The sequence below is a fragment of the Triticum dicoccoides genome, chromosome 2B, assembly GCF_002162155.2.
Source record: "Triticum dicoccoides isolate Atlit2015 ecotype Zavitan chromosome 2B, WEW_v2.0, whole genome shotgun sequence".
NCBI classification, from domain to species: Eukaryota; Viridiplantae; Streptophyta; class Magnoliopsida; order Poales; family Poaceae; genus Triticum; species Triticum dicoccoides.
In genome coordinates, this window is record NC_041383.1 from 564,993,862 (window position 1) to 565,065,950 (window position 72,089).

A 72,089-nucleotide genomic window follows, 5' to 3' on the forward strand; every position below is an offset into this window, starting at 1 on the left:
ATGGTGGTTCTATGCAGCCCAGTCGGTAGAAGCTTCATTCAATGTCCTCCTTGTAGACACGCTAATCTAGCACCTACTTTTTATGGTAATACTTTCTTCGAGATCAAGTTGCAGCCCAAGTGGGGACACGGAGTTTTGGCTCCCGGGCTCATCTGCACCCCCGCTTAGAAAAAAAATCAAAATAAATACTAGAAAAATTCAAAAAATTCCAATTTTTTTTGTGATGGTAGATAATTTGACGCGTGAGGTGCGCCCCAAAATTCAACTCATTTGAGCATCTGAGCAGCTCTCGGCAAAAAATACAAAATCAGGGTCTGTAAAAATGTGTACTGTTCACGCACTGTTTTGACCCGATTTGTCTTTTTCATCGAAAGCTACTCAGATGTCCAAATAAGTTGAATTTTGGGGCGCACCTCACGCGTCAAAATATCTACCACCACAAAAAAATTTGGAATTTTTTGAATTTTTCTAGTATTTTTTATGAATTTTTTGCTGGGCGGGAGCAGATGAGCCTGGGCTCCAGGATGAATTATCGCCCAAGTGGGTACTATAGGTAGTTAGTGCTGTCTGAATCTGAATAATTGATCCAAAGTGGATTGTAGTGAATTCTCTGGTAAGTCAGCAGAACATGCATGCATGCCTAACTACATTTTTAGGCTCAGCCTCTCCCATTCTGTCTATATATACACATTCTCTTCTACCTTCTCTGAATAGCAGAGGAGAGCGCATTCACATTCTTCTCCATGCCCCCCCTCTACATATTATCACTCGGGCTTCTCCTATTGCACACTACTCCTTGGTGCTCCTCCTCGGCAACTGCAAGCAATGACACTCTCATGGCAGGCCAAGAGCTGGCCTTCGGTGACAAGCTCGTCTCAAGAAACGGCAAGTTTGCGCTTGGCTTCTTCCAGTTCCATCCAGCAAGCACCTTCAGTAAGTCATCCCACAACACCACATCTCCCAGCCCCAGCTTGTGGTACCTTGGCATATGGTTCAATAAGATCCCAGTTTTCACAACTGTATGGATTGCTAATAGGGATCAGCCCATCACCAACTCCAATGTCAACCTAAAACAGTTAAAGATATCAAGCGATGGCAATCTTGTCATCGTAAACCATGCCGCCGACAACGAATCCGTTGTTTGGTCCACTCACATTGTCAATAATAGGACACACAGCAACATAAACGCCACTAGTTCTGCCATTCTCTTGAACAGTGGAAACCTTGTCCTCAAAGAGAGCCGGTCATCTGACCTACTAGCATGGCAGAGCTTCGACTACCCAACAGATGTTGTGCTTGCTGGTGCCAAGTTAGGCCGAAACAAGGTCACTAGTTTCACTCGCCAACCCATCTCAAAGAAGAGCCTCATTGATCCGGGGCTCGGCTCATACAGCATTGAATTAGAAGACACCAGGGGGCTTGTCCTCAGTCGCCGCAACAACCCATCTGTAGTGTATTGGCAGTATACATCCTCCACAACATCATCATTCAATCTTGTACGAGTACTCAACTCGCTGCTTGATTCGAATTCTCTAACCAAAGGTTTATATAACCTAGTATATGTTGATAACGACCAAGAAGAGTACTACATGTACACTTCACATAATGAATCATCGCCTTCTGTATTTGTCTCACTAGACATGTCTGGTCAGATAAAGCTGAATCGCTGGTCGCAAGCTAATCAGTCTTGGCAAATCATATATGCCCAACCTGACGATCCCTGCAACCCGCCTGCTGCCTGTGGACCTTTTACGGTCTGCAGAGGCAATCCAAATCCATCATGTGACTGCATGGAGAGCTTCTCTCAGAAGTCACCGCAGGATTGGAAGTTTCAGGATCGAACAGGAGGATGCATCAGAAATACACCGTTACATTGCACTAGTGGCAAAAACATCACAAGTTCAACGGACATGTTCCAGCCCATTGCTCAAGTTACATTGCCCTACAACCCACAAAGCATAGCCGTTGCTACCACTCAGAGCGAATGTGAAGAAACTTGTCTCAGTTCCTGCTCCTGCACTGCTTACTCCTATAATGATAGCAAATGCTCTGTCTGGAACGGGGAGTTGCTTAGTGTAACTCTTAGTGATGGCATTGAGTACACTTCTGAAGATGTTCTTTATCTCCGTCTTGCTGCCAAAGATTTCATGCCAAGTTTGAGGAAAAACAAAAGAAAACCGAACGTTGGAGTTGTTACCGCTGCAAGCATTATTGGTTTTGGGTTACTCATGCTCATGTTTCTGTTACTGATTTGGAGGAACAAATTTAAGTGGTGTGGATTTCTTCCATTATACTATGACAATCAAGGCAGTGCTGGTGGGATTATAGCCTTCAGATATACTGATTTAGTTCGTGCTACTAAAAACTTCTCTGAGAAGCTGGGTGGTGGAGGTTTTGGTTCTGTATACAAGGGCGTGCTAAGTGACTCAAAGACTACTGTAGCAGTGAAAAGGCTTGATGGTGCCCGTCAAGGAGAGAAGCAGTTCAGGGCCGAGGTGAGTTCAATTGGACTGATCCAACATATCAACCTTGTCAAATTGGTTGGTTTCTGCTGCGAAGGTGATCACAGATTACTTGTGTACGAGCACATGTTAAATGGTTCTCTTGATGGTCATCTGTTTAAGAAGAGCAATAATGTTGATGCTGTTGTGCTAAACTGGAACACTAGATATCAGATATCCCTAGGAATTGCCAGAGGATTGTCGTACTTGCATCAGAGTTGTCACGAGTGCATCATACACTGCGATATTAAGCCAGAGAACATACTTGTGGATGCATCATTTATTCCTAAAGTCGCAGACTTTGGATTGGCAGCATTTGTGGGGAGGGATTTCAGCCGAATTCTGACTTCATTCAGAGGAACGATAGGTTATCTTGCCCCAGAGTGGCTTAGCGGAGTGGCGATCACACCGAAAGTTGATGTTTACGGCTTCGGCATGGTACTGCTGGAAATCATATCAGGAAGGAGGAATTCCTCACCTGAAACATCACACACTACTAAGAGCAGCAGCCAACATGATGAATATTTCCCGGTGCAAGCCATCAGGAAGCTTCACGGGGGAGATGTGAAGAGTTTAGTGGATGCACAGTTGCATGGTGACTTAAACTTGGAAGAGGCTGAAAGGGTTTGCAAAGTTGCATCTTGGTGCATCCAAGATAGTGAGTTTGATCGGCCGACTATGAGTGAAGTGGTTCGTGTTCTCGAGGGTCTACAGGAGATTGATATACCCCCAATGCCAAGACTCCTTGCAGCTATGATGGAACAATCTGATGCTGCAACTTCAATGTAATAATAATAACTCAGAGAGAGTATCTACATTTTTTTTAAGTTGTAATTTGGAGCACAAGGAATAAAAGAAGGAGGCGAGCTTGCAGTCTCCAAATCGTCTGTTATTTACCTATCTTATACTCCCTCCGTTCCTAAATACTTGTCTTTCTAGAGATTTTAACAAGTGACTACATACGAAGCAAAATGAGTGAATCTATACTCTAAAATATGTCTATATACATCCGTATGTGTAGTCCATTTGAAATCTCTAGAAAGACAAATATTTAGGAACGGAGGGAGTATATGGTATAAAGCAAGCATTGTAGCGAAATAAAGGGCACTACTTTGTTAAGAGAGAAAGATACTCCCAATAATTACTTCATCTTAGAGATGTGTCACTTGTAAGCTGCTTATTCACTACTACAGAGACAACTATATTTGACAGCGTACAAAATAATTCTCCATGATGGAAAAAAGCACAAACATCCATAATTCGGACAAGGTCACCAAATGGACACCAAGTAAGAAGTTTTCACAACCACCAGGAAAAAAAAGATCCATCTTCTTAGATAACTTATAACGGCTCCGTTCTCCAGAACAGAAGCGCTCACCAATATTACATTAGGAAAAATTGCATTTCCTTTTTGAATCAACAAGGCAGACAAAATGCAGAAAGTTATTACATTTCTTCACTCATTTAACCCTAGTTACCACTACCACTCATCTGAACATTGCCTCCCAGAACCAAACCCCTGAACTGAATTCTGCAGTCCATTGCCTGGTCGAGTTCGCCACTCTCGGGTGCAAAGCTGAACCGGGAAAAGTACGGAATCCTGGTCCATTTGCTGGTACTTATTACATAGTCCAGTGGAACTGAGGATGGCTTCCCTGGTGTTGCAGCAGTCCATCTTGAACGATTTGCCAATGTAGGCGGTCGGTTTCGCCAACATTGAGATACCACCATGGCAGCCGGCGAGATCCCAGCCATAGCTCTATAGCGTCTGTTCATTGCAGGGGAAGAAAGAAAATTGGAGCATGTCAAACATGGTTGGAAAATGCCAGAACCTCAAACGTTTAGTCACTGAAGCTGTGCAAAAGTATGTCTACCTAGTTGCAGCTATAACGTTTTGATGTGATAGCATGGACTACTATGGGTGAAGTGGAAACAAATCAGTTTGATCGGTCGGGGTTCTCGAGGTTCTAGAGGAGATTGATATGCCCTTGATGCCAAGACTACTCGCAGAACAATCTGATGCTGCAACCTCAGTGTAATACTAATTCGTAGTTGGCTGATGCTACCAATTTTTGTTTTCAGCAAATTTTAGAGTTGTAATGCGGAGCCGAAGGAATAAAACAAGGCGATTATACATGGTAAGCAAGTCCGACCACCGAAAAGAAAAACCATCACAAAGGAACTTGGTACAACCGAGAGCAACAAGGAAAATAGAACATGTACAAAATTATTCGGATGAGGCTAAGTTCAAGGTTCTAGAAGGAATCGGAACTGATTTTTTAACAGTTTTCCTGACATTTTTCTGTTTCTTGGTTTACTTTATTTTTTTTTCAAATATATATATATTTTCCCAAAAATTATTGGGAATTTCAAATATATTATCGAAATTTCAAAATTATTTGCTTTTCCTGTGAAATATTCATATTTTAATAAAATATATTAAGAAATCCTTTAGAATTCTCCAAAAAATTCTTGTTTTCAAAATTGCTTCATAAATTCACAAAATATTCATGTTTACGGAAATTTTTAAGGAATTTCAAAAAATGTTTGCGCTTTTCAAATTTGTTACCTTTTTAAAAAATTCTTCATAAATTAAAAAAATGTTCGTATTTCCAACAAATATTTGGGTATTTCAGAAAAACACGTGTTTTCCAAATTGTTCCTGTTTAAATTTTGTTCACAAATTGAAAAATTGTTGAATATTTTTTGGGAATATCAAAAAATATTTTTGTTTTTTCCAAAAAAAGGAGAATTTAAAAAATGTTTCTGTTTCTATTTTGTTTCAAAATTTTCAATTTTTTTGTTGTTACCCTTTTTGTAATATTAAGAAAAAACACCTTTTAAAAAAAATCTTGAAGTAAAAAAGACAAGAATCGATTAGCTACAATGTTTAGTTCATCAGTGAAGTGAGACGCTCCAATAGACAGACCGCTATTGTGCAAAAACCCGTGCTACGGTATCAAAACCGCTCTACAACGCTAGATGCTGTGCCTGCTAATGGGCCTGTCCAGTGGGGTTCCTACGTGTTTGCTACACTATTTGCCGCAAATGTGGCAAATAGGGGGTCTCCGTGCAAGTGTGAACTTTTAGTGGATGGGTACATTGGAGGACTTTATTTTAAATGATTCAAAAACAATATTTCCAAGTTAAAAAAAATGAAAAATAATCTGTGAAATCTTGTAGATATTCACGACATATCTGTAAAATCTCATTCAAAATTATTATGATTTGCAAGCTGCAAAAAAAAATCTGGCACTACAACAACAAAATAAATGGCCCATTTTTATTTACATATTTGTTTTTTGTATACACCACATATGAAAGTATATTGTTATGAAAATTTCCCTGAGCGTGTTATATATGTATTTATGCATGTACAAAAAAATTGTGAGGTAGAAATATGTCTTTTATGAAGTCCACCATGGAGCCCGTCCTCCATTTGCTCGTTTCGGTCGCGGGGATCCTATTGATGTATCACAGTCTCTCTCTCTCTCTCTCCTTCAAAAAACAGTATCGCGGGGGAAAACACATAGCGAGCTAACCCACAACCCTCCTCTTCCGATCGCTCGCATATGGCCTGGCCTATGTTTAGTTTTTTCGTGTGTATTTTTCAACCGTTTTTCTTTTTCTACGTGTTTCTTTATTTTATTTTCCAGTTATTTTTTCTTTTTCTTTTTTGTTTCTTTTTGTTATTTGCAATTTGGGAATAATATTTGAATATCCGGAATCAATTTCTAAAGTGTCAACATTTTTTGAACTCGGGAACAATTATTTGATATTCATGAGTATGAATTCATGAACATTTCTTGAATCAACGAACATTTTTTGAAATTCATAAATATTTTTTTTGAATCTAAGAACATTTTTTGAAATTTGGGTACAATTTTTGAAATCCTCTCAAACATGTTTTCTGAATTGACAAACATTTCTTGAATTTTTTGAAATTTGGGTATGATTTTTATTTTTTATAGATTTTTTTGAAATTCATGAGTTTTTTGATTTTGTGATCTTTCTCAAAATCAGTGACGATTTTGGAAGAATCATGAATTAATTTGTTGCAATAGTGCTGTTTTAGGAAGAAAAAAGCTGACTCAGAACCAATTCGGTTTGCGAAACTTAAAAACTGGTGTAGTAGCCTTCTTTGTGCGAAAAAATATAGTAAATTGGGTAAGTGGGACTACCCAATAGCATGCGCCAGCATGCGCGTTTGCCTGTTGTCCTGCGCGCTACGCGCTAAATAGCGCTGAATAGAAGATCCCGTCTCGGTGATATGGAAAGGTAAAGGTGAGCCACGATGAGACAAAACTGAGCCATGGCCCGTAAACATTGAAGAATACTGATAAAACTGGCCCTCAAGTGCAAAAAATCTGTGTTTTCAATCGGCCACCGGATGAAAAGGTCTAGAGGATGTGGAGCATCAAATTTCGCTATAAACGACCTCTGGATTTTTAGCATGGCAAATCAAACATTTTTATAACAAATTTAGCTGTCATGAGGGGCATGTTCCTTTGACAAGCATGACACTTCAGTTTTTTTCCTCATAATTTGCCATCCTCATCGCTACACCTAAATTGTCATAAAAAACGTTCAATTTGTCATGCTAAAAAATCTGACGTCAGATTTTTTAACTTATGTGATGGCTGATGATGTCAAATGGCTGTGGGAGGTTGTGGTACGTGGCTCAGTTTTACTGTCTCTTCGATTAGGACTTGTTGTTTTTACTGTTTTTAAGGCTCGATTCGGCCAGTAAACCAAAACTCCGATTGATCCGTCCGTTTTTACTATTTTTACTTGTTGATGGATTTGCCGGTGGTTGATAAACCAGTGCCGGCTGTCCTTATGAACTGCGACAATCAAACGGTGATTGCCATGGCTAAGAGTTCAAAGGACAACATGAAATCCACAAAGCACATAAGAAGAAGATTGAAATCTGTCAGAAAATCAAGAAACTTTGAAGTAATAGCGTTGGATTATATCCAGACGGCTAAGAATCTGGCAGACCCTTTTACTAAAGGGCTATCACGGATTGTGATAGAAAATGCATTGAGGGAGATGGGTATGAGACCCACGTAAGTTGCCATGGGGGTAACCCAACCTATGTGATCGGAGATCCCGTGAATTAGGACCTGGGAAAACAATCCAGCGGTCAACTGAGGAGAGTATCCTTAATTATCCCACTCCGTTGGAGATGCAATAATACTCTCAATTCTGTAAGGCAGGCTGACTTTTTTCTTATTGTGTTCCAAAGCTTGTGTAAGCAAGATGCTAACCTACGAAAAATTCTTTGGAGGAACACACCTATGTGATCCCGACTGCTGGTCACAGTCTATTAGATTGGGTGATCTCTAGGAAGCTCATGAGAAGATACGGAGTATGACTAATAAGCTCCACCCATGGGATTTAGCCTTCGGCAGCCACATATCAGCTGACAATAGGCGAAACTCTACACGCCAAACTGACAATTCAAGGCATAGTCTATTGTTCAGTTGTGAAGAAGTCTAATCATGTTGCTCTAGATGGATGTTCAACTTAACAATCTCCACTGAAATTTCCGATATATCAAACATTGTTTGGAACAGTTGACAAACTTGTGTGCCTCGAGATCTGGTGGGGGATTTTTGAATCATGGATGGGCTTTAGGCCCATATGAACAATGATTCCTAGTTAATCTTGAGGCCCATGTATGTTATGGCAGGTGGTGGGAAGTTTAGTCCCACCTTGCTAGTTGAGGAGAGTTGAGACCCCTTTATAAGGGCTGCTCTATCACTTGCCATTGGGAGCTTGGGAAGAGGAGTGGTACACGCGCTCTCCTCCTCCTCCGCCGCCCGCCTCGCCACGCCTCGTCACGATGCGCGCGCGCCGCGGGTTGCGGGAATGAGCCGAGCCAGAGCTTATTTTTGCCGCTCAGGAAAGAATGCGGATTCGCCAACTCCCTTGCCGGGAGTGCGACGCTTGCCGGGTCACTCCCTTGCCGGGGAGTGTGTCGACTCGGTCGTGGGCCTCCGCCCAGGCCACGACTTCTTGCCCGACGGCCTATATAAGAAGGCTCTGCCTAGTGGAGTGACCTAGTTCGGTTCACTCACTCCCTCTTGCCTAACCTAGCCGTCATCTACCATTCCTTACTCTGTGCTACTTCCGGCAACCCCATTCCGATGACCGCGTGCACGGTTGGTCAGGAGAGCAGGTGCCTCCGGAACCTTGCCGTTCGAGATCCTGCCTAGGAGAATGGCAATAAGGTTTTTGGGGAGCGTCTCGGCACGACTGCTCCCAATCCGTCTCCAGCTGCGTCAGCCTCTGCTTCCACTACTTCCCCTGCATCAACACCATGGCCGACACCGCCGCTGCTAAGAAGGAGGCCAGGGACGAAGCTGAGGCTGCTGCCGCCACCGCCGCGTTGGCCTGGCCAACCGGAGGGTATGATCCGTTCATCCCTCATTTACTCGTGCTTGTGCTAGCCGTATATTTTTTTTGCGTTCAAACCTGGAAGCTTTTATTCAACGAAAGAATTCCTTGCATCATCAGCCAATAAATGTTGGAAATATGCCCTAGAGGCAATAATAAATTAGTTATTATTATTATTTTTCTTGTTCATGATAATCGTTTATTATCCATGCTATAATTGTATTGATAGGAAACTCAGATACATGTGTGGGTACATAGACAACACCATGTCCCTAGTAAGCCTCTAGTTGACTAGCTCGTTGATCAATAGATGGTTACGGTTTCCTGACCATGGACATTGGATGTTGTTGATAATGGGATCACATCATTAGGAGAATGATGTGATGGACAAGACCCAATCCTAAGCCTAGCACAAAGATCGTAGTTCGTATGCTAAAGCTTTTCTAATGTGAAGTATCATTTCCTTAGACCATGAGATTGTGCAACTCCCGGATACCGTAGGAATGCTTTGGGTGCACCAAACGTCAGAACGTAACTGGGTGGCTATAAAGGTGCACTACAGGTATCTCCGAAAGTGTCTGTTGGGTTGGCACGAATCGAGACTGGGATTTGTCACTCCGGTTAACAGAGAGGTATCTCTGGGCCCACTCGGTAGGACATCATCATAATGTGCACAATGTGACCAAGGGGTTGATCACGGGATGATGTGTTACGGAACGAGTAAAGAGACTTGCCGGTAACGAGGTTGAACAAGGTATCAACATACCGACGATCGAATCTCGGGCAAGTACAATACCGCTTGACAAAGGGAATTGTATACGGGATCGATTGAGTCCTTGACATCGTGGTTCATCCGATGAGATCATCGTGGAACATGTGGGAGCCAACATGGGTATCCAGATCCCGCTGTTGGTTATTGACCGGAGAACGTCTCGGTCATGTCTGCATGATTCCCGAACCCGTAGGGTCTACACACTTAAGGTTCGATGACGCTAGGGTTATAAAGGAAGTTTGTATGTGGTTACCGAATGTTGTTCGGAGTCCCGGATGAGATCCCGGACGTCACGAGGAGTTCCGGAATGGTCCGGAGGTAAAGATTTATATATGGGAAGTCCTGTTTTGGTCACCGAAAAAGTTTCGGGTTTTATCGGTAACGTACCGGGACCACCGGGAGGGTCCCCGGGGGTCCACCAAGTGGGGCCACCATCCCCGGAGGGCTGCATGGGCCAAGTGTGGGAGGGGACCAGCCCCGGATGGGCTGGTGCGCCCCCCCCCCCACAAGGGCCCAAGGCGCCTAGGGTTTGGGGGAGGGGGCGCACCCACCTAACTTGGGGGGCAAGTTTCCCCTCTCCCCCCCTTGGCCGCACCCTAGATGGGTTTGGGCTGGCCGCCGCCCCTAGGGGCGGAACCCTAGGTGGGGGCGCAGCCCTCCCTCTCCCCCTATATATACTTGAGGGTTTTGGGGCTGCCAAACATATGAGTTTGACCTCTCCCTGGCGCAGCCCTACCTCTCTCCCTTCTCCTCTCCCGTGGTGCTTGGCGAAGCCCTGCAGGATTGCCATGCTCCTCCATCACCACCACGCCGTTGTGCTGCTGCTGGACGGAGTTTTCCTCAACCTCTTCCTCTCTCCTTGCTGGATCAAGGCATGGGAGACGTCACCGGGCTGTACGTGTGTTGAACGCGGAGGTGCCGTCCGTTCGGCACTAGGATCTCCGGTGATTTGGATCACGACGGGTACGACTCCTTCAACCCCGTTCTCTTGAACGCTTGCGCTTAGCGATCTACAAGGGTATGTAGATGCACTCTCCTTCCCCTCGTTGTTGGTTTCTCCATAGATAGATCTTGGTGACACGTAGGAAAATTTTGAATTTCTGCTATGTTCCCCAACAATAAACTGGTGAGCAGGAAGGAAGGTCTCGAGTCAGTCCAACTCTCGGTGACCGTCAGTGTGCAGGCATACTTTGCACAAAGATGGGCCGGTACGTTGGCTGCTCTAGGTACATGTTGAACATAAAAAAAATCAAAAGCTAAGGCAGGCTCTCCAACTTCTAGAAGTAAAGGTGCCACCACCGAAAAAGTAGTGTGGCGATTTTTCCAGAGATTAACGATCTCCAGGTAGTCCGTCTCCATTATCACATGTGTGAAACCGCGCAAATTAGCAAATATAACACCATCGGAGTGCCAGGGTCTCACCAATGAACGGGTCCGTCACTCCAACATGTGGTTAGCTCCATTCACCCAGCAAAGCGTTGCATGAGCAGGCAACCCCCCCCCCCAGCACCCACTTTATCTGAGTCCATATTTAGTGCCGCATCAGTATTGATTTTAATCACACCAGTATCAGGAGGTCGCCAACCATGACCTGGGAATATCGAAGCATGAGCCTGTGGGATGTCCAACACGGCCAAGTCCTCTCTGATGCGCCAAACCGAAGAGAAAGGATCCAGCTGATCGTCGTCATGCGTGATTCTGTTTCTCGAGTGCCATATCGTCCACATAACTGAGATCATTTGAGCCCTCTCAATATCCGAAAACTGAACATCACAAACGATGTCCCGAGACCATGTGCTAGGGTGCAAGCGCGGCCTCCTGGTGCCAAAAAGGCCAAAGGCTTGCTCCCTGAACAGTTTTGCGTGTGAGCAATGCATTAGTGCATGCATTAAGTCCTCCTCCATCGCATGGCAGACATTGCATCTGCTTATAACTTTGATGTGCCGTCACCGAAGAGTGCTTTCGTCTGGTAGAATTCCCCTTATAACTCGCCACCAGAACACACGTACCTTCGGCAATACTTTGAGCTTCCATAACTTCTTTCACATCTGCTCGTCCGTCTGTGAGGTGTTGGTAACCATCCCTTCATCTAGAGCAACTCGCTCGTTCCGATTCACTAGAGCATGGTACACAGATTTGACAGAGTAGATGCCACTTCGTTCATGAGCCCAGGCATGGAAATCATCCCCACCACCCTGTCGTAGTGGGATATTTAGAATTGCATCGGCATCAGGGGCTATGAAAGTATCCCGGATTAGCTCCCGTCGCCAAGTCCAATTTTCTGTATCAATCAACTCATTAACATTAGCCAGTGTGGTTCCTCCTGGCATGAGCGTTGGGGTAAGGGTTGACAGACCAGGTATCCACTGATCGTTCCAAATAGAGATAGAACTGCCGTCTCCAACCCTCTTGATCAACCCCGTTTGGAGCGCTCCTCTTCCAGCCACTATGGCTCGCCAGATGGCCGAGGCCGATTGCGGAACAGTAGCCTCCATAAAATCAGAATCAGGGAAGTAACGTCCCGTCATTACCCGTGCACACAATGAGTTGGGGTTTGTGATGAATCTCCATCCATGTTTGCCCAAAAGCGCAAGATTAAACAGCTGGAGATCACGAAAGCCCATACCACCATAAATTTTCGGAGTTGCAAGTTTCTCCCAGGACAGCCAATGCATGGACCATCGATCGAGGGATCCACTCCACCAGAACTTTGCCATGCTAGCAGTTAATGTTGGGGAACGTAGTAATTTCAAAAAAATTCCTACGCACACGCAAGATCATGGTGATGGCATAGCAACAAGAGGGGAGAGTGTTGTCCACGTACCCTCGTAGACCGTAAGCGGAAGCGTTATGACAACGCGGTTGATGTAGTCGTACGTCTTCACGATTCGACCGATCCAAGCACCGAACGTACGGCACCTCCGTGTTCAGCACACGTTCAACTCGATGATGTTCCCCGGGCTCCAATCCAGCAAAGCGTCGGGGATGAGTTCCGTCAGCACGACGGCGTGGTGACGATGATGATGTTCTACCGGCGCAGGGCTTCGCCTAAACTCTGCGACGATATGACCGAGGTGGAATATGGTGGGGGGGGGCACCGCACACGGCTAAGGAACGATCCATAGATAACTTGTGTGTCTATGGGGTGCCCCCCTCCTCCGTATATAAAGGGGGAGAGGAGGAGGGGGCCGGCCAAGAGGGAAGGCGCACCCTAGGGAGGGCAAACCTACTCCAAGTAGGTTTGGCCCCCCTTTCCTATTAGGAGTAGGAGAGGGAAGGAAGAGAGGGGAGGGAAGAAGGAAAGGGGGGGCCGGCCCCCCTCCCAATTCGGATTGGGCTTGGGGGGCGGTGCGCCCCCTCCTTTGCTCCTTCTCCCTCCCTTGCACTAAGGCCCAATAAGGCCCATATACTTACCGGGGGGTTCCGGTAACCTCCCGGAACTCCGGTATAGTCCCAATATCATCCGGAACCTTTCCGGTGTCCAAATATATCCGTCCAATATATCAATCTTTATGTCTCGACCATTTCGAGACTCCTCGTCATGTCCGTGATCACATCCGGTACTCCGAACAACCTCCGGTACATCAAAACTTATAAACTCATAATAAAACTGTCATCGTAACGTTAAGCGTGCGGACCCTACGGGTTCGAGAACTATGTAGACATGACCTAGAACTATTCTCGGTCAATAACCAATAGCGGAACCTGGATGTTCATATTGGTTCCTACATATTCTACGAAGATCTTTATCGGTCAAACCGCATAACAACATACGTTGTTCCCTTTGTCATCGGTATGTTACTTGCCCGAGATTCGATCGTCGGTATCCAATACCTAGTTCAATCTCGTTACCGTAAGTCTCTTTACTCGTTCCGTAATACATCATTTCATAACTAACTCATTAGTTACAATGCTTGCAAGTCTTAGGTGATGAGTATTACTGAGAGGGCCCAGAGATACCTCTCCGACAATCGGAGTGACAAATCCTAATCTCGAAATACGCCAACCCAACATGTACCTTTGGAGACACCTGTAGAGCTCCTTTATAATCACCCAGTTACGTTGTGACGTTTGGTAGCACACAAAGTGTTCCTCCGGCAAACGGGAGTTGCATAATCTCATAGTCATAGGAACATGTATAAGTCATGAAGAAAGCAATAGCAACATACTAAACGATCAAGTGCTAAGCTAACAGAATGGGTCAAGTCAATCACATCATTCTCCTAATGATGTGATCCCATTAATCAAATGACAACACATGCCTATGGTTAGGAAACATAACCATCTTTGATCAATGAGCTAGTTCAAGTAGAGGCATACTAGTGACACTATGTTTGTCTATGTATTCACACATGTATCATGTTTCCGGTTAATACAATTCTAGCATGAATAATAAACATTTATCATGAAATAAGGAAATAAATAATAACTTTATTATTGCCTCTAGGGCATATTTCCTTCAGTCTCCCACTTGCACTAGAGTCAATAATCTAGTTCACATCACCATGTGATTTAACACCAATATTCACATCTGTATGTGATTAATACCCATAGTTCACATCGTCATGTGATCAACGCCCAAAGGGTTTACTAGAGTCAATAATCTAGTTCACATGGCTATGTGATTAACACCCAAAGAGTACTAAGGTATGATCATGTTTTGCTCATGAGAGAAGTTTAGTCAACGGGTCTGTCACATTCAGAGCCGTATGTATTTTGCAAATATTCTATGTCCACAATGCTCTGCACGGAGCTACTCTAGCTAATTGCTCCCACTTTCAATATGTATCCAGATTGAGACTTAGAGTCATCTGGATTGGTGTAAAAGCTTGCATCGTTGTAACTTTTTACGACTGGCTCTTTTATCACCTCCATAATCGAGAAACATCTCCTTAGTCCTCACTAAGGATATTCTTGACCGCTGTTCTAGTGATCTACTTTTAGATCAAAATTGTATTCCTTTGCCGAACTCAGAGCAAGGTATACAATAGGTCTAGTACATAGCATAGCATACTTTATAGAACCTATGACTGAGGCATAGGGAATGATTGTTCATTCTTTTCTATTTTCTGCCATGGTCGGGTTTTGAGTCTTACTCAATTTCATACCTTTGCAACACAGGCAAGAACTCTTTCTTTGACTGTTCCATTTTGAACTACTTCAAAATCTTGTCAAGGTATGTAATTATTGAAAAATCTTATCAAGCGTCTTGATCTATCTCTATAGATCTTGATGCTCAATGTGTAAGCAGCTTCATCGAGGTCTTTCTTTGAAAAAACTCCCTTCAAACACTTCTTTATGCTTTCCAGAAAATTCTACATCATTTCCGATCAACAATATGTCATTCACATATACTTATCAGAAAGGTTGTAGTGCTCCCACTCACTTTCTTGTAAATACAGGCCTTTCCAAAAGTCTGTATAAAACCATATGCTTTAATCAACTCATCAAAGCGTATATTCCAACTCCGAGATGCTTGCACCAGTCCATTGATGGATCGCTGGAGCTTGCACATTTTGTTAGCACCTTTAGGATTAACAAAACCTTCTGGCTGCATCATATACAACTCTTCTTCCAGAAATCCATTCAAGAATGCAGTTTTGACATCCATTTGCCAAATTTCATAATCATAAAATGCAGCAATTGCTAACATGATTCGGACAGACTTAAGCATCGCTACGGGTGAGAAAGTCTCATCGTAGTCAACCCCTTGAACTTGTCGAAAACCTTTTGCAACAAGTCGAGCTTAGTAGATAGTAACACTACTATCAGTGTCCATCTTCCTCTTGAAGATCCATTTATTTAACATGGCTTCCTGATCAGAGCAAGTCAATCAAAGTCCATACTTTGTTTTCATACATGGATCTTTTCTCAGATCTCATGGCCTCAAGCCATTTTGCGGAATCTGGGCTCACCATCGCTTCTTCATAGTTCGTAGGTTCGTCATGGTCTAGTAACATAACTTCCAGAACAGGATTACCGTACCACTCTGGTGCGGATCTTACTCTGGAAGACCTACGAGGTTCTGTAGTAACTTAATCTGAAGTTTCATGATCATCATCATTAACTTCCTCACTAATTGGTCTAGTAGTCACAGGAACAGATTTCTGTGATGAACTACTTTCAAATAAGGGAGCAGGTACAGTTACCTCATCCAGTTCTACTTTCCTCCCACTCACTTCTTTCGAGAGAAACTCCTTCTCTAGAAAGGATCCATTCTTAGCAACGAATGTTTTGCCTTTGGATTTGTGATAGAAGGAGTACCCAACAGTTTCCTTTGGGTATTCTATGAAGACGCACTTCTCCGATTTGGGTTCGAGCTTATCAGGTTGAAACCTTTTCATATAAGCATCACAACTCCAAACTTTAAGAAACGACAGCTTAGGTTTACTGCTAAACTATAGTTCATACGGTGTCGTCTCAACGGATTTAGATGGTGCCCTTTTAAACGTGAATGCAACTGTCTCTAATGCACAACCCCAAAACGATAGTGGTAAAACCGATAAGAGACATCATAGATCGCACCATATCCAATAAAGTGCAGTTACGACGTTCGGACACACCATAACGTTGTGGTGTTCCAGGTGGCGTGAGCTTTGAAACTATTCCACATTGTTTTAATTGAAGACCAAACTCGTAACTCAAATATTCGTCTCCGCGATCAGATCATAGAAACTTTATTTTCTTGTTATGATGATTTTTCCACTTCACTCTGAAATTCATTGAACCTTTCAACTATTTCAGACTTATGTTTCATCAAGTAGATATACCCATATCTGCTCAAATCATCTTGTGAAGGTCAGAAAATAACGATACTTGCCACGAGCATCAACACTCATTGGATCGCATACATCGGTATGTATTGTTTCCAATAAGTCAGTGGCTCGTTCCATTGTTCCAGAGAACGGAGTTTTAGTCATTTTGCCCAAAAGGCATGGTTCGCAAGCATCAAATGATTCATAACCAAGTGATTCCGAAAATCCATCTTTATGGAGTTTCTTCATGCGCTTTACACCGATATGACCCAAACGGCAGTGCCACAAATAAGTTGCACTATCATTATCAACTTTGCATCTTTTGGCATTAATATTATGAATATGTGTATCACTACGATCGAGATCCAACAAACTATTTTCATTGGGTGTATGACCATCGAAGGTTTTAATCATTTAAACAGAACAACAATTATTCTCTGATTTTAAATGAATAACCGTATTGCAATAAACATGATCAAATCATATTCATGCTCAACGCAAACACCAAATGACATTTATTTAGGTTCAACACTAATACCGAAAGTATAGGGAGTGTGCGATGATGATCATATCAATCTTGGAACCACTTCCAACACACATCGTCACTTCACCCTCAACTAGTTTCTGTTTATTCTGTAACTCCTGTTTCGAGTTACTAATCTTAGCAACCGAACAAGTATCAAATACTCAGGGGTTACTATAAACACTAGTAAGGTACACATCAATAACATGTATATCAAATACACCCTTGTTCACTTTGCCATCCTTCTTATCCACCAAATATTCAAGGCATTTCCGCTTCTAGTGACCATTTCCTTTGCAGTACAATCACTCAGTTTCAGGCTTTGGTCCAGCTTTGGGCTTCTTCACGGGAGTGACAACTTGCTTGCCATTCTGCTTGAAGTTCCCTTTCTCTCGTTTTGCCCTTTTCTTGAAACTAGTGATCTTGTCAATCATCAACACTTGATGCTCTTTTTTGATTTCTACCTTCGTCGATTTCAGCATCACGAAGAGCTCGGGAATCGTTTTCGTCATCCCTTGCATTATAGTTCATCACGAAGTTCTACTAACTTGGTGGTGGTGACTAGAGAATTCTGTCAATCACTATCTTATCTGGAAGATTAACTCCCACTTGATTCAAGCGATTGTAGTACCCAGACAATCAGAGCACATGCTCACCAGTTGAGCGATTCTCCTCCATCTTTTAGCTATAGAACTTGTTGGAGACTTCATATCTCTCAACTCGGGTATTTGCTTGAAATATTAACTTCAACTCGTGGAACATCTCATATGTTCCATGATGTTCAAAACGCTTTTGAAGTCCCGATTCTAAGCCATAAAGCATGGTGCACAAAACTATCAAGTAGTCATCATATTGAGCTAGCCAAACGTTCATAACGTCTGCATCTGCTCCTGCAATAGGTCTGTCACCTAGCGGTGCATTAAGGACATAATTCTTCTGTGCAGCAATGAGGATAAACCTCAGATCACGGATCCAATCCGCATCATTGCTACTAACATCTTTCAACACAATTTTCTCTAGGAACATATCAAAATAAACATATGAAAGCAACAACGCAAGCTATTGATCTACAACATAATTTGCAAAATACTACCAGGACTAAGTTCATGATAAATTTAAGTTCAATTAATCATATTACTTAAGAACTCCCACTTAGAAAGACATCCCTCTAATCCTCTAAGTGATCACGTGATCCAAATCAACTAAACCATAACCGATCATCACGTGAAATGGAGTAGCTTTCAATGGTGAACATTATTATGTTCATCATATCTACTATATGATTCACGCTCGATCTTTCGGTCTCCGTGTTCCGAGGCCATATCTGCATATGCTAGGCTCGTCAAGTTTAACCTGAGTATTCCGCGTGTGCAAAACTGGCTTGCACCCGTTGTAGATGGACGTAGAGCTTATCACACCCGATCATCATGTGGTGTCTAGGCACGATGAACTTTGGCAACGGTGCATACTCAGGGAGAACACTTCTTGATAATTTTTAGTGAGAGATCATCTTAAAATGCTACCGTCAATCAAAGCAAGATAAGATGCATAAAGGATAAACATCACATGCAATCAATATAAGTGATATGATATGGCCATCATCATCTTGTGCTTGTGATCTCCATCTCCGAAGCACCGTCGTGATCACCATCGTCACCGGCGCGACACCTTGATCTCCATTGTAGCATCGTTGTCGTTTACGCCATCTATTGCTTCTACGACTATCGCTACCGCTTAGTGATAAAGTAAAGCAATTACAGGGCGTTTGCATTTCATACAATAAAGCGACAACCATATGGCTCCTGCCAGTTGCCGATAACTTCGGTTACAAAACATGATCATCTCATACAATAAAATATAGCATCATGTTTTGACCATATCACATCACAACATGCCCTGCAAAAACAAGTTAGACGTCCTCTACTTTGCTGTTGCCAGTTTTACGTGGCTGCTACGGGCTTAGCAAGAACCGTTCTTACCTACGCATCAAAACCACAACGATAGTTCATCAAGTTAGTGATGTTTTAACCTTCGCAAGGACCAGGCGTAGACACACTCGATTCAGCTAAAGTGAGAGAGACAGACACCCGCCAACCACCTTTAAGCACGAGTGCTCGTAACGGTGAAACCAGTCTCGCGTAAGCGTACGCGTAATGTCGGTCCGCGCCGCTTCATCCCACAATACCGCCGAACTAAAGTATGACATGCTGGTAAGCAGTATGACTTGTATCGCCCACAACTCACTTGTGTTCTACTCGTGCATATGACATCTACGCATAAAACCTGGCTCGGATGCCACTGTTGGGGAACGTAGTAATTTCAAAAAATTTCTTACGCACACGCAAGATCATGGTGATAGTATAGCAATGAGAGGGGAGAGTGTTGTCCACGTACCCTCGTAGACCGTAAGCGGAAGCGTTATGACAACGCGGTTGATGTAGTCGTACATCTTCATGATTCGACCAATCCAAGCACCGAACGCACGACACCTCCCTGTTCAGCACACGTTCAGCTCGATGACATTCCCCGGGCTCCAATCCAGCAAAGCGTCGGGGATGAGTTCCGTCAGCATGACGGCGTGGTGACGATGATGATGTTCTACCGGCGCAGGGCTTCGCCTAAACTCCGCGACGATATGACTGAGGTGGAATATGGTGGAGGGGGGCACCGCACACGGCTAAGGAACGATCCGTAGATCAACTTGTGTGTCTATGGGGTGCCCCCTCCTCCGTATATAAAGGGGGAGAGGAGGAGGGGGCCGGCCAAGAGGGGAGGCGTGCCCTAGCGGGGGCAAACCTACTCCAAGTAGGTTTGGCCCCCCTTTCCTATTAGGAGTAGGAGAGGGAAGGAAGAGAGGGGAGGGAAGAAGGAAAGGGGGGGTCGGCCCCCCTCCCAATTCGGATTGGGCTTGGGGGGGTGCGCCCCCTCCTTTGCTCCTTCTCCCTCCCTTCCACTAAGGCCCAATAAGGCCCATATACTTACCGGGGGGTTCCGGTAACCTCCCGGAACTCCGGTATAGTCCCAATCTCATCCGGAACCTTTCCGGTGTCCAAATATATCCGTCCAATATATCAATCTTTATGTCTCGACCATTTCGAGACTCCACGTCATGTCCGTGATCACATCCGGTACTCCGAACAACCTTCGGTACATCAAAACTTATAAACTCATAATAAAACTGTCATCATAACGTTAAGCGTGCGGACCCTACGGGTTCGAGAACTATGTAGACATGACCTAGAACTATTCTCGGTCAATAACCAATAGCGGAACCTGGATGTTCATATTGGTTCCTACATATTCTACGAAGATCTTTATCGGTCAAACCGCATAACAACATACATTGTTCCCTTTGTCATCGGTATGTTACTTGCCCGAGATTCGATCATCGGTATCCAATACCTAGTTCAATCTCGTTACCGGTAAGTCTCTTTACTCGTTCCGTAATACATCATTTCATAACTAACTCATTAGTTACAATGCTTGCAAGGCTTAGGTGATGAGTATTACTGAGAGGGCCCAGAGATACCTCTCCGACAATCGGAGTGACAAATCCTAATCTCGAAATACGCCAACCCAACATGTACCTTTGGAGACACCTGTAGAGCTCCTTTATAATCACCCAGTTACGTTGTGACGTTTGGTAGCACACAAAGTGTTCCTCCGGCAAACGGGAGTTGCATAATCTCATAGTCATAGGAACATGTATAAGTCATGAAGAAAGCAATAGCAACATACTAAACGATCAAGTGCTAAGCTAACGGAATGGGTCAAGTCAATCACATCACTCTCCTAATGATGTGATCCCATTAATCAAATGACAACACATGCCTATGGTTAGGAAACATAACCATCTTTGATCAATGAGCTAGTTCAAGTAGAGGCATACTAGTGACACTATGTTTGTCTATGTATTCACACATGTATCATGTTTCCGGTTAATACAATTCTAGCATGAATAATAAACATTTATCATGAAATAAGGAAATAAATAATAACTTTATTATTGCCTCTAGGGCATATTTCCTTCAGTTAAACCCTTGCATACCTTCTTTGTCAAAAGGAAGCAACTCATGCTGAATGTCAGGATAGCTTGAATAACTGATTTAATTAGTGCCTCTCTTCCAGCGCAGGCTAGAAGCCGCTCTGCCCAACCATTCATCTTGCCTTTCGATCGGTCACCAATGTGATCGAAGGTGCCTCTAGTGATCCTGTCCACCGCAGTTGGTAATCCAAGATAACGATTAGTGAAGGCTTCCACCTGAATCCCTAGGACAAACTTAACAGTCTGTCTTCTAGCGCTCGGTGTATTTGGTGAGAAGAAGACAGCGCTTTTCTCATGATTCACTGACTGGCCCGAACATGAAGCATATATGAGTAGAATAGCATTAAGCCGATCAGCACTCTCCTGTGTTGCACTGATGAAGATGAGACTATCATCGGCAAAAAGCAGATGGCTCACCCTCGATGCTCGGAAGGACACTCGTATCCCCCTGTCCACAACACCGCCGCCATAGGAGTTAAGCAATGAGGTTAGCCCTTCTGCACAGTGGAGAAAAAGAAACAGTGACATAGGACAACCCTGTCGCAGACCCCTGGAAGGATCAAAAACCGGAAGGAGCTCACCATTCACCCTAACTGTGAACCTAACTGAAGAGACACATTTCATTACCAGATTCACAATATTAACACTGAAGCTGAGCTTGAGCATGATAGCCTGTAGATAATGCCATTCCACCCTATCATAGGCCTTCATCATGTCGAGTTTAACGACACACGTATAGTTCTTCCCTTTCTTCCGCCTTCTCATGGTATGAACACTTTCAAAGGCCACAACCACGTTATCAGTAATCAGACGACCGGGAACAAAGGCACTTTGTTCCTCACCCACCACTGCGTCCAATAACTCTTTGAACCGGATAGAAATCATTTTGGCGGCAATTTTATACGAAACTGGACACAAGGAGATGGGACAGTACTGAGATATCGTTTGAGGATTCCTTACCTTCGGTATAAGAGTTATGGAAGTATCATTGAAACCAAAAGGTATATCTTCCCCATTCAAAAAGCCAAGAATCTCCGGTACTAGGTCTCCTTTAATAAGATCCCAGTGCCTTTGGAAAAAACCCGCAGTAAACCCGTCGACACCCGGGGCTTTGGACGGTGACATCTGAAACAGAGCCGTCCTCACCTCATCGGGCTGGAAGGGTTTATCCAGGGATGCATTCATGTCCGCTGTAACATGAGTCGGGACAAAATTCAGAAGTTCATTCATATCATTTACACCTTGGGAAGAATATAGATTCTGATAGAATGCCTGCACTTATGCCTTGTCTTCAGCTTCAGACGCGCAAATAGACCCGTCTGAACGTTGAAGGTTAGCAATACGGTTCATCCTCTTCCGCTATGCCGCCTGTGCATGGTAATATGTTGTGTTTCGGTCGCCCTTTCTCAGCCATGGCACTCTTGATCGCTGCCGAATCCAAAGCTCCTCTTGCCGTAGTGCTTCTCTAAGTTTCAACACTGTAGCCTTTTCCTCATCGGACGGTCCCCTACCAATAGACTGACCTCTTAATTTTTCCAATTTTGTTTGCAGTTTCCGAACCGTTTTCGCAAGACACCCGAACTCCTTAGCACCCATGATTCCAACTCACTTTGGAGGAGTTTCAAGGTGTTTTGGATACTTGCAAGCCCCTGCCCAGTATGATTCCGTCGCCATGCCTCAGCAACAACCTTGTCATACTCGACGTGGGACTGCCACACGTCCTCATACCTAAACTGTTTTAGCCCTCGTGATATCTGCACTTCTCGGGTCTTAATCAGAACAAAACAGTGGTCTGATTCTGTCGCACTAATATGGCGTGCTCGTACTAACTCAAAGCTCTGAATAAAAGCTTCATTCGCAACACCTCTGTCGAGCCGGGCTTTTACATTCATGCCGCCTGCTTGACCATTATCCCATGTGAAAGGCACCCCCAAGAATCCAACATCCTGTAGGGCGCACTCATCCAGAGTATCTCGAAACGCACGCATCTGCCACTCGGGTCTTTGAGCCCTGCTAAAGTGTTTCGAGCTGTGCTGCGTCTCATTAAAGTCCCCTAGGCACAACCAAGCTTGGTGAGGTATAGCATGTAATCGTCTCAGACAACTCCAGCTGTTGTGTCTATCTTCGCTTCTCGGTGCTCCGTAGAATCCCATGAATCTCCACTCTTGAGCATTGTTATCAACTCGCCGGACCACTACATCAATGTGACCGGAACTGAAGTTCTTGAGCTCTAACGACACCTCTTTTGACCAAAAGAGTCTAATGCCACCACTGAGCCCAACACTATCCACCGCAAAACATCCCGCCAAACCAAGACTTTGCTGTAAGATTTCCACTCTCTTAGCCCTAATCTTTGTCTCCATCACAAAAACCAGAGTAGGCCCTTCTTGCTTCACGATCTTGCGAAGCTCGCGAACTGCCTCGAGGTTCCCAAGCCCCCGGAAGTTCGAGCTTAGATGTTTCATGGCTCCTGGCAGGGCTGCCTTGCAGCCGTTGCCGAAGTATCAGAGGAAGGGGGGTGGGCTTCTTCTTCTTTGGGTCAGGTTCTGTAGACTTTGCACCACCATCATCGCTCCCACTATTTGTACCATCGTTTCTCTAGGCCTTGAACACCACCATATCTGTAGGGGAACCAGTGCCCGAGAGAGCTAAAGGATCCACCCTACGATACACTTTTTCAGGCTGAGGTCCACCCTTCCTCTTCGGCGGAGCCTTCTTCTTAATTGGAGACGTAACCTCAGCCTGAGTCCCTACTTTTCTATTCGAAGAGGATGAACCTTTCTTGTTTGTTGCCGAACTCTGCGGCTCCTTTGATGAACCATCACTCGACACAGATCCTTTCTTATCCTCCAATGCTCGTAAGTTTATGTTAAAGGGCAAGTCTCCATACTCATCACGAGTACCCGGAGTCGGACAGACTAGATCGGAGTGGCCAAGTCGACCACACGAAAAGCAGAAGTTAGGGACTTGTTCATATTGGATATCATACCAATCCCTTGACCTCCTCTTTGCTAAATCAATTAGGATCCATCTGCGCAAGGGTTTGCTCACATCAATTGTGACCCTTGCTCGCAAGTATTCCCCCACAGGATCAAACTGTACTGTCGTCACATTCTTATCAATCTGTTTTGCAATCTCTTTCCCCCAAGTGTCGTTCCGCAGATTGAAAGGAAGATTTGGGACCTGAGCCCAGAGCTGTAACTTGTCAAACTTGAGTTCCGACGGCCTCATGCAGTCTTTAAAATCCGCCAAGATCACTGCATGCCGACTCACATGCCACGAAGATCCATCACGCACACGATCGCGATCGTGGCGATTATCAAACTCCGCCACAAAGATGTTATCACCCCCCGGTTTGAAAGACAAACCCCTAGGATTTCCCCAAGCGGGCCTCAGAGCGCTGGCTATGGTTTGTATATGAAAGACTTTGCGATGTAAAACCTTGCCCGCGATCAGCCACTTCTGTTCCTGTCCATCATCCAGATCATCAATCACCAGTGGAGTCGCCTCCTCCTTGGTGAGATCTAGTTTCCCCATGGCCTCTTCCAGTCGGGCCCTCGCCGCACGAGGAGACGGCGGCCCGCCTGACCTAGCGTTGGGTTCCTCAGACGTCGACATCTGCCGAGCCAAGATCGATGCGCCCCGCCGACGAGGGTCGACGAGCGTCGTTCTCCACCGAAAACCCTAATCGCCTCCAAAGGTGGCTCCTAGTTTTCCGGGGCACGCCGCAATTTTTTTTTATGCTAGCCGTATATGTGCTGCTCATAGATGGTGTGCTTCTATGTTCTGTACGTGCTAGTATGCTTAGGAATCGGTATGAGGTGCATACCGTATTTGCAATGCTTGCTGTTTACTCCTGGATTAGTCTGATTGGAAAAGTGCTAATATTTCCCACAAGCTATGCTTTCCCATTTTCGAGAAGCACAAGGTCGTGGAAACGCAAGCTATGTTTTTCTCGTGAAAGCGCAAGAGCACAACTATGTTTTTCTCTTTTCGGCTGCTTCCCAAGAAAATAAAAAATATATACCAATTTTTCCCGCCAAAACATAGGAAAACCAGTCAAAAGCCCACAAAGCTGAAAAATGGAAGAGGAACAAATAAAACCCAAAACATATGTCGTTCTGGTTTTGGGAACAAGCCGACCCATTTTAGCGTTATGAACACATTTGTCGTTTTGGTTTTGGGAACCTTATTGAAGGTTTCCATCCAGTTTTACTACATTTTGGTAACCTTCTAGAAGGAACCTAAAACGACATTGAATGTTTTTCTGGTATTTTTTAATTTCTTAGTTTATTTTTATTTTTCCAACATTTTTTGGGAATTTCAAATATATTTTCAAAATTTAAAAAGTAATTTTTCAAAATTTATTCATAAATCCAAAAATAATTCATGTTTAAGAAAATGTACATGAATTTCAAAAAATGTTTGCGCTTTTAGAAAATGGTTCGTGCTTCTGAAAAATGTTTTGGAATTTAAGAAAAATGCGTGTTTTCCAAAAATTGTCATTAAATTTTAAAAATGTTGTCTTTTCGAAAAATGTTCACGAATTTCAATTTTTTTTCTTTTTTAAAAAAGTCAGAATTTCCAAAATGTTCCCGTTCCTCAATTTTCATTTTTTGATTTTTTTAATAATGCATGCCAATATATTAGGCTTATTCTCATTTGTTCCCCTAAAACACTATTTTTCTTTTCTTATGTGTTTTATTTATTACTATGATTATTTTCAGCTCTATTTTTTATTTTTATTTTCCTTTTTAAAATTTTCGTTTACTTGAAATTTAGAAATTGAATATCCGGAAACAATTTTTGAAATTGGGAGCAATTCTTTTGTAATTCCTGAACATTTCTTGAATTAATGAAGAGTTATTCAAATTCGTATTTTTTTTGAATCAAAGAACATATTTCGAATTTTTGGTACACTTTTCTAAGTTCTTGGACATATTTTTTGAATTGGTGAACATTGTTTTTGAAATGTATGAACATTTTTTTTGAAATGTATGAACATTTTATGAAATTTCCTTTTGCTTTTAAAATTCTTACATTTTTTTTGAAATTTCTGATATTGCAAACATTTTTGATTTGGCGAACATTGTAAAAATTTGTGATAATTTTAGAAAATCATGAATATTTTTCGAATTGTTACAGTAGTGTTGTTTTAGGAAAAACTGACTCAAAACCAAATTTTTTTTTTTGAAATTAGAAAGTCGGTGTGCTCTGCTTCGTGACAGAAAAAAATACAACAAAATTGTGTAAGTGGGACTGCCGAATAGCATGCCCCAACGTGCATGCTTGCTCGTTGTCTAGCATGCTACACGCTAAATAGCGCTAAATAGAAGGTCCCATCTCGGTGATGGTGAAAAGTAAGGGTGAAGCCATGATGAGACAAAATTGAGCCATGGTCTGTAAACATTGAAGAATACTGACAAAACAGGGCCTCAAGTGCAAAAATCTGTGTTTTCAGTCAGACACCGGATGAAAGGACTAGAGGGTGTGGAGCATCCGATTTCGCTACAAAACGAACCCCAGATGTTCAGCATGGAAATCAAACGTTTTTATAGCAAATTTAGTTTTCACGAGGGGCACGTTCCTTTAGCAAGCATGTCAGTTCAGTTCTTTGTCAGAATTTGCCATACTTGATAAAAAAAATTGCATCCTCAGTACACCTAAATTGCCATAAAAACGTTCAATTTGTGATGCTAAAAAAATTGACGTCGGATTTTTAACATTATCGATCGCTTATGTGACGACTGATGACGTCAAATGGCTGTGGGAGGTTGTGGACTTGTGGTACGTGGCTCAGTTTTACTGTCTCTTCGATTAGGACTTGTTGTTTCTACTGTTTTTAAGGCTCGATCCGGCCAGTAAACCAAAACTCCGATCGATCCGTCAGTTTGTACTGCGCTATGGCGCGAGGCGCGCAGGATGCAATGCAAAGGACGCCAGCAAGGGCGTCACCCCGACATGGCAGTGCGCACACTCGGTCGCCCGGTCAATAGCAGCGGCGCAATTCTTCACCTTGTTCGTGTTCGATCCAGACAAAAAGAAAACGGAACTTTCATGAAAATTTACTGTGTTTCTATCTCCCACGGTAACCAAGCATCACAGAGGTCAAAAGAGTTGCATGGTTTCCATCACAAGTCTTGTTAGGGGTCACCTCCGAACTGTCACCGTATGGCTGTATAAATATCCATGTATTTACAGGCAGTCAGGCACGCACTACCAAGTATCGATCCACGAATCAGTTCAGAGCTCAGAAGCTAGGCCAGCGCCATGGGGGAAGCTGCAGCTGTTGTCGCCGCCTCGCGCGACGGCTTCTTCGGCCTGGGCGAGTGCAAGGGCCAGGTGGTGATCGACGGCGAGCAGGTGCCACTGGTGCTGACGCCGGGCAGCGACGAGGTGAGCGGCCACGACCACAAGGCGCTGGTGGCGGCCCTGGTGTCCAACCGGGAGTGGGTGGAGGAGAAGGTGGTCGCCAACAGCGGCGTGCTGCTCCGCGGCTTCGGCGTGCGCGACGCCGTGGAGTTCGACGCCATCGTGGATGCGCTCGGGTGGCCGGACATCCGGTACGTCGGCCCCGCCCCGCGCACCCACGTCCACGGCCGCATCTGGACCGCCAACGAGGGCCCCCTCGAGGAGTTCATCTACTACCACCACGAGATGGTCCTCGTAAGTACTCGATCCTGCAGCTCGATCTTGCTTGCTCACATCGCTCGTTCGCCATTAATTGATGGACGGACGTCAACGGCGCCATGCCGTGTTGTTGTGTAACAAATTAACGTGCAGATCAAGGAGTTCCCGGGTAAGGTGATCCTGTTCTGCGAGGTGCCGCCGCCGGAGGGCGGGGAGACGCCGTTCGTGCCGAGCTTCCGGGTGACGGAGCGCGCGCTGCAGGAGTTCCCGGACATGGTGGAGGAGCTGGACGCCAAGGGGCTCCGCTACACCTTCACCGCGCTGAGCAAGGACGACACCAAGTCCATGCGGGGGCGAGGGTGGGAGGACGCCTTCGCCACCACCGACAAGGCCGTGGCGGAGCAGAGAGCCCGTGCGCTGGGGATGGACGTGGAGTGGCTGCCGGAGGAAGGCGGCGTGAGGACCATCCTCGGGCCGAGGCAGCTGACGCGGGTGTTCCCGGGCCGGAAGGGCCGCCGGATGTGGTTCAACACGGTGGTGGGGATGCACGGCAAGGAGCTCAGCTCCGCCACGTTCGCCGACGGCTCCGAGATACCGGCGGACTTCGTGCGGCGGTGCGGCGAGATCATCGAGGAGGAGAGCATCCAGTTCCGGTGGGAGAAGGGCGACGTGCTCATCCTCGACAACCTCGCAACGCTCCACGGCCGCCGGCCGTCGCTGGCGCCGAGGAGGGTCCTCGTCGCCACATGCAAGTGATCTCATTTCATCACCCACCTTAACTAATTTAGTTAGTTAATTAAGCTTGAGGATGGACCGAGCTTGATTAACTAATTAATCTTAGTTGGTGCTGGGGACGATGCTACATTTGGCTCTTCTATAATAAGATGTCTTTATGTTAGTTACTACGGTAAAATGGCTTTGTGCATCTTAGGATGCAGAGGCTGGGTATACTCTTTTTTCGGAAGAAAAGCTACTACGGTAAAATAAGAGCTGAAGGTTTGATCAAGTCAGTCGGTTAATACTTATTACAGCCAGGGAAGGGTGCGGTAGTTTCTCCCTTAATTATCATTATTACTACTAGTCTACTAGTAGTAGTTTTGCATCCATCATCATCTGGATCGCTGGGTGGCATGCACTACGACATGTAAGGCTTATTTTCTCCAAGTGATACTAAATAATCCTGGATGCATGCAGCAGTGTTATGCATCTTCCGTTTACTATTGTACTCTCAATTTTTTTTTCTGAGGCTAACTCTCTATGTTCATGTGGGCATGGACACGATCCAACACACGACTTCATCAGTTTCCTTGCGTACAACTATGTTAACAAAATTGTAAAAAATATATGATATTGTAAAAATCTTAACATGACTAATGATGCATCTCAACAATTTGCATACAAAATATTGACACCACATCAAGCAGCCTTTGAATCTGCACTACAAAAAAAACATGAGGCCTGGTCTCAACAATTTTCCACTCATTTTCTCATAGAGGGCATACTCTATTAAATTAAAACGTAGCATCAAGATAATAGAAAGCATAATAAGTACGCTGGCCTCTACACAACCAGGGTGCAAATAGTCAAACCCAAATGAGCACACGCCAATAATTCTGTTCGATAGGAAAGCAAAGCCATAGCAGAGCAAAACTAAACCTACGACGTAGAGTGCGGGAGACCTATCCAAAGACTATGCCGCCACCCATGCGGGGAAAAAACACCTTGCCACCTGCCCTGACCGTGCGCGTACACATCGATGTAAACAGTAACCTCGGCAGTCCTATCGTTGTAGGGAACATCACAATCGAAGCCAGTGTGTAACCTAGAAATTAATCTACAGGGGAAAGGAATTACCACTAAAACTCAAATAACTTATATATAGTCATAAAGACCTAGTAAGTGTGCAGAACTTTTGTGGAACTCTATCCATGCAATATCCAATTGCAGCAAGGGAGGTTGTCCTTTGTTAGGGTCACACTTTTAATGGTACCTTCGACATCCAAATCTTTTTGATATTGTGTAATCTCAGAGTGTGTAAGCGCCATGTACGTGTAATCTTCTATAAAGGTTCCATTTCGTGTAAGGTGCCAACGGAATTCATCCCGGCCTTGTGTCAAGTAGACCGCAACCAATCGCCCAGGACGAAGTGTCATGACACAAGGCGGAGACTGTCCAGATTCTACTTAAATGAAATATTAGGCGGAGACGCTTTGTCACGAGCAATATGGTCTAGGGCTGGATATTGTTCTCGAAGAGTGGTGTTACCCAACCATGTATCCTCCCTGAAATGTATCTCCAAGCCATTTCTTATTGCGAAGACATGTTTCTTCATCGCCATTTAGATCCGCCCAAAAATGCTAGTCTACAGGTTTTCGGTATGCTTAGGACAAAGGTTTTTAGCCTGGATACTTGTTGCGCAGAAGTGTTTGCTATACACCATGCTTTGTCAAAAGCCTATAAAGGTATCTGCTTAGCAAAGCGTCGTTTTTTCTTGGTGGTCTTGAATACCAAGACTACCTTAGTCTTTGGAACAAACTACGTTCCATCTGATTTGTCATTTACTCATGCACATAAATAAATCATGTACTTGAGAATCCCATTTATAGGGGTAAAGAAACATTTGTCTCCGCAATAAGAGTATTTGCGCCCTTCTTCTATTCATTTGTTCCAGTCTTAGTAGAGCACTGTCACCACAAGCTTGCATGCATGGTGTTAACATGGGAAAATTCTATTATACGTTAGATAGTGTGTGATCCAATTTATCCACCCCTCCGAATTGATGGTGAAGAATATTACGCCTGTGTTCCATGAGGTGTTGCCTCGACCGATATATTTTTGGCGAAATATAGGTCTTCTTTCAAGCAGCGAGTGTTATTATGGTTTTCAAAGCCTGGTATGCCGAGAGGGTTTGCAGGTGTTCCTTTCCTTTACTGCCGGCTGAATGTAATTTTCAATCTCAGGTAGTTGACGTATAATTGAAGAAAAAAGATGGCGAGTATTATTTTCAATTTATTATATTTTTAGTTTTTTATTGGTTGTTTTGTGTCCAGTTGTATTTTCATTATATTGGCTACTGTTTTTCTTTGTTGACAATCAGTTCTAAGATGCCTTTTGGGTGTCTTTTCTAGAAAAAAGAAATAATTTTCTTCGCATAGGAGCATAAATAAGATTCTAGAGCGTAGCCGGTTCCCCTTATTTTATTCTACCTTTCCTTTTTTTTGTTCATTTTCTCATCCAGTTTTTGCCAGTATTTTCAAATATTTATTTTTTTCTTGTCATCCTTTTTATTATTTGCCTAGTATTTTTTTCCTTGTATTTTAGTCATTTACAATACATGTTATTTTTACAATTAACAAACAAAATTTAAGAATTCTCCAGTATATTTTAAATCATAAATTCTGAATTAACTATTTTTTTAAGAATTCACCAATACATGAATTATTTAAGAATTCACCAATACATGAATTATTTTACAAAATTCAAGTATACTAAATTTTAAAGTATTTCAAAGTTTTGCACATCTATAAACTTTGTGAACAATATTTAATTCCATGAATATTTTAAAATATCCATGAGCATCTTTAAATTGTGCACAGTTATTTTACTTAGTAAGTACTATTTTTTAAATCCGCAACTTTAAAAATTCATGATGTTTTTTAAATAATTCATTATTTATATCCGGCCAAAACCGTCAGCAGTTTTTTCGGAACCAAGGGTGAGTGGTCTTTTCATTAGGTTTTCCCTTCCGAGTGTAAATTGCCCATATTTCTGTCGAGTACCTGGGCCGCCCCGTTTACCGGGAGATTACCGCAGCGCAAAACACAATCGAGTTTAGTACAGTAAGAGAATTCAACAATCACAATACAGAGTACTTGTACAACTTTATTCTATGGACTTCGTACTCGAGAATGGCGATGGCGCGGACGGGCTCGCGCGCTCCTGCTAGCTGGCGCGAACGGAGCGACGACGCGTTGGGTACTGTATTAAATGCGGCTGTATGTATACAACGTCATTACGTACGTTCGCAAACTACGTGCGGAAAAAAAAACTACGTGCGGAAACGGGGACGTTCAACATAACCAGTATGTATACAACATGTTTTCTGTTTTTTTTTCTTTCACGAGAGTCACGGTTTTGCTTCCGCGAGAGGCACGGGCGTGCCTCTCGGAAACGGAAACGTGTTTTCTGTTTTTTTCCTTTCATGAGAGTCACGGTTTTGCTTCCACGAAAGGCACGGTTGTGCTTTCGTGAGAGTCATGACCGTGGCTCCTTAGAAACGAAAAAAAACGTGTTTTCTTTTGTCTTTAGCGAGGGTCACGATTTTGTTTCCGCGAGAGGCAGGGTTGTGATTTCGTGAGAGGTATGGGCGTGCTTCTTTCGGAAAGGAAAAAAAACTCGTGCTCCTGGTTCGGTTTTTTCGTCTAGTTTTTTTCGTGAATTTTTTTTCGTCAAAACCTATCAACATGAGATCTAGTTTTGAAGATCTCGACGCCAGGAATCCAACGATGAGAGCGTTTCGAGATTTGGACGCACGTTTGAGAGATAAAATGTTTTGAATAAACGAATCTAAAAAAAAAAGGAAAAACTCCCAGATTGCGACAAGTGGCGCGCTGCATGTGCGCCACTTGTTGCAATCAAGAGAGTTGGAGTGATCTTTGCGACGAGTACTCCTCAGCTAGTGATTTCGACTTGTTTACCATACTTGTGTTTTCTATCATAACAATCCCCACAAGGTGCATACCCTAATCCAATCTCACGGAATAAAACCATCCATTTATGCAAGGTTTGTGATTTACAGTTAGCGTCTTTTTTAACTCGAAGAATAAGTAAAATAAGAATTTATATTATTTTTCTTCAAGTAAGTAAAATAAGAACAAACGATGTTCCATGCACCAGAAAACTACAAACAAACTTGCATGACAAAAAAAAGAGTTAATGGTTTTTCGCTTCCGAAATGAAAAGTAATCAATGCACCAACTAGTAGCAGCAAGAAATAACTACTTCGTACACACTTGCCTAGATGCATTCCTGATCTCCACGCACGAATCACTCTCTTCCGCGGCCGCCTATGCTTACGTAATACCAGATTAATGACCTGCGTTGACAGACCAGGACACATTAACGGCTGGGTTAAATACATCCGGTGGGCCACCCAACAACATAATGTACGTCACCCGTTATGCGCCGTTCCCTTGCTTCCGGTACACATAGGTACAGAACAGGAGACAAACGAGACGTTACAAAAACACCGTCAAATCCTCGTCTAAACGTCTGCACCACCAACGTCTCTTGCCAGTTACGGACGCGCATTAACTCTCCTCACCAGCCACGTACAATACGGCAGGCATGTCGCATCTCGATTTTTTGTCCAAAAGGACCCCCTGCCGAGATGAATTGCCAAAAAAGACTACCTCTGGATCAATTTGACAAAAAGGACCCCCTCAACGGTGGCGGCAGGCGCGGCAGGCGACACGTGGCACCTGCCGCCACGCCAGGAGGCGGCCACCCCAGCTGAATGGCTTTCCTACAGTGCATCGCGCCGCGACATAATGGGCGAGGCCAGATGGGCCACACCGCCACTGGGCAAGGTGGCCAGCCCTGGCGCGTTCGCTGCCTGGCCGACAGGCCCTGCTGCGCGCAGGCCCCGCAAGTGGGCCTCGCCGCCACTGGCTGAGGCGGCCACCCCTGCCGACAGCAGCTGTTGGTGCACGCTGACTGCTGCACGGAAGGCGAGGTGCGGGCCCTGCCGCCACTGCTGCCGGCGGCGTCTTCCTGGCACTGATTCCGACGCGCGCAATGAAGACGCTCGCTGTTGCAAACTGGGCTAATTCCCACGCGCAGAGGACGACGAATTTCACGGGCTCGCTGTTGCAAACTGGGCTGATTCCCACGCGCGGAGGACGACGAATTTCACGGGCGGGAATCGCTCTGGCTTCACGAACCTGATCTGCCGACACTACAGGGATCCTCTCCCTTTTTATATGCCATGCTTCAGCTCCGTGCGCAAGCATACTCTCTGTAACCTCGTCCCTCTCCTTTGCTCTCTAAGTCTCTAAGTACAAAGAGAAAAAAAAGCTCAGTAAGCACTTTCACTCGTGATTTAGGGCGATTTAGAGTTGGATTTTGAAGATGATGAAGTTGAAGAAAAGATAGATTAAGGTAAGATCTATCCATTTTTGTTGGTTTCATTCGCATGCATGATGTTTTTATTCTGTTTGATTAGTTCCTAAGTGTGTATTCTATGTTGCTTTAGGCATTATTTCAGCACTTGGAGGAGTCATTTGGAGTTTCTGTAGTAGGAATAGCCGTGCAAAGTGAAGTACGAAGGGGAAGAACGAGGTATGAGCTTTGCAATATAAGTACTTTTTTGCGCATGCAGGGTGGTAATTAGTTAGTCTTTTAGCTCGTCATTAGCTATGTGATGTAAGTGCTTAGAGGTTAGAAAAATTTGCAGACGACAGATACAACATTTATACTAATTTTTTAGAAGAGTAGGTTGAAGATGTTGTATCAATGTTAGCTGCGTCCATTAGTATTGAGATGTGAGAGAAGATCTTAATACGGTAATTAAAAAAAAAATAGCGCTGCAATTGTTCATTGCATGTGGTATGTTATTTCATGTGATATGTTTATTACTAAGTCTATAGTTAGGAAACCGTAGGTCTACATACAAGCAAGTGCTATTTTTATACTTCTGATAGCCGAAAGAAAAATCCGTGTGTAATATTGATGTTCATGTGATAATAGGTTGACTCCGTTCATATAATACTGGTGACGGATATTTATTCGAACTATTTTGATGCTTAATTGCAATCGCAAGCACATTCATATTGGAGCTGAGGTATAAATGACTCCGTAATATTGTTAATATTTTTTATATTAATGTAATTTGTGAATAATATGCATGCCGCTGCGAATATTAATATTTGTAAATAAGTGATTATAATTGTATGATATGAAAAATTCTGTATATCCGGAAGGTATTAAATGTACTACGCATATGATATTAAAATGTTATAATCGTACTATTAATTTTTTTCAAAAAGCTCTATTTTTGCATGTTAGTATTTTTGTATTGATGTACTATTGTGAATAATGTGCATGCCGCTGCAAATATTATTATTTGTAAATAAATGATTGTTATTGTATGATATGAAAAAAATTATATAAAGCCGGAAGAAATTAAATGTTTTAATCATATGATATTAAAATGTTATTATCGTACTATTATGTTTAGTGGTTGTTTGGATAGCAATTAATTACCATCGGTTTTGTCATAACTTGTAAGAAAATTAGATTTTACTAATAGTGATTTTTCCAAAAGCTCAGTTTTTGCATGTTACGAGAATCAGTTTAGGATATTTTTGGGTAGTCATATGGAACCCATGGACTCAGGAGCATGTACAGATGGTCTTTAATATACGACCCATCACACCAAGCATGTTGACCGATAGTGCATTCTGACTGACTCGCTGCTACTTATTGTTCCTGTGGTGTGTTGAGCCTTACAACCCAGAGCGTGTCATGAGACAGTTTGGTCTGTATCAGGAGATTCCACCACCTTTTTGAAGATGTACTGACGAGGAAACCCATAAGTAAGATGTGACCTCCCTAAATAGTTAGCGTCCTTTTTAATTTACTAAACTCACACTTTGTTACATAATTTGCAGGCTAACCAATATGGACCACGGTTGGAGTCTTTACGATTGGAGGGAGCGCAACATTCAATGGGTACAGAAGTGGGAAAATGACGCGCTAGCAGATATAGTGTATCGACTTAGGTACATTTTATTTACATTATTTATTACGATGACCATACGATGCTTGAAGATGCTTTGCTTTCATCACAACGGTTGGTGTTATTATATAATTTTGCAGACTGTACGATGGAAGTACAGCTCAAGCGTACAAGCAGTGGTACTGCATCAGCACGCGTACAAACCTGGCCGGTCAACCAGCTATGATACCAACAAATCTCACGCACAAGGAGCAGATGCAAAGACCTGTTGAGCTGCATGCAGCTTACTATCATGACGGGATGGTAATCACTAGTAATTTTTTCAAGTCCATCATTTCATAATCATTTCAACCAAATAACAACCAAATATTTTTCCAGCTTCAAACTGCCCACGATATAGGGCAGATGGCGGCGAAAAGCATGCCGCCCAGGGCTGTCAAGTCATTCAATAAACGTGTTAAAGAATACATGCTAACAAAGTTGAGATGTGGTAGAGGCGACGACGTTGTCACTGTAGCGTACAACATGCCAGTACCGAGGTCAGCCTGACCGAGTGCGGCGCCGTCGTTCAGACCGAGCGAGGCGCGTACAAGCCATGGGCAGCGGGGGGAGGGTCCGAGTACTACAACGACATTGTCACGACATGACTCTTCTCTGCCACTACATCGCTCTTCTTCGGTGCTGCTTTGTCAGGGGCAGACATCGCAGGACCATGGCATGGGCTTGGATTCGATGCCCAAGCTGTATCTTTCCCCAAACTCATATGCATACACAGGATATGGCACATACACTCAAGGTGAGGGATCTCAGTCGTATCTCTCCACGCGAGGGATCTCCATGCCCGAGGAGACCCGTGTCCCAGATTTAAACCAGTACCAGGTAGAATGTCCAGACAGTACAGGCGAGGGATCTGATCAGGTAGTCATGTTTACATTTTAATGCATTTACAGTGATATTATATATTATCCTCTAAAAGTTTTTGTTTACAATGTTTCTATGTGCAGGGCATACCTGATGTAAATTGGAATGATGAGTACACCCAACCTGACGACAATGTTTACGCAGTAGATACGAATTTCTTCAGAGAGGACGTTATTGGCCCATCTTTTATCCCCGAGAAGTCACAACAATCATACACCTACAATTACGCATCAGATTCGCAACAAGGATTACAGACTCCACCACCTATGCATGAGTCGCAGACACAGGCAGACCAACTGGAGTACGGTCGCGGTCTTCGTGTACCTCGACCACCTAATCGCTTGGATCTTTCCGGCCCGAAGGGAAGGCCAGGTGGCCGTCGTCGACTACAATGATTCATCTATCCATGTGCGCGACCCATTGTATCTACATATGTCTATATCAGACTTTTCGATTTGAACATCTATGTATGCTGAAATAAAAATGCACCAGTCAGGAACAATTTTTCCCGCCTATATCTCCCGCCATACTATCCCGCTCCACTCTTCAGCTTATGTTTTCGCGCAACCCTTTCCCCTCAATATTTTCCCGCCAACGCTTTCCCTTCATATGTTCCCGCCACCCGTTTCCCGCCAACGCTTTCCCTCCATATGTTCCCGCCACTCGTTTCCCGCCATATGTTCCCGCCAAACCTTTCCCGCCATACTGCACTCGTTCTTTCCCGCCATTTTCTCCTCTCTACCTATAAAACCCCCTTTAGACGGAGGTGGATAAGCATTCGAGTGTAGTGTAGTCGAGATGTCCCATTATCCTTTCGATCGTAGTTTTCACCCTGGGATGAGCGGGACTCTTCTCAGGCTAGCTACCGATTTCAGGATGGACAATATGATAGTTCCATGGGACGAACTCATCGGTAGTGACACCATAATGAATGAGTTGGCTCACCAATTACATAGGTCTGGTGGCCTGAAAGGACCTATGAAGAGGTACGTAAAGAACTTCTTAGGTTGCATGCAAGGTGGAAGAATGTAGTGGAGCCGAAGAGTGAAACTTTTAGAAGGACCACAGAAAATCATCCATTTTTATGGATTGAGGAGAGCGAGGATGAAGATGATATCTTCATGCTGCCGCTTCCGGGTGCTGCATCGTCAAAGGGCAAGAGTTCTGCATCGTCTAAGGGCAAGAGTACTGCATCCTCGAAGAGCAAGAGTTCTGCATCGTCCAAGGGTAAGAGTTCTGCATCCTCGAAGGGCAAGAGTTCTGCATCGATGGAGGATGACGATGATGCCTTCATGTAGTTTTTAAGCTGTAGTTCTACCGTTAATTCGGATGTACTTGCATTATTAGTTTGTACTCTCTTATTGTAGGGCATTATGTTCTATCTTAATTTTATTTTGTAGTTGTTGCATGATGTTCGATATTAGTGGAGGGAAAGAAAATGCCACTACTTTATTCTAAAACTATATATTTTTTCATTACGACACGACACAACTGAAAATAAGATACATCATAGGAACAAAGCTACATTTAACTCCTGAAATAAAGCTACATTAAAATGTAGAAATAAAGATACAAATGATTGCGAAATTTAAAATACTACCACAGGAATCTACTGAGTTCAGCGTGGATATTTTCCTTTTCCATCGCCAGCTTCTTCTGCTGCCTTGGCCTCACGAGCCCTTTCTTTCTTTCTCTGCCTCTCCGCCTCACGAGCCTCCTTTCGCTGTCGTTCCTGCTCCTCCATGTGACGAGCCTCTTCCCTGTTTTTCTTTCCTAAATCCTGAAAAAAACGGTGTTGCTCCGCATAGTATTCTTTTAACTCTCTCTCTTGCTCTGCTTTCTCCTCAGCTTCCGCCTTCTCGCGTCGCTCTTCCACAAAGAAACTATTCCACGCACGGCGACTTCTTTCACGAATCTCAGTCACTGCCCAAGCCGGCTTCTCCGTGTCAATCCAACGATAGTACATGCACAGTGGCGGAGGAGACTACAACAAGAAACAAGAATGTTATTAAAGAATAAATCAAAATACCAATAATATCTATTCGTGATGGTTAAAGCATACCGGAGGCTTGTCGTACTCTGAAATAGCTACGGCGGGATCTTCCTCATAATTGGCGCACATGAAAAACTTCATGCCCAACCAATCTGAAAAGTCCGTCACCTCCTTCACCTTGCAAAGATCGCCACACCAACACTGCAGGACTGCCACCCCCGGAGGCAAACTTGCATTCTTCATTTTCCTCGGCCTAATGCTTTGATCCGAACAAGGCAAACTCATACCGACTGAAAAAATGTGTTACACACTTTGCGCACTGGCGATTTCGAGGATGGCTGGATGAGAGCCTCGGTGTCTCCTTTTATAGGCTCAGACGATAAATGATGGCGAGAAAATAAGCGAGAACAGAGGAAATTAGGCGGGAAATTTTAGGATCCCTGTAGTGTCAGCACAACAGGGAACCTTGGATTCCCGCAACGAGTGAGTGTATTTCTGCAGTGCCGTCGCGTCCTCTCAAGCAATAGCCAGCACGCACGTGGGAATTAGCTAAGTCTGCAACAGGGAACCTGTCGCCGCGCATGACTCAAGCAAAACAAGCAAAAGCAGGCTATCAGCATCAATTTTCAAATAATCGGAATGAGCGAAGTTTGTATCGGAATCAGCGCCGTCAGTCACGAAATCAGTGTCGTTTTCCCGCGCATGCAGAAGAAAAGATGCCGCCAGCAACAGTGGCGGCCTGGCCCGCGCCTCGGCCCGCTTGCAGCAAAGGCTGTCGGCCAGCCAGCGCCAGTAGGATGCCGCCTCCGGCTGTGGCGGCGAGGCCCACTGGCGGGGCCCGGGCGCAGCAGAGGTTGTCGGCCCGCCAGCGACCGCGCTAGGGGAGGCCGCCTGATCTAGTGGCGGCGTGGCCCACAACGCCTGGCCCGTTCCGTCGCGGCATGATGCACTGTGCGGAAGCCGTTCTGGCTGGGTTGCCGCCTTCGGCGGTGGCGGCAGGGCCCGCTGCCTCCTGGCGTGGCGGCAGGTGCCACGTGTCGCCTGCCGTGCCTGCCACCACCGCTGAGGGGGTCTTTTTTGTCAAATTCACCCAGAGATAGTTTTTTTTGTTAATTCATCTCGGCAGGGGTCCTTTTGAACAAAAAATCGTCGCATCTCCAGGGGATCGAACGCATGACGATCCCGAGAGCGCGCGAGCTCGTCCGCGCCTGGCAATTTTCGCTTCGTACTCGTTCCTCTCTTATATGTAGAATTCAACAATCACAGTACAGAGTACTTGTACAACTTATTCTCTGGACTTCGTACTCGTTCCTCTCTTATTTCATAGGCATACATGAGGCAATCCATCTGGTGTACAGTCCTACTCACGAAGATGACAGCGTGGCACTCTAGTGCTGCTTCTCGTGGGCTTCCTTCCTTTGCTGGGCGATGAACTCGAACAGGCTACCATCGAAGCAGCGGCGAACAGCTTCTCTGGAGAGGAAGCCCTCCTCGTCCTTGGCAAGCAGGTACAGCAGTATCCACTCTCCCTTGCTCACAATCCTGAACACACATGAGTTCAGACCAAACATGAGTGGAACAACGCTTCTGCAGTTCATTTGGCGTCACTGACTGCTAAGTAAACCGCCGATGAAATGAGAATTCGCGAGTGCTCTGCTCACCATCCAATGAAGTCGAAGTTCAGCCGGTTGCCTTCGGTCATCCTCCAGATGTCGCCGAAGCTAAGCTTGTCCGGCGCCGTGCGGGCATACTTGCTGAAGATGCTCTCGAAATTTACCGGCATGAACCTATATTTGTTTCACAGTTGGAACGTACCTCTTTCAGAACTGAAAGATGGTGTAACAAAGTTTTGAACTAGTAGTAAGCGAGTTTGGAGTGTGGATTTACCTTCCCTCTGTGTCATAAGTTGAGGAATCGCTACCATGCTTACCCCTGTGGATGTTCTTGATGTATACGGGCAACAAGGGAGATGGTATCCAGCTCTAAATATAGCCATCATGAAAAGAAAGGAAAAATGAGAGCCTGGCGAAACTTTTCAAGGAAAAAAGAATGTCGAGTATAGTGTATATAATATGTTAATCATATTTCAAATCTTTTTGTACTTACATGTAGAGTTGGGAAGCTGAAACCAATATTAAAGACAATTGCCAACACGAACGACACGATCACGTTGAAACCCAATGCCCGCACTCCTGGAATTCATGCAATAGAAGTGCATAAAGTAAGGCGATCACTGTGGAATTTTGTGGTTCTAAAACTAATTAAAGTTTAAATAGCGGGTTATAGGTCGAATATTCATTTCGGCTCCCGAGCTCATATGATCTCGATAAACAGTAAAATTGAAAATAAATACTAAAACAATTCAAAAAATTCCAATTTTTTTTGCATGAAAGATATTTTAGTGTGTGAGGTCCGTGTCAAATTTCAACTCATTTGAACATCCGAGCTGCTCTCAGCAAAAATAACAAAATCAGCCTCGAACAGTGCAAAAACAATAAACTTTTTCACATACCCAAATTTTGTTTTTTTTGGTCTAGAGCTGCTTAGATGTCCAAATGAACTGAAATTTGGCACGAACATCATGCACTAGATCATCTTCCATGCAAAAAATTCAGATTTTTTTGAATTTTTAAAATATTTCTTTTGATTGTAGTACTGTTCATGCGCAGGAGTATACGGTGCAACATATACAAGAACATCACCCGCAAAATAAAAAAAACTTATACACGTGCATACCTCGGTAAGTTTCCCAGGGATAGACGATGCCGTCGCCATCCAGATCGAAGAAGGCCACATGCTGCTGCAGCACGCTCTTCTGTCCGTGCTCGTGCCCCTCCCCGCTCTCTCCTTCAGGATGGTACACATCCGGCACGACCAGAGCTCGAGCCAAGTCTGCATGCATCCATGCCGGTCAGTCATGCTTTCTGCCTTGCTGATGAAACCAGTGCAGAACGCACGCACGAACGGAAGAAACGGGGCAGGCACTCACAGGGCTTTGGGAGGTGTGTCTCCAGGTCTGCCCGGACCGGCCGCTCGGCCGTCACCGGCGCCTCCTCTGCCACCGTCGACATTGCGTCGGCGGGCGCCTTAGCTTCCTCCGCCATAACCCTCTGTGCGCGTGCACCACACTTTTCGGCTTGATCTCGCGAGTCAAGATCGAAAGCAATAATCTACGGCGGTGACAAATTCTACCGCGCGTCTTGTGCTTCTTATACACACGCAAAGGAAGGAGGCACACCCACGATGCGTGTGCAGCGAGCGAGAAGGAAAAGTGTGCACGATTGTTGTACACCTGAGGTGTCACCTCGTGATTTGGCACCGAGAGCCTTCCCTGTGGCGGGTTGTACAGTGAGGTCGCACTCCGGATCCGTTGTCCGTTCATGTCACATCGTAGTCCATTGAGCCGTACGGTACCATCTCCCTCGTGCTGTGCCACATAAATTTTGCGGTTACTCTGCTTGATACGGAAACGTTAAGCGCCTCTGGTTTTCACCCGCGTGCGCGTTGCAAAAAATTGTAAAAACAAATTCAGAATTAGATGCGCTTTGTTTTAAAATGGAAGCTTTTCTTGTTCATGATAAAACCATAAAGGTGTCCCCACGAAATAAAACCGATAAAGGTGTTTGGTTTGTCAGCCAATATGAAAAGGGTCCCGCTCTGTGTTAGTCAGGTGAAAACTGAAAAAATACGGCCATCTCTTCTCTTTCTTTTTTTGCGGGGAGAAGAGAGATTTCATTACTCAATGAGGCTTCTCAGCCTCACACAAGTTCACAAGTACAGTTCTTCATGCGAACATGCGTATCGTAGGAGGAGCAGGGCACCCCCATATTTTCTCCGAGGGTGCTGTAATCATCGACACGGCTTCTGCACAGTCCAGTTCCATCATGATCGGCAAATTTGTCCTGTGCAGGGCCAACGCTAGGCCCTTTCTACATGCTGCTAGCTCCGCATGAAGACTATTGTCGCAGCATGCATCTCCCTACACGTTGTATATTTTCTCCGAGGGTGCTGTAATCATCGACACGGCTTCTGCACAGTCCAGTTCCATCATGATCGGCAAATTTGTCCTGTGCAGGGCCAACGCTAGGCCCTTTCTACATGCTGCTAGCTCCGCATGAAGACTATTGTCGCAGCATGCATCTCCCTACACGTTGTATATAGAATTTCACCTCTCTCGTCTCGCAGAAGCATATGCCTTCTCCTGCTGCACCAGTAGCCTGTACGTAAGTACCATCACAATTGAGCTTTGTCCATCCTGGAGGTGGTGGCGTCCAAGGTCTCTCATACCACTGCACATGTACCTTTTGAGTGGTCCGCTCTCCCTCATGCAGCACCATCTTCCCTTTCTCCATATCAGCTTGAGGGAATTGTTGTATACACAATAGCGAATTAATGTATCCGAGAAGGAATCTGCAGGATGCTTCTGTGGGCGGTGGCACCTTGTCATGGGTGATCTCGTTGCGGATATACCATACCCGCCACATGATCATAAGAACCACCATGCGTGCCCTCTCCGCCAAAGGGTCCAGGAGTGTGAAGAGCCACTCCAGTCAGTTGTTGCAGATGGACTCCATTTTTGGTATTTGCCAGTCTTGCGCCATGGCATGCCACAGTTCCCTGGCGAGTGGGCACCTGCACAACGCGTGGAAGCCGTCCTCTCGTTCGACACCACAAAGGGGACAAACATCAGTAAGTTCGAGGTGGCGGGAAAATTTGTTTGCCCATGTGGCGAGGGAGTTTGACACAATTCCCCATGCGAACACGCGTACCTTATGAGGAGCGGGGCACCCCCATATGATCTTCTAGATGGCGCGACGACCATCCAGTGCCCTGCTCGTGACAGTTGCCAATGGACGCTCGCGCTCGTTCATGGCTAAGAGATAGGCGGAGCGAACAGTGAAGATACTGTTCCTCTCCGGCGCCCATGTGATGATGTCGTCGGTGACACGTGGCGATATGCGGGTGCATGTGATGGTGTCGATGTCTGCGGGAAGGAAGTAGCGTCAAAGCAGGTCCATGCGCCACGCGCCGGACTCGTCTAGGTGCTCCGCCACTCTCCAGAGGTGGCATGTTCCTTGCTGAGTGATGGGTTGGTGCAATGTCTCACTAGGGAGCCAGCGATCACCCCAAATACGAATACTCTGACCATCTCCGACATGGCACACGATGCCCTTCTTCAAGAGCTCAAGACCATACTGGATGGCCTGCCATGTAGAGGATGCGTTCCCCGAGAAGGCAGTGTCCTCGAGGCGGCCCTCCGGGTAATAGCGGGCCTTCAGGACCTGTGCACACAAGCTGTTAGGATTAGTGAGCAGCCGCCATGCCTGTCTCGCGAGAAGGGCTTGGTTAAAGAGACGAAAATCTCTAAAGCCCAGACCATCCTTCATTTTATGTGCTAAGATTTCCGGCCAAGTCATCCAATGCATTTTCCACTTGCCTTCTGAGGAGCCCCACCAAAAATTCCTAACCATCCTGTTCAGCTCGTCGCAAACTGAGAACGGCAATTTAAATACTCCCATAATATAGGTTGGAATAGCCTGTGCAACGGCCTTAATTATAGTTTCCTTCCCAGAATGAGAGAGGGTGTCACCCCAAGAAATAATTCTTTTCAGAAGCTTTGACTGCAAATTCTGAAATTTACCACGCGACATAGGGCCTTCTGGCGTAGGCAGCCCCAGATATTTTTCCTCAAAGGTCACCAAATTGATTTGTAAAACAGTACGCACCTTCTCCTGGTTATCAAGTGAACATGACTTGCCAAACGATGCGCTGCACTTAGTTGGGTTTATACACTGCCCAGTAGCCCTTTCATATGTGTGGACCACTACATGTACCTTTTCAGCTTGTTCCTTTCCCGCTTTAAAGAACAGTAGTGTATCATCAGCAAATAGCAGGTGCGACACACCTGGGGCTCTGCGGCAAATCTTGAGGGGTGCGTAATCACCCTTTTCACCATCATCCTTCAACAAAGCAGAGAGACCATCCGCCACAAATAAAAACAGGAACCGTGAAAGTGGATCACCTTGCCGAAGTCCGCGCGGCGGTGCAAATGAATCCAAGAGGGTTCTATTAAATTTGACCATGTATCTCACCGAGGTGACGCATGTCATAATCCAGTCCACCCAACGGCGAGCGAAACCCATCCTTAGCATCATTCGCTCCAAGAAGATCCAATCCACCCTGTCACACGCTCTAGACAAATCCAACTTATAAGCACAAAAACTCTTATTTGAGTCTTTTTCCTACTGAAAAGTCAAAGCATTCAAAAGCAACCAATGCATTATCTGTGATCATCCGTCCGAGAACTAAGGCATTCTCTTCCGGCGAAATAATCTCATCCAAAATAGGCCGCAAACGGTTTACCAAACACTTGGCCACTACCTTGTATACTCTGTTCGAAAAGGCAGTGCCTAGGAGGCGCTTAGGCATGCCTAGGCGCTAGGCAATGGACAAACGCCTCGCCTAGGGCATAAATGGAGGTCTAGGCAGGGCAAGCAAGGAATTGCCTACCGAAGCAAGAAATCATGCCACATACTGCACTGATATACGAAACTGGTTATATTCCAATGACAGTAGATGGCAATTAACTTATTTATATGCCATAAACTAATATCAAAACCCATATAATAATCACAAATACACTACGAGTAAAAACTATATTACCGCCTAGGCCGCGCCTAGGGCGCTTAGGCACCGCCTAGGCACTAGGCGAAGGCCAACCGTCTCGCTTACGCCTAACGCTTTTTCCAACCTTGCTTGTATATAACATTGCATAGACTGATGGGCCAGAATTCCATGGTTCATTCAGGATTATCAACCTTGGGGATGAGAACAATGGAGGTGTTGTTCACACCCTCCGGCATAATTCCGGAATGAAAAAATTCCTTCACACCGGCGATGACCTGCTCGCGCATGACCGTCCAGTTCCTTTGGAAGAAACGGGCAGGAAAACCATCCGCCCCGGTGCCTTTAATGGACCAATCTGAAAAAGTGCATCAGCAATTTCTTGATCCGTAAACTCTGCACACAAGCCAACATTCATATGATCAGTAACACACCTATTAATTAACTCAATCACCGGGTCTGCACAAAGTGTTGGGTCAACCGTAAACAATTTAGAGAAGTAGGACGTGGCCATAGCAGCCATAGAAACGTGATCCTTGTGCGCCACCCCTCCAGCATCAACCAAAGACTTGATACAATTTTTCCGAGCACGCCACACCGCTTTTCAATGGAAGAACCGTGTATTGCGGTCCCCTTCCCGCAGCCATGCAATTCGGGATCGTTGCATCCAAAGCATTTCCCTCTCGGTACATCAGTTCATTCATCCTGTCGGTGGCCTCACAAATTTCTTTCCTATCTGCATTCATAGACATAAGCTTCTCCAAACAAGAACGAGATTTATTAATTTCCTTGATAACATTACCGAATTTTTTACGACTCCAAGCTTGTAATATTTTCATCATATTTCCAAGACCAGTAGCAATATCTCCCAAATTAAGAATGGAACCCAACTCAGTCCATGTATTCATTATTACCTTTGGGAGAGTGGGATATCTCTCCCACATTACCTCATATTGGCAGCATTTCCTGGTGGTCGCCGGTAGAGGGTCCTCAAGTAGACACCGTAGCAAAATAGCTAGGTGATCCGAGCTGGGTGCCACAATGTGCTCCACCTTGGCGCTAGCGAACAAGTCACGCCAAGCGTTGTTGGCAACAGCACGGTCCAACCGGACTTTAACATTAGCCCGGCCACTTCGGCGATTATCATAAGTATAAGGTAGGCCTGCAAAACCAAGACCACCCAAACCACAAACTTCCAGAACATCACAAAGGTCGATCATCTGACCTGCCGACCTGGGCGATTCAGAGAAGTGTTCAAAACTCCACATCGCCTCGTTGAAGTCTCCAACCACAACCCATGGCATACCGGCTTGTTGGCGGAGATCCCGAAGGAGGGACCACATGTGATGACAGTCCTCCACCCAGGGTTCGCTGTAAGCGGCCATCTCTTCAGCAGAACATTTCATGGGAGTCAGATGGTTAAGATCTTTATACCTAACTAGTAAACATGCCCGTTCGTTGCAACGGAAGAAAAAAAAGTCTCTCATACACACACTCGATGACATCAACAAATCACTTGAAATCTTTCGCGGTGCCATACAAGAAACAACATGATAAGTGGTGTTGTGCACAAACATAAAGGGTTGGACGGTTTTTTAAGTATACATAAGTTGTGTCCAGTTTATTAGACAACAAAAATATCTACCTAGTTTCCAGTATCAATTCACGTCTTTGCTACGTCCTCCTTAGTGATACTCAACAAACAGTGCATTAGGCTGGAAATAGCAAAGCACACTTTAGTACTCAACGAAGGATGTGCATAAGAGCTTGTTTTTGTCTTGTTGATATATGTGTTTGCAACTGTAATCCAATTCAAGACTTAATGTCGTTACAAACAGTAAAATATCTCCACCGAGAACAATCGACCTGTAAGAATATGCATTTTCAAAATACCCCATATAAAGAAAAGTATTAATTAAGGATGCAATATAAACATAATTCTAGAAATAATTAACATGCAAGATAATATCAAATTTGGAATATACCCCATATAAAAATAAGTAGTATTAATTAAGGGTGCAACATAAACATAATTTTATAATTAATCAACATGCAAGATAATATCATATTTGGAATCTACACATTTTTTCGAGCGATTTTCATATATAACATTTTAAATTTAAAGTTAGGTTTTAAAAGATATGTTTTTTTTTGAAAAATACTTGAATCTGCCAAAAAAGAGATTTTTTAAACGCCACCTGGAATCAAGGAGAAAGGGAGAAAAGAAGGAAGAAAGTAGAGATCGAACTCAGGTCTCCTAGATAGTAGATTAAGACTCGGGCTAGTAGGACGCTTGTGCACTTTACTTCATCATGTGATAGCTGTCTAATGAACCAAATGTGATGGGCGGCGAGTTTAATGAGAAAACGAATCGGTTTTGCCACTTAATAATAATGTGGCAGTGGGGGTAAATCATGTTTATAGTTTAATGACGGTGAATGGACAGAAGCAATCTCTGCTATATTATATTTCTATATTATATTCCTAACTAATAATAATGAGGCTATTGCTTCTAGTTGTATGTCATCAAAATCTCCGAAGTTGCAAAATGTTACCCACCGATGCCACAAGCGATAGAAAAAACGTTTTCACAGGGGAATCCTCATCTGGACCGGCCCATGCAGTAGGAATCTTCTATACTGCGCTCTACGCGCTGTGAGAAGACACAGTGCGCCTGTTTGGGTCGGCATATGTCCGGGTGGCCTATTTTTTATATTTTATTTTTATTTTCCGTTTTCCTTTTCCATCTTCGATTTCTTCAACTTTAAATCATTCTGGACTACAAAAAACTTCCAAAAAATAATAAACTGAATATTTTTAAGTAAAATGTTTAATAATTCAATGTTTGTGGATTCAGAAAATGTTCGCATATTCAAAAATGTTTGCCATTTTGAAAAGAGATGTTCAGAAAATCAAAAAATGCTCATGATTTTTTAAAAAAGTTTTTGTATTGAAAAATGTTAATAAAATTGAACAAAATTTCGCCAATCCAAAAAATGTTCATGAATTGAAATATATGATAAAAATTCAAAATTGTTTGTGACTTACAAAATAGTTTATTGATTCACAAAATGTTCGCTGATTCAAAAAATGATCATGCATTTCAAAAAATGTTTGTTAAATCAAGAAAATGTATGTGAATTTCAAAAATTGTACCACCAATTTTCCAAAAAATGTTCTTCAATTCTAGAAATGTTCGTCTATTCAAGAAAATATTAAAAAATTGCAAACAGTATAAATTTTTATGAATTAAAAAAATGTTCATGATTTGAGAAAATGTTTGAAAATCTGTAAAATTGTTTATGAATTTGAAAAATGTTCATGATTTGAGAAAATTGTTCACGATTTCACGAAAATGAGAGTGATAGTGTATCTCGGTGATGTAGAAAAATATGGTCATGGGCATTGGAGATTATGATTTTTTTCTCTTTCGTTGCAACACACGGGTTATTTTGCTAGTCTTTATTCAAAGCCTCGGGGCACCTGCACGTCTTTCACACATCACGCCGGGGTAACATCAGATTTCAGGCCAACCTGGCGCCGTGCTGTCTAGGTTAGAATCCTGGTAAGCTCCCGGCCATGTAGTTTTTAGCAATTAAAAAGCTATGATGCATGTGGCGTACAATAAAAAAAATAAGAGTGATAGTATATCTCGGTGATGTAGAAAAATATAGTCATGGGCATTGAAGATTATGATTTTCTTTTTTCTCGTTACAACACACGGACCATTTTGCTAGTCTTTGTTCAAAGCCTCGGGGCACCTGCACGTCTTTCACACATCACGCCGGGGTAACATCAGATTTCAGGCCAACCTGGCGCCGTGCTGTCCAGGTTAGAATCCTGGTAAGCTCCCGGCCATGTAGTTTTTAGCAATTAAAAAACTTTGATGCATGTGGCGTACAATAAAAAAAATGAAGGGCACTAGCACCCAGAATATATTAAGCATCCCATCCGAGGGAAGAACCAGAAATTCGCACCCGACGGGAGTCGAACTCTAGCCGCAGAGTGCGCCACTGCACATCCTTGCCACTAGGTTGATGCCTAGTTCTCATGCGGCGTTCAATTTTTATGTGCCAAATTTTTTTAGTGAGCACAACATGCAGGCAGTGTAGCCAGCAGGGACCAGCGGGGCCGTTTGTGTGTTGGGGGACTGCTCCTTGATCGTGACCGCGCAGAACCAAAGTACATGCGGGAGACTCAATCGCGATCGCAGGATAAAGATCTGACGTTCCTCAGGTTGTTTGACAGTTTTGCAAAAAATATATTGTGTGAGCGGTGGGGGTGCTGACAGGGGAGGGGTGGAAATGGGGGCTACTAGGGTTCAGGTTCACCGTCCTACTTAAATAGCAGGGTTTGGCCCCTGCGGCGCCCATGTAGCCATGATGAGCTCAGAGCTTAAAACATGGCTAGTAACCCATTCACGCCATGTTTTAAGCTCTGAGCTTGCCGTTCGTTGGTAGCCATGGTCCGCCAAAAGGTTACCTACTACAAGAAGTTGACCCCATAGCGTCGGCAGGAGATGGAGGTCATCTAGGCACGGCGCGCGCTCAGATTGCAACCGGTTTGCCTCTGATCTCTCCGGAGGAGGAGCAGGAGGACGCGCCGGAGTAGGAGGCGGCGCCAGACGTGGAGATGTAGGAGTTGGAAGCCGTGGGACGAAGAGGAGGGCGATGCAGATACAACGTTGAAGCAGGCTAAACTCTCCATGGAGGATGCGTTGGCGGGGTTCAAGATCGCCCAAGCAGAGGAGGTAGAGGAGGAACATGCATCCTTAGAGTCCATCCAGTCGGAGCTCGAGGTCGAGGCCAACCTCTGCTACATCCACGAGGCGGACATGGCACATGACGAGCTGTTTGCCAATGAGGGGGACACGCTGAAGTTTTGCCCCGCCGCAGATGACTATGAGGCGGGCGATGTCGTGGTTCTAAGTCTGACAGTAGAATGGGGGGTAGGTATGGAGAGGCAAGATCCTAGCTATGGAGTAGTTGTACACACGAGTGTTTTACGAGTTCAGGCCCTTCTCGGAGGAAGTAATAGCCCTACGTCTCGGAGCCCGGAGGCGGTCGACTGGTTTCTGTGTATATGAGTTACAGGGGTGCGAACCCTTTACACTGAGGAGGGGGGTGTCTTATATAGAGTTCGCCAGACCCCTCCGGCCCTTAGTTATGCAGGGTTTAAAGTACATTAAGACGGGGGGTTACTGGTAACGCCCTCATAAACAACCATGAAGACTATTAAAGCTACTTGATGACAGACCGTTGCGTGCTGAGTGACTTTAGGTCTCCTGGCCATCGAGTGGTTAGCTTCATGGTCGAGTGGCTATCTTCATCGTCGAGTGTCCTTGAGTTCGTCGAGTGAAGTCCCTCTTGGTTGACTGGAAGGTAGCTTCTTCTAAGGATGTCCTTGGGTAGGGTATCTTAGATAGGTCCATGACCCTACCCTAGGCACATGACTTCATCATTAGCCCCCGAATGGATCGAGGTTCGAGTGAGGAAGGAGTTGATAATTTTCTCCGACCTATTTCCCGTGCTCTGATTATGTCGTATCCTGGATCAGCGATTTTTCTTTTTTGGCGTTGGCATTAACTTTTCTTTCAGTCGCCTTGATCCATTCCTTTCTTCTGTTGAGTGAACTTTTGAACTTAGTGAACTTCCGAGCGACGGATCGCAGGAAATCTATCGTCTGACAGACTGATCTGCCGTCAGCGGATTTTATGGGATCCGAATTTTGGGAAGCGCGCGAAGTGGGGCGGACTGCGGTACTCGGATGGGATAAGGCGTGGACGCCTCGATTTCCGTGCTGCCTTTTTCGCCACGTATCATGCGTGCGCGACTGTTTCGGGATGTGACAGGACCGCCCGGGCCTACTTGTCAGCCACTCGGGAGCGTCCTTATATAAAGCGCCGGGCGAGGGTTTTTGAACAGTGCCTTCTCATTCTCCTCTCTGCCCTCTTTTGCCTCCGCCCGCTGTGCCTACTCTCACCTCCGCCTATCCACTCCTCGCGTGCTTCGTCAGCGACAATGGTGAAGGAGAAGATGGCGGCCTTGGAGCGCGCGAAAAAGGCGACGGCGACGGGGAAAGCGAAGGGGAGAGCGTCCAGTCGGGGCGGATCTTCGTCAAGGTCCCGCCTGCCAAAAGGTTGGGTCCAAGGGGATTGGATCTGCTCGACCATCACCGAGACGGATCTCAATGACCTGGCCAATGAGGGTCTGATCCCCCACGGGTCAGCAAGGCTTCCGGGGACCGAGTGTCAACCGCAGCCGTAGGAGGGTGAGTGCGTTCTCCTAGCCACTCATGTAGACCGTGGATTCTCTCTGCCGCCGAGTGTTTTCTTCCGAGGGTTTCTGAACTTCTTTGGGGCGCAACTCCACCATTTCACTCCCAATTCCATTGCTTATCTTGCTGCTTTCGTGTCCATGTGCGAGAACTTCCTGGGTTGTCGACCATACTGGGGTCTCTTTAAGCACATATTCACCTGTCGCTCACAGACGGTGAAAAAGGCGAGTCCGGATGATGAGAGGACTAAGGTTATCCAAATGTGCGGGGGTCTTGGGATTCAGATGAGGAATAAGAGTACTTTCCCGGCCATGACCCTTCCTGAGTCGGTTAGAGGGTGGCAGTCGACTTGGTTCTACTGCCAAGACGAGTCGACGCCAGGGCAGTCGACTGGTCTCCCTCCGTTCTCCATGGACCGAGTGGACAAACCCTCTTCTCTGAAGGTGCTTCCTGAGGAGAAAGCTCAGGTAAAAATGTTGATGGAGCGCGTAGTCCAACTCGTTAGGGACGGAGTGACGGGTATGGATCTTCTGGAGGTCTTCCTTAGACGGCGCATCCAACCGCTTCAGTACCGAGGCCACCCGATGTGGCTGTACTGTGGTACCGAAGACACCACTCGGGTCCATCCAGAAGCGGTCGACGACGCCACACTGGAGAGGTGGGTGACCGCAATCACAGGGAATAAGGACAACCCTCGAGGGGCTAGGAGGATCCCACCACTCGACTGTACCTACACACCGGACACGGTGTGACCACCTATCTCCAATTGTAATCTTGCTTTATTCATTCCGCTTTGCTGCGAATTGGTCGATTGACCTTTGTTTTGTTTTGTTGTCTGACAGGCCACCACTGAGTTATACTCGATGCCCAATGGAGCGCAAATGCCGACTGAGGAGGAGGAAGGAAGTGGGGGCGAAAGCCCGGAGGAGTGGGATTCGGATGCTGACGACGATGATGAGGGTGATGACTCTGGTGAGGAGGAAGAGGAGGAGGAGGAGGAGGAAGTTGTACCTCCTCGCTCGGAAAGACGCTCGAAGCTTGTCCATGATCCCGCGGCCGAGCGTGGTAAGGGGGTCGCAACCGTCACGCAGTCGTCCAAGCGCCCTCGGACTACTTCTCCGGTGCCGACTGAGAAAGCTCCGAAGCAATCTTGAGTGGCGCCGTCGAAGTCGGCGAAGGTCTTGCCGAAGATGAAGATGGTGATCCCCACTATCTCAGGGTAATGGTGTAGCTTGAGTTTGTCTGTTCCACATGAACTTATTCTTGGTCGACTCATGAGCTAATCGACTGACTTCTGGAACTGCAGTGCTGCTACTTCTGATACCTCGGTCAGAGCTGAAGATCAGGAGATGGAGGATGCTGTTACTTCGAAACCTGGTATGACTCTTGTAGTTCCGTCTTCAGTCGATTGGCTTCTTGTATCTAATTTTGATTCTTTTCCTGTAGCTTCATCTAACGTCGTTATCGACCTTCCCGACGACGACGACGAGGAACCACTGAGGCAGAGAAGGAACAAGAAAGCGTCTGCTGGCAAGGCGACTCAGGACGCGCCAGCACCCGAGACATTGGTCGTGGAGGGAGACAATGTCACTCGGCCTACCGTAACCTTTGCGGTGCCGTTGACGAGTGCTCGTCCTTCATCGTCGAGTGCTGCTCAACCCTCACTTTTCTCAACCTACCACGTCCCAGAAGACCAAGCTAGTGCTGCTAAAGAAGCAATACGCCAAGCGGGGGTCATGATGGAGCAAGTGAAGGCAATCTGAGAAGCCAGCCAGGCAGCCTATGACGCCAATTCAGCTCTTCAGAGTAATGTTCAGGTCAGTCGGTCACTGCCTGTTCTGTTAGGATATGATATCTGAAAACTCTTCTTTCTAAAATTCCTAGAGTTTGTCCTACACCCACTGGGTGTGTCGATTGAAATTCCGGGTTAGTGGGGGCACGCTGAGTGCACCCACTGGGTGTAGTCCCCAAGGTTATGGTGGACTGCTGGCAGTCGACCATAGCCTTTATGTCTTAAGTTTTTTCCTTACTCGACTAGGTCGAATAGATTCGTAGACCGGTGGGGGCACGCTGAGTGCACTCACTGGGTGTAGTCCCCGAGACTGTGGTCGACTGCTGGCAGTAGGGATGGCAATGGGCCGGGTTTGGGGCGGGTGGAGCTGGTCCAAATCCAACCCATGACCCATCTTCCTACCCTCTGCCCATCCACCAAATTATCCATGGGCAAAACTTGTGCCCATGCCCAAAGCCACTGGATACCCACATACCCATGGAGCTCCATGGGCATAGAAAAGTCAGCATGAAGCCTTCCCAAAGAGCAAATTAACTCATCATCATTCACTCACAAATGACAACATAAGCTACATGCATAAGTAGGCAACAAGTAATACGATGAGTCCTTAAGTGTGACATACCAGAGGTTGATTCTCCAGCATGTAGCTCATGGAACAAGTTGCATATTTCCTGCCATTTCCCATTGATTCGCTCTTTCTACTATCACTGGCATATGGCCCCACATGTCATACGGGTATCCATTGGATATCCATGGAGCACAAACTATAACCATGCCCAACCTGGCTATTCGTGGGTATCCATATCCATGGACCCATGGGCGAAAATGTGCTCCATACCCTTGCCCAACCGGGTCGGGTATCCATGGATATCCAGATCCATGGATAAAATTGCCATCCCTAGCTGGCAGTCGACTATAGTCTGAAGAACACCTCCCGTTTTTTGTTGTTGTTGGTCGACTGGTCAACTCTAACTGATGAAACTAGTGGGGGCACGCTGAGTGCACCCACTGGGTGTAGTCCCCGAGACTATGGTCGAATGTTTGTATTCGGCCGTAGTCTTAGAAACGCTATGATTTTTCCTTAGTCATTCGGAAGTGAATTGTCTTTGACATCTGTCGATTGGTTCTTCGTAGAAATCCTGCGACCTTGCGGCTCTTTATACTGAGTTGGAGAACAAACACATCCATCTCGAGCTTGATCTGAAACTGACCCAAGAGAACCTAACGAAGGCAAAGGAGGAAGCTAAAGGTATGTTTGATGAGGCCTTCGACGACTGCCTTTGCCTCTCGTTTGTTTCAGAGTCTGATCTCACTGTAACTTTGCAGACAAAGTGAGGGATGCCCTGAAGAAGAAAGACCTTGACTTGGCTGAGATGTAGAAAGCGGCTTTAGAGAATACCAAGCTCGCAGATGAGAAGCTGGCTTCAGTCACCAAGCTTGAAGAAGAAACAACCAATCTGAAAGCTGCTCTTGATGCTGCCAACAAGGAGGTCAGTCGACTGAAAAGTGACAAGATTGCCCTGAATGACAAGGCCAGTGAGTTGGTGGGAAAGAAGAGAGATTTGGAGGCTTATCTGGGTGGACTCGCCAAGAAGCTATTCCTCATGCTTGAAGGTAATCTTTTGTATCAAACAGACATTTTTAACTGTGATCTCCGACTGTTGTCTTGACTCGGTGGTTGTGCTTGCAGAATTTTGCCAGAACTTTGAAGAGGAGACTGGTCGACTGGAAATAAACCTGGATCCCATCAACTCTCCCGTGAAAGATGAAGTCGCCATGAATGTGCTCCGGCTTGAATCTCACGTTGCTGCCATCGTCGACTATCTCGCAAAGCTGAAGGTCGCAACTTCTCGCATCGACACAACACTCTGGCCAAGAGAGACGCTCCAGAACAACCTCGAGTCTCTGATGACTTGACTGAACGAGGTCCCAAGTCGAGTGCAGGAGTGGAAGAAGTCTTCTGCCAGGTGTGGCGCGGATGTTGCTCTGTCTCTGGTCCGCGTTCACTGCAAGGATGCACAAGAGGACAAGCTGGCGGCCCTTAGGGTGGCTAACACCAAGAAGCATGATTTCCGATCTTTCATGGAGACCTTCATCGCCGCTGCCACTCGGATTGCAGATGGAATCGACCTGGATGAGTTTGTTGCACCTTCCAGCCCTCCACAGGAGGGGTAAAAAACTTCTGAGCTTGATACTTTAAATTTGCCTCGGTATGCCGAGTGAGTTTTGTAACCAACAAACCTTAACAGGCTTAGCGCCTGAGCACTTTCGGTTCCGTTAGGTGTTATCCAAACTTGGATTCGACGTTGAATATGTTTGCATTTGGTTTGAGGTGTCTTTTGCAGGCTAAAGCGAGGCGCTCATTGCAATCGACTTGTTCCCCGATACACTTAGGCGAGCACTAGGCTGCAGGTAAGCCCCCGAGTGGGAGGTCTGCTCTCCACTCGGTAGGATTTTCAAAAACTTAGGCAAGCACTGGACTGCAGCTAAGCCTCCGAGTGAGAGGTCCGCTCTCCACTCGGTAGGATTTTTCAAAAGCTTAGGCGAGCACTGGGCTGCAGCTAAGCCCCCGAGTGGGAGGTTTGCTCTCCACTCGGTAGGATTTTCAAAAACTTAGGCGAGCACTGGGCTGCAACTAAGCCCCCGAGTGGGAGGTTTGCTCTCCACTCGGTAGGATTTTCAAAAACTTAGGCGAGCACTGGGCTGCAACTAAGCCCCCGAGTGGGAGGTTTACTCTCCACTCGGTAGGTTTTTCAAGAACTTAGGCGAGCACTGGGCTACAGCCAAGCCCCCGAGTGGGAGGTCTGCTCTTCACTCGGTAGGATTTTCAAGGCGTACCTCTGGAGAAGGAGGTAGCAGTCGACCTGCACCTCGTCCTCCTTGCAGAGCGCACATTGTATTTGTGGCGTAGCTCGGAAGGAGAGGGTAGCAGTCGACCTGCGTCTCATCCTCCTTGCAGAGCGCATGTTGTATTTGTGGCGTAGCTCGGAAGGAGAGGGTAGCAGTCGGCCTGCACCTCGTCCTCCTTGTAGAGCGCACATTGTATTTGAACTTAGGCGAGCGTAATGCTGCAGCTAAGCCTCCGAATGGAAGGCTGGCTTACCACTTGGTAGGATTTTGTTTAACTTAGGCGAGTACTTGGACTGCAGCTAAGCCTCCGAGTGGAAGGCTGGCTTTCCACTCGGTAGGATTTTCAAAAAACTTAGGCAAGTACTTGGACTGCAGCTAAGCCTCCGAGTGGAAGGCTGAGTTACCACTCGGTAGGATTTTCAAAAACTTAGGCGAGTACTTGGACTGCAGCTAAGCCTCCGAGTGGAAGGCTGGTGTCGGTGTCAAAACCGGCGGATCTCGGGTAGGGGGTCCCAAGCAGTGCGTCTTAGGATCAATGGTAACAGGAGGCAAGGGACACAATGTTTACCCAGGTTCGGGCCCTCTCGATGGAGGTAAAACCCTACTCCTGCTTGATTAAGATTGATGATATGGGTAGTACAAGAGTTGATCTACCACGAGATCAGAGAGGCTAAACCCTAGAAGCTAGCCTATGGTATGATTGTTGTTGTCTATATCTATCGACTAGCCTGGCCTCGGTTTATATAATGCACCAGAGGCCTAGGATAACATGAGTCCTAGCCGAATACGCCGGTGGGGGAGGAGTCCTCGTCTTGATCGCCAAGTCTTGTGGATTCTTCCTTGTATGCGGCAGCTGTCCGGACTGGCCCATGAGTATACGGCCATGGGGGTTCTCGGCCCAATCCAACTGATCGGGAGACGACGCGTTGAGTACCCCCTAGTCCAGGACACCGTCAGTAGCCCCCTGAACCGGTCTTCAAGTTAGGGACGCTCCTTGATTCTTCCGAACTGTTCTTCATCTTCGGTTGCCGGTCTTCAAAACTGGTTCAACAAATCTTCTCATCTTCTATCTTGAGGATCGCCGAAATGCATTCGACGACTTTACACGTCGGGTACCCGAGGAGCCCCTTTAAGTTTCCGGCCTTTATCAATGCCTTGTTATTTTTATGCCACACCTCGGGTTCGGAGTTGTTCCCGGGAGGCAGTGTCCTCTTGCGTTCGAGCTCCAACGCCGGACTGCATTCGAGGTATCTTTTGCAGCCGAGCACCAAAGCCGGACTGCTTCCCAGCTCTAAGCTGGACTATGTATCCGAGCTCCAATGCCGGGCAGTATCCGAGCTCCAACGCCGGACTGTATCCGAGCTCCAATGCCGGACTATGTATCCGAGCTCCAACGCCGGACTGTATCCGAGGTGTCGTAAATCACCTTGGTTCAAAGAGGTTTGAAGGAGTTTAGCCGAGCTTAACACCGGAAATGCCCTCTATGGAGCCAGCCACTAGCGCCCGAGCTTTATGCCGGACTGCTTCTGAGGTGGTGCACCACCCCGAATGTGGGCCGATTTTTGTCAATATTTTTGATTGGTGCAATTTATTCTCTGTCGAGATACATAGACAGTAGCCCTCAAGGTGGGTATCGGTCTAAAACCCGAGATGCCCATGAAGGATGACATAAGACTGCTGATCCCCGTAGTTGCTGAGACTCAGGTTGATTTGCAAAATCGGTCTGAGGATCAAGTCCTAGCTCGGCAGAATACTTTGGGACACAAAAAGCGGCGTGCTCAGTCCTCAAGACTCAGGTTGAGTGCAGCCGATCAACCTGAGGATCAAAATCTCCTCGGAAACTGTATTGCACTTAAAATTTTCTGCATAGAACAGGCAATGCAGTAGCCCCCGAGACACTGGTCGGGTGGCAACACCAGATCAGGTGATCGATGTGCCCCTTTAATATTTGTAAATAATAAGCCCGAAGCCCAGTAGCCCCCGAGCCTGAATGCGGGCATGGGAGGCCGAATTAAGGATCGATATCCATAGTAAAATCACAAATTATGTGTAATAACTCTATGTATCCAAGTACTTTACGTCATTAATGCTAGGATCCGCATTGTACAAAACTTTGTTGACCGACCATCGGCTTTCATCTCCTCAGCCAATAGCTGAGGAGTGTTTGTCCTACTTTATAAAGCCTTTATGAGGGCAAAGATTTACAACAAACAAGGCAATCTGGCCATACGGTTTTATAAACAAAGGTACGCGGAGAGACATGTTATATTACTGTTTAACAGAAGAAATGTCTTCCAAAGAAAATAGTCCCGCTATCGGTTCCTTTCTTTGGGTTGTCATGCTAAGCATGATCATGAAACCTCAGCTCCAATGTAAGAGCAAAATATCGAGGATTTAGTTTGGGAGGCCAGTTAATAGCCCCCGGTAGCGTTCGGCGACATTCGAGGTCAAGCTGTAAACACTTCGACCATTGTTATGAATGGCCCGTCATTTAACGCCGTCATCGGATCGCCGACCAGTTTACGCTTATTGTGAGAGTCAGTTTTCGGCTTTCTCCACTGAGGTACTTAACCATGTGAGCTGGAAGCACAATCGCAGTGGTTCTCCCTTTGCACACCTAGCCGAACAAAGCGGAACATAGGAGGCAAGCGCAGGAGCCGGGCAACCCAACTATTGACCGAAGACAGAATTCGAAACCGATGCATATATAGCAATATCCGAGAATGTTTTCGCCGAATCTCTAAAGGTGTCCGGCGTTGCACTGCGAGACTTGTGCTGAAAACACACAAATAGTTTAAAAGTGCCATGGGCTCGAAAAGCCAAAAACCTTATTCAAAAGGTTAATGTCCGAACTAGATCAAGTGTTCGGTGCCAATCCGAAAATTGGACTTTAGAAAAAAAAGGTGCTTCTGCCGTGCTTTAACATGACACATCCTATCTCAAAACTTCAAGCGGGTCAGCCTACGGCTTCAACCTCCTATCCCGAAGGCGGAGTACTTCTTACTAGGCCAGTTTAGCAAACTAAACTCTAGCGGCTTTGAGAGAGAAATTAGGCTCCCCGGCTAGTGACCGCACACTTGTGTCGAAAAAAGGAGTGATAAATAATAATAAAAACTTTGCAACGACTAAGAAGAAGAACACTTATCATAAAACGGCTCATATAAATTTAAGAGCCCCCAAGTGACTTGGGTAAAAGAATGATTGCATGTACCGAAGTACTTATATCATATCTATGTTCAACCAAACTTGAAACGCGTCTTAACCGACCGTCGGCTTCTCCCTCTTTGGTCAAGGACCGAAAAGTGTTATGTACTCCATCTGTCGAGAATATCGACGGTGTTTCCGATAACCAGACAATCAGGCCATAAGGCTGTAACAGACAAAGCGCGCTCAGGGAACTTATGCTATATTACTGCGAAGAGTAAGAAGCATCTTCGAAGAAAATAGTACCTCCACCGATACCTTTCTTCGGTGCTCATTGTTATTATGAGACTTGTGCAATAGATTTTTTGTACTCATGAGTTCCGTTGTGTGCCGACCATGATTCAAAACAATGAGAGCGCTAGCTTTCGGCTTCACCCAGTCTGAGGTCTGGCTCGGGTGACCCGATCGTGACAATCGCAGAGGTGCTCCCTTTACTCCCTAGCCGAACAATCGGGAACGTAGGGGTAAGCACAGGAGCTAGGCAACCCAGCTTGCAAATCGCTTAAGTCAATATGGTGCATATTGTGGCGTAATACACGAACAAGGAACGAAGCCGTACAAGTATAACCATATGCAAGAGGAAAAAGCTTCATGAAGGAAGCCCCCAAGTAAACGGGGTATTTGTATTTGTGCGTCACAAACAAAGTTTGGACAAGGAAATTTTTACAAGCAACTTTTTTCCAAAAAAGTATAATGCTTGGCCGAGCCGAACACAAGTTAAAAATTTAAAACTTTGAGCATGAAGACAACTTAGCTGGTTAATATGTTCGGTATTGATGACGCGGTCCGAGCTTGATGCGGGACAAGGTTCCATCCCCGAGCCGGTCCCGAGGTGGCGGAGCAAAGAGCTCAGCACTCCGAAGTGGTGACATAGCACGGTCAATGCAAGACGGCAGGGTGATGCCGAAGTCCCCGACATGGGGTAATGAAGTATTGACGAAGCCCCCCGTCCAGCCGAGGTGACGCCAAAGGATATAGTCCGGATGGATCATTTTCGTGTGCACAAAAATAGTGCAAACCGGAGGTAATAGTAATAAAAAAAATTCGTTGCATAACAAATAATTTATGCAAAGTGAGTAATAAAAGAAATATGGCCTGGCACCGAAGTCAATGTCGATGCAGGGCGGCGGCGTGATGCGGTAAAGGCATGGCAAGACCTGAATTCACAGGTCGGTTCAAGTTCCGGATGCGGCGTTCGCCGGACTATGTACGGAAACTGACCGAACCACCATGCGACCGTCGTTAATGCGGCCACCATTTGATAGACCTGCGTACATATGACGGACAAACCAAAGTAATAATTCATTGGGAAAAATGAACCCTAACAAGCAAAAAATACTAGGATTAATAGCACCTGGCTTATTTGTTGTAGCAATCCGAAGAGAGGTGATTCCCAAAATTGGGACTCGATCCGCACACCTATCGCCTGATGGGCGATAAAGCAACGGCATGGCGATGCTGGCAAAGGTTGGCTCGCCGAGGCAAAGCCCTCGGTCCAGCTAACGTGACGGAGCTGGTCGGCCAGCGATGCCGAAGTCTCCGGAGTAGGTTGATAAAGAGATGATGAAGCCCCCGGTCCAACGATGCAGGTCGTGACGTGGTCGATGCCGGCTTGATGAAGTGACCGTGTGGCGATGCAGGTGTGTCCGCTCCGTGTAATCCGTGGGGCGACGATGTTGGTGGCGATTTATCCTTCGCGATGCCGAACTATTGTTCGGCTGACTGAGATGATGATCCGAAGAAATTGAGCTCGGCACAACAAAGCGACGACGTGTCTAACGCAGGTCGGCCGCCGTGGAGTGATGTTGTTGGGCTGGTTTGACACCGGTGCGACGGTGAAGTTCGTATTGCAAGAATACTTTTAATACTACTGGGATGTGTTTGAAAATAAAACACAACACCCCATACGAAAACTTCCTTCAAAAGGGATGTCCGAGATCCCATTCATAAAGAAGATGAATTCGGGTCGGATTCGTTCTCGTGCAGAAAATAGATCCAAAAAGTGATGCACTAATCGGAAGTTTCCCGGAGTTTGGACGGTCGGATCGAGCTGAATTTTTGGCATGTGGTAGATATGAGAATTCCGCAGCAAATCAACGGTTGAATCCTCCAAAGGACATCCGAGCTAGATGCTGGATACCACGCCCTAAACTCGTCCGGATTCTCATCCAGATTCAACAGGGCTCCGGTATATCGGAGATTGCTAGAGATTCCTCCATCGGAACTCGATGAAATTTTTGCAGGGTTGTTGTAGACTTAATTCCGCATAATTCCACCGAAGTAATCGTTTAAGCAACACTCGAGGAGGCGGTGGGGGCGGATACAAGTTTGCTGTCCAGAAAAACAGCACGGTCGCCTGAGGGCAATGTTGACGTTGAGCCCCCGAGCTCCATGGATGACTCCTCCATGATCTTGACAGAGATTGGAGTTGGTGTTGATGAAGGCCTTCATCCGAACATGACGATCGGAGGTAGGGAGCAGTCCTCGGTCAAGCCAAGGTGACCAGTCGAGCTAGTGACGAAGAAGCCGACGTCGCAGTTGACCTGCAGTCGAGCCATTGATCCTTTCGCCGATCACACAGCGGAACTCTCAATGAAAGCACCAATGTTGGTGTCAAAACCGGCGGATCTCGGGTAGGGGGTCCCAAGCAGCGCGTCTTAGGATCAATGGTAACAGGAGGCAAGGGACACAATGTTTACCCAGGTTCGGGCCCTCTCGATGAAGGTAAAACCCTACTCCTGCTTGATTAAGATTGATGATATGGGTAGTACAAGAGTTGATCTACCACGAGATCAGAGAGGCTAAACCCTAGAAGCTAGCCTATGGTATGATTGTTGTTGTCTATATCTATCGACTAGCCTGGCCTCGGTTTATATAATGCACCAGAGGCCTAGGATAACATGAGTCCTAGCCGAATACGCCGATGGGGGAGGAGTCCTTGTCTTGATCGCCAAGTCTTGTGGATTTTCCTTGTATGCGGCAGCTGTCCGGACTGGCCCATGAGTATACGGCCATGGGGGTCCTCGGCCCAATCCAACTGATCGGGAGACGACGCGTTGAGTACCCCCTAGTCCAGGACACCGTCAGCTGGCTTACCACTCGGTAGGATTTTGTTTAAGTTAGGCGAAACGGATTTCGCAGCTAAGCCTTCGAGTGGGAGGCTGGCTCACCATTCGGTTAGGATTTTTTTATAGACTTAGGCGAATCAGATTCGCAGCCAAGCCACCCACTGGGGGATTGCTTTATGTGGAAAAAAGTAATAACAATTACTGGGAAAATTATAAAGCTCTTGTCTTTGATAAATAAACTACAGAAGTACTTTTATTACAACTCATCCGAGTGAATACTTAAGTGTAAAAGGGGCGGAGAAGCTCCGCGTTCCAAGCTCGATGCTCGTCGATCTGATGCTCGACATTGTAAAGACGATATGCTCCATTGTGGAGAACCTTGGTGACGATGAAGGGACCTTCCCAAGAAGGAGCAAGCTTGTGTGGTTTCTGCTGATCCACTCGGAGAACCAAATCTCCTTCCTGGAAGGCTCGACTCTTCACGTTTTTGGCATGGAAGCGACGCAAGTCTTGTTGATAAATGGTCGATCGGATCAGAGCCATCTCCCTTTCTTCCTCTAAAAGGTCGACTGCATCCTGCCATGCTTGTTCTGCTTCAGCCTCGGTGTAGAGCTCGACCCGAGGAGCATTGTGGAGAAGGTCACTCGGCAGGACTGCTTCAGCTCCATAGACCAAGAAGAACAGAGTTCTTCCAGTCGACCGGTTGGGCGTGGTCCTTAACCCCCAAAGTACCGAGGGAAGTTCGTCGACTCATGCACCAGCCGCATGCTTGAGATCACGCATCAAACGGGGTTTCAACCCTTTGAGAATCAGGCCGTTGGCTCGTTCTGCCTGTCCATTCGACTACGGATGGGCGACTGAAGCATAGTCGACTCGTGTGCCTTGAGACGTGCAGAAAGCTCTGAATTCTTCAGAATCGAAGTTTGACCCGTTGTCAGTGATGATGCTGTGCGGGACTCCATATCTGAATATCAATTCTCTGATAAAGCTGACAGCAGTACCAACATCGAGGTTCTTGATGGGTTTGGCCTCAATTCACTTGGTGAACTTGTCGACTGCTACCAGCACATGGGTGAAACCGCTTCTGCCTGTTCTCAAAGGGCCGACCATATCCAACCCCCATACTGCAAAGGGCCAAACGAGTGGTATGGTCTTTAAAGCTGAGGCGGGCTTGTGTGACATATTGGAGTAAAATTGACATCCCTCACACTTGTCGACTATCTCCTTTGCCATTTCATTCGCTCTTGGCCAATAAAATCCGGCTCGGTATGCTTTGGCCACAATGGTTCGGGAAGACGCATGATGGCCACAGATCCCCGAGTGGATGTCATCAAGGATTATTCGACCTTCCTCCGGCGTTATGCATTTCTGACCAACTCCAATCGCGCTGTCAGGACCCCGACTCAATGCCACATCGATCTAGCATGTAACACCTCATATCACTTTGCGGCCTCACGCACGGTATTCCCACGGTGTCGCCTTACCTTAGCCCGGGACCGTTTGCGCCTTTTGGCACACGTATATGACAGTGTCGCTAGCATCCATATGATAAGGAGCCCGGGCTGACATGGCTAGTCGTAAACCCAAAGTGGCACAGACTTACAGGGACAGGCATCCATGACCCAGCATCGAACGTGTCGGTCATCAGCGAGTGAATCCAGGCTGTAGCACTGGGCTAGCAGGACTCCGGTGAACCGGGCTGTAGCGGGCTAACAGGACTCCGGTATTCATCACGTGACATTTCCCCGAAGGGACAGACACAGGAACGAAGAAGGACACATGCCGGCCAGCCTAAGTGTTCCGGAGCAGTAGCAAGCTACCATGGCTCAGTGGAAACACTAGGAGACATTTCCCGGTAAGAGAGGCTACTAAAGATAAACAACTAGATGGTCAGATCCCACACATACCAAGCATTTCAATAACATACACACAATATGCTCGATATGTGCAAATACAACATGGCATCACAACATGTCTCTACGACTCAAGTAATTATTCATTAGGCTCCGAGGAGCGAGACATTACAAACATGGGTCTCACGACCCAACAATCAGAGCATACAAGTCAAAGCACAAGCGGAAGCTATCATGTCTGAGTACAGACATCTATAAATGAAAAAGGCTGAGAAGCCTGACTATCTATCAGATCCTGCCGAGGGCACAAGATCGTAGCTGAGGTAACAAGCTAAACGTCGAAGTCCACGCGAAACTACTAGTGAGACCGAAGTCTCTCTGCAAAAACATAAAATAGGCAAACGTGAGTACAAATGTACCCAGCAAGACTTACATCAGAACTATCTACATATGCATCATTATCAACAAAGGGGATGGTGGGGTTTAACTGCAGCAAGCCAGCTTTGACTCGGTGGCTATCCTAAACTACGACTGCAAGCGACTCTTTTGAGGTGGCGCACACGAGTCCACATATTCACCATACCCGACTCAATGCCACATAGATCTAGCATGTAACACTTCATATCACTTTGCGGCCTCACGCACGGTATTCCCACGGGTGTCGCCTTACCGTTACCCGGGACCGTTTGCGCCTTTTGGCACACGTATATGACAGTGTCGCTAGCATCCATATGATAAGGAGCCCGGGCTGACATGGCTAGTCGTAAATCCAAAGTGGCACAAACTTACAGGGACAGGCATCCATGACCCAGCATCGAACGTGTCGGTCATCAGCGAGTGAATCCAGGCTGTAGCACTGGGCTAGCAGGACTCCGGTGAACCGGGCTGTAGCGGGCTAACAGGACTCCGGTATTCATCGCGTGACATTTCCCCGAAGGGACAGACACAGGAACGAAGAAGGACACATGCCGGCCAGCCTAAGTGTTCCGGAGCAGTAGCAAGCTACCATGGCTCAGTGAAACACTAGGAGACATTTCCCCGTAAGAGAGGCTACTAAAGATAAACAACTAGATGGTCAGATCCCACACATACCAAGCATTTCAATAACATACACACAATATGCTCGATATGTGCAAATACAACATGGCATCACAACATGACTCTACAACTCAAGTAATTTATTCAATAGGCTCCGAGGAGCGAGATATTACAAACAGGGGTCTCACGACCCAACATTCAGAGCATACAAGTCAAAGCACAAGCGGAAGCTATCATGTCTGAGTACAGACATCTAGAAATGAAAAAGGCTGAGAAGCCTGACTATCTACCAGATCCTGCCGAGGCACAAGATCGTAGCTGAGGTAACAAGCTAAACGTCGAAGTCCACGTGGAACTACTAGTGAGACCGAAGTCTCTCTGCAAAAACATAAAATAGGCAAACGTGAGTACAAATGTACCCAGCAAGACTTACATCAGAACTATCTACATATGCATCATTATCAACACAGGGGATGGTGGGGTTTAACTGCAGCAAGCCAGCTTTGACTCGGTGGCTATCCTGAACTACGACTGCAATGTAACTCTTTTGAGGTGGCGCACACGAGTCCACATATTCCCCATATCAATACACCACTATGGATCCGCTCCCGTCTCCCTATGAGAGCGCCATCCATAGCACTCACGCTTATCTTGCGTATTTTAGAGTATCCACTTTCACTTGTCTATGAACTGATATAAGCAACCCAGAAGTCCTTTTCCGCGGACACGGCTATTCGAATAGATGATATTAACCCTGCAGGGGTGTACTTCTTCATACATGTTTCCACCACTTAGCGTCTGCACACGACATGTGCTCGGCAGACTTCAAGCGAAAGCCGACGTGGGTGTAGACCACGACCTACCTAAACACTCAAGTCTCTAGTCCAGGTTTATCGCCTATTCGGGTTCCATCCATGAGGAGATCCGGCCGGAGTTTCGCTCACAGCCCCAAACGATGTGAACAGGGTTCCCGAGATACCAAACGGGCATCCGGTATACCCGGCCACGTGCCTACCGCATCACAGCCCACCCCTACGGTCAGCGCTGTCCACGGCCTCCAGCATACTACAAGCACCAGAAACTACTTGCAACTCCTGGACAGAGGACAAGGGTGAATAAGAAGTCGAGCGGGGTCATATTTCAGGGCCCAATGTATGGTAGTAGCTGAATCATGGATCACAAACACAGAACTCAGTTCCTGAGGACGGCTTCAATGAGACAACCCACCATGTACTCCTACATGGCCTCTCACCGACACCTTTTACCAAATCGTGTTCACACACTTAGCTCACACACAGTAGGACATGTTCACACACCTCTGATTCATCCCCGATGAATCAGACCTGACACAACTCTAAGCAATAGCAGGCATGACAAACAAGCATGAATGAGTAGGCACAACAGGGCTCAAACAACTCCTACTCATGCTAGTGGGTTTCATCTATTTACTGTGGCAATGACAGGTCATGCAAAGGGTAAAGGGGTTCAGCTACCGCAACAAGTAACAGATGAATCGTTGTTGTCCTAATGCAGTAAAAGAGAGCAGGAGCGAGAGAGTAGGATTGTATCGGAATGAACAAGGGGGTTTTGCTTGCCTGGCACTTCTGAAGATAACATTGAGTCTTCATCAGTGTCAACGATCACATCATCGGTATCACGTCTATCGAGAGGGGACAAATACCGGCAACACAGAAAGGAACACAATCAATGCAATGCACAATATGATGCATGATCATGACATGGCAAAATGAATGTGTTTTGGGCTAATGCAACTAGCAACAGATTAAATGAAGTTGGTTTGAATACAAGATTCAAATTCAAACTCCATATGTGATTATTCAAATGCCCTTTAATTGATTTGTGCTAAACAGCAGCTATAAGTTGTTCTAACATGCATGAAAATAGTACAGATGGATTCCTTGAATTTTTCTGATAATTTTTCATATATAAATTATTTAATTTGGAGTTACGGTTAATTTTCTATGATTTTTAGAAGTTTTAGCTATTTTCTGGAATTTCCTGAATTATAATAAATCCAGAAAATACTTATTGCGTCAGCATTGCGTCACTATGACGTCAGCAGGTCAACAGACGCTGCTGGTGGTCAAACCTGACCAGTGGGGTCCACTGGTCAGTGACTGAGGCTGGTTAGTGTCAATGGCAGGTGGGGCCGGGTCAACAGACACGTCAGCAGGTCAATACTGACGTGTGGGGTCGGTCAACGTCCATGTCAGCATGGTCAAAGCTGACGGGTGGGGCCCATGTGGTTAGTTAAACTAAACAGAAAATAAACTAAGATTAATTAAGGCGTGGGGCCCAGTGCCAGTGACACGGTACGGTGATTAGTGGCTAACTAAGCCAGCCACGTCAGCAAGTGACGCCGGCGACCACGGCGACGGCGAGACCTCGCCGGAGTTGCTCGGGACGGCGCTACAGCCCGCGGCTGGTCGCGCTGAGGGCACCAAGAGTGAGCCCGTGCTCCCGCGCATCCAGGGGGACCCACGAGAGGGCGTGGGGTGGCCGGAGTTGAGCGCGGCATCGACCCTGGCGGCGGCCGGAGCTCGGGGGTTCGCGGGACCGGCGCTGCGGTGTGCAAACGAGACGGTTGTCGCGCTAGTTTTACTCTACGGGACGTAACGAGTGCAACGGATGCATGTGTGGGACCAAAAGGTCACCGGGGCTTCACCGGCGACGAGCCCGTGCGGCGGAGCGTCTCGACTCCGGTGGAGGGAGCGGCTGGAGCTCGAAATCGGACATGGGGTTAGGGGGAAACGAAGCAGGGGCTCACGGAGATCATGATGAGACGGTCGGCGTGCTCGGGGAAGGCCTGGGGCGACGGGACAGCGACGGCGATCTCCGGCGACCGAAGCTTGAAGACGAGTCGATGCGGTCGAGTTGGGGCGTCCGAGCGCTCGGGGCTTGCTCGAGGCGACGTAACAGGCGGTGGCGGAGTTTGCAGACTACACGGGGAGGCGAGAGGAGCATGGTGGGCGTGGTGGCAGCGAACGACGGCGGCGGCTCTCTGTTCGGCGAAGAACGAAGAGGGAGAGGGGAAAGAGAGCAGCGAGTGAGGGAGAGGAGAAAGAGCCACCAGGGGGGGGGTTCGTGGCATCGTGGTGGCGTGAGGGGGAGGCTCGGGAACGCCTCGGTGGAAGCAGGAGGTGGCCGAGGCCTCTCGGGCGCGCGCCACGCCTCGCCTCTGTTCGTCCTCCTGGCAGAGGAGGAAGATGACAAGGGGGAGGAGGTGGGCTGGGCCGGCCAGATGGAGCTGGGCCAGGTAAGTGGCCCAGGTGGCCTTCTCTCCCTTTCTATTTATTTCTGTTCTGTTTTTCTTTTATTTAATTCTTTTGCCACTGTTTTGAATTAAAAATAATAATTCAAACAATGCCAAAGCTCCTCTGAATATTTTATTTTGCTAGATGGACTTTTCCAGAAGCTCATAAAATAATTCAGGGATATTTGAAATTATATTCTAATTATATGAATATAATTCAAATTCAAATAGCTAATGAATTAAATTCAAAGTCCCAAAAATAAATCCTTAAAAATGTTCAATAGTTTGGTTGGGACCAGAACCCTTGCCAAAAATTATCAAACATTTAAGAAGAGCATTTTCGAACAATGAATGAGATTTCTAGGGTTTTTGCCCCTCTTTATTTAAGGTTTTTGAGGCTTCCAAAATTCCTCAATTCAAGTTTCGAAATATAGACATGATGCACACATGAAGCTAGCCTAGAGCACTACTAGCAACTAGGGATGTGACAACTCACCCCCACTAAACAAGAATCTCGTCTCGAGATTCAAGCGTAGGGTAGGATGAAGGGGAAACGCAACTAGTATAATCTTCACGATCCAGGTTGCACTTCAAATGAACGTTGATTTGAACACCATCTTTGTCTTGTCGTCTTGCTCTGAGAACTCCAGCTAATCATGACAAGAAGAGGAAAGGAAAACTCTAGAAGGATCGGTCTTCTCGAAGATCGAACAACTCAGGATTAACTCCCGGAATGTGACATAGCAACATCTCTCGAGCTGAGAGACGAAGCATACCTCTAGAGGGACGGAGTGGAGCAGGTGACGAGGTTCACTAGGTAGACAACAATTCCAGACTTAAGAAGGTGGTAACGATTGTCAACGTAGCGAGGAGTTGAGTTGCCATGATACCACGACGAAACATCCTGGAGGAGGGTGATTCGTAGATTATTATCTTAAGTGACAAAAAGAATTACCTTTGATATAGAGATCATTGAGACTCTCTATATCAGCCTAAGGCAAATCACAGCAATCGATTGGCGGGGGTCGGTAGAATGGCATACTCGGACTTGGATGATGTGGATTACCTTGTTGAAGACAACGTAATGGATGAATTTCCTTATCACCGGAGATGGAAGAGACCCGTGGTAGAATGGCACATTGACGGTGCAAGCTGGGAACAAAATGCAAATGCTGGGAATGATTCTGGTAACTGGGGAAGAACCCAACAATAGAGAGTGAATTCACTATTTAAAAAGATCATAGCATTGCCGAGGAAACTAAGAGGAATCCCAGTTAGTGCTGATGATAACACCTAGCGCTTGTGCGTGCTCTCAAGAACTTGAGCATTTCCACAATCATCAAGGTTTTACCAATATCCGTGTCAAGGGTCCGGCAACACAACTTGCTACCACGATGAATGATGATGGATGATGCAGATGCAAAGGAAGATAACACCTTCTTAGATTTCACCTTGGCGGGGCCAAGGGAATAAAATCTGGATGATCGACCGAGAGACATTTAGCACTCCGCTTCTAATGTTCTCCTTGATGTGCTAGTGTAACTCATTCATAGATATGGTTTGATATCTAGAACATCAAGTAAAAAGGTCGGACTTCGGGATCTCAGAAATCCATAGGGGTAACTAGGGAGTAAACCCTACGAAATCCCTATGGGGAGGTGGCCAACTTCATCAATCAAGATATTATAATAACAGGTCTTCCGGCTGGGTGTGTTGGCCACGACATCCACTTTACCGGTTATCGCGCGACCAATATTATAATTCTTGGGAAATATTCCAACCATCATATCTGCCTGAGATTCAGATCTGGTTGGTGTCAGAATATTCCAGACTCATCGAGTCTAGGAAGGAAAACGAAAGTTTGCAACACAAATCGATGAGATGACCTTGCAAGATTCTCGGGAAATGAACTACGATAGTAAGCTCCAAAACATGAGCTGGTTCTGCTACAAACATGTGAACACGCTGTCCCAGACAAACATGACCACGTGGTAGTCTTATAATAAAACACTACCGAGTTCAGGTGGGGAACCATCAACGAGGATATCAAAATCCTTGCATAAGGCATGCTCTTAAGAAGGAACTTCTTCTCCTTGAACAAATCAATCATTGGCTTGGTGTGCTCGGAACACATATGGAATGAAGGTTGCAAGTCTCCAGACCACAGAATACTTCGCACATATGCATGACTGACTTGGGATGATTCCAGAGGAAGCAAAACTAACTTTCTCAAATCCACGGCGGCAACTTTCACCAAATGCACGTGTATAAGAGGAAGTCACTCCTTTCATCAAACACATACTTCATGAGTTAGCATGAAGAAATGCTTTCAGAAGTTTCCAACACTAACTTGTTGTCCAACAAGATCATGGAGGAGATAAGAATGTTGTCAATGGGCTCAACAACAATTCATCTAGGTTTCCTTTTAAAAGGAATTCCATAGTTAAGTGAACAAGTGATAGCATTGGTCAGACCCAAAAGATATAATGGTGTATGCTCGAGGGGTCAACCACGAGTAAGACAACATTACGAATATCGTTGGTTCTGGTCTGATTGGATGATAGCCCATACTCAATCAAAGGTTTGGGTAAGATAATAGATCCAACAATTGTTCACAAGGACCAATTGATGAAGATATCATCTTTCTTCAACACACACACACACACACAAAAAGATATCCCTTAACATGAACTAAGTCGGACAAGCTTTTATCTTCCAACTCTCCAAGTTGTGGTTTAGCTTATCCAACTAGCTCAGGGTATCCAACACGGATTCTTGGAGAAGGGGTGGTTTACAGGAATAAACCAACTTGATCACGAACTCAACATAGCGGTCAGGTGACAACCTGGTAATACTTCCGAGAAGATCTTCGGAAAATCACGAACCACCGATATGTTACTAAGCTCGAGAACAATCTTGCTTTTGAGGGCAAGACGATATGATCAATAGAGCAAGGATTTGAAATAATCCTAACTCATCAATCAAAGAGTGCACCAGGAAATAAGGACTAGGTAGCACAATCAACCTTAGGGTGATGATTCAAAAATCAACACGCTAAGAATGAAATTATTGTCCTTTAACTACCAAGCAACGAGGTTGCTGGGAGTATTGATTTCTCACATCACAATTCATTTGTCGGTATTCCGGTTGCATCAACACGAAGACCGAGGAATGACTAATGATGGCAAGAAGTATCACTGTACCAAGAGTTCATAGGATGGTGTGCAATTCCTATAACAATCCCGATATAAAGATGGTAATACTCCAAGGTAGAACAGAACAAGAGCTGGATTAGCAATTTGATCTGCGGAGCACAACTTCTTTGACCCAATCCTGGATATGGAAGAGGTACTGGAGTTTGTTTCTCCTAGTCATTCTGCGATAGAATGGCTTGACGGACCACAAGAGTAATAGGTACCGATGAACGATTGCACGCATACTCTTGACTATCAATTGATAAACGAGGGTCAGAAGACAACTAAAGAGGGACAACTCAAAGGAACATACAATTTTCTGAGTTGTGGATGCATGGTTTAGCATGTCGAACGAAGTTCAACATATTTCTTCCGGATAACCCATGCAGAAAGGTAGAACTGGCAGAGCCACAATATATAATGGAGAACTCATCAAGAATAATCCTGTTGTGATATTTCAGTTCAACGAGGAACTTCTGCCATAAGTAGTTCATGGTATTTGGAAGAAGAAGATACCACGGACTTCAAGGACTATCGCAAAGGTTACTAATATCCTAAAGGCACTAGCAATTACTATCAACATGAAGTAGGTAGAGTGAATCTCGGGTTCAAGAACCCAGGAATAGAATACCTATT

The 72,089-nt window shown here is 45.8% G+C and overlaps 3 protein-coding genes across 3 annotated transcripts; 2 read left to right on the plus strand and 1 right to left on the minus strand.

The window, feature by feature from the left end:
• Positions 1-660: 660 nt before the first annotated feature.
• On the plus strand, positions 661-3,350 carry LOC119364882 (G-type lectin S-receptor-like serine/threonine-protein kinase At2g19130). The gene has a single exon (XM_037630445.1). It carries the CDS (start codon positions 744-746, stop codon positions 3,288-3,290), a length of 2,547 nt encoding a protein of 848 aa, XP_037486342.1. The 5' UTR covers positions 661-743; the 3' UTR covers positions 3,291-3,350.
• A 23,918-nt stretch (positions 3,351-27,268) lies between these two features.
• On the plus strand, positions 27,269-28,384 carry LOC119368022 (clavaminate synthase-like protein At3g21360). Its single transcript, XM_037633382.1, has 2 exons — positions 27,269-27,664; positions 27,782-28,384. Exons 1-2 carry the CDS (start codon positions 27,269-27,271, stop codon positions 28,382-28,384), a joined length of 999 nt encoding a protein of 332 aa, XP_037489279.1.
• An 11,181-nt stretch (positions 28,385-39,565) lies between these two features.
• On the minus strand, positions 39,566-41,473 carry LOC119368023 (peroxygenase-like). Its single transcript, XM_037633383.1, has 6 exons — positions 41,270-41,473; positions 41,017-41,172; positions 40,387-40,472; positions 40,168-40,262; positions 39,942-40,067; positions 39,566-39,822 (listed from the first exon to the last, which is right to left on the minus strand). The coding sequence occupies exons 1-6, from the start codon at positions 41,382-41,384 to the stop codon at positions 39,669-39,671; spliced, it is 732 nt and encodes a 243-aa protein (XP_037489280.1). The 5' UTR covers positions 41,385-41,473; the 3' UTR covers positions 39,566-39,668.
• Between the last annotated feature and the right edge of the window lie 30,616 nt (positions 41,474-72,089).

Coding starts and splice junctions, on each gene's coding strand:
- LOC119368022 (XM_037633382.1), top strand. CDS start 27,269: ATGGGGGAAGCTGCAGCTGTTGTCGCCGCCTCGCGCGACGGCTTCTTC. Junction 27,665..27,781: donor ACCACCACGAGATGGTCCTC/GTAAGTACTCGA, acceptor ATTAACGTGCAG/ATCAAGGAGTTCCCGGGTAA.
- LOC119364882 (XM_037630445.1), top strand. CDS start 744: ATGCCCCCCCTCTACATATTATCACTCGGGCTTCTCCTATTGCACACT.
- LOC119368023 (XM_037633383.1), bottom strand. CDS start 41,384: ATGGCGGAGGAAGCTAAGGCGCCCGCCGACGCAATGTCGACGGTGGCA. Junction 40,068..40,167: donor ACTTATGACACAGAGGGAAG/GTAAATCCACAC, acceptor AAACAAATATAG/GTTCATGCCGGTAAATTTCG. Junction 39,823..39,941: donor AACTTCGACTTCATTGGATG/GTGAGCAGAGCA, acceptor ATGTGTGTTCAG/GATTGTGAGCAAGGGAGAGT.